This window comes from Panicum virgatum, chromosome 9N (genome assembly GCF_016808335.1).
Source record: "Panicum virgatum strain AP13 chromosome 9N, P.virgatum_v5, whole genome shotgun sequence".
In the NCBI taxonomy this organism is placed as follows: Eukaryota; Viridiplantae; Streptophyta; class Magnoliopsida; order Poales; family Poaceae; genus Panicum; species Panicum virgatum.
In genome coordinates this window covers 15100840-15169362 of record NC_053153.1, presented here as the reverse complement: position 1 = coordinate 15169362, position 68523 = coordinate 15100840, and the positions used below count along the sequence as shown (strand labels likewise).

The following is a 68523-nucleotide window of genomic DNA, read 5'->3' as shown; positions in this document are numbered from 1 at the left end:
GTCGTCGGACGGAGAACCCTCACCCTCGGTGACAGACGGAAGCTGCTGGTCTGGGTCTGAGCTCACTGGGGGAGTGACTGTCGTGGAGGCTCTCGTGCTGGCACTGCCTGGTAGAGGATCCGTAGAAGTCGTAACCGGGTCAGCAGAAGAAGTATCAATATCTGAAGAAGTGACTGCTGAGGCTGCCGGCTGCGTCGACTGTGGAAGCAGGGACTCCTCTACTGCTCCTCCCCCTGAAGGTGCTGCCTGAGGTGAGGTAGGGAGGGCGACCGACTGAACTGCTGACGGTGAGTCCTGAAAGAGTGTGGTCGCTGGCAGTGGTGAAAAGAGCGGACGACCGGCAGACCCAAAGAGTGCGGACATCGAGAACGTGGTCTCCGGTGTCGCTGTGGTAGCTGGAGCTGCAGTAGGGGCTGGAGGAGGACGAGCTGGTGTGACTGTAAGCTGAGGTGCTCCTACACCCTGAAGTCCGGGCTGCTGCTGCTGTGGGGCGAGTCCGGTGTGAGAGTAAAGCTGGGAGATCATCCCGAACATCGCCATCATGCCCTGCTGCATCTGCTGGAACTGAGCGTCTGTCCTCTGTGAAACTCTGTCAATGAGGCCGACAAAACGCTCCTCTGTCGCTGCACGCTCTCGGGCTGCCTCTCTCTGAATAGCTGCAATCTGAGCCTCATGGGCTCTCCTGGCCTCCTCCTGAGCAAGTCTGTCCTCCCTCTGCTGAGTCACGAGCTGCTGTAGTAGTGCAGTGAGCTCGGACGGCTGAGTCACCTGGGACTCAGAGACTGTAGCAGCTGCTGAAGTCGAAGGAGCTGGCTCTCCGGAACCTCCTGCCTCGTGGTCGTGACTGGCTGGGGCAGCTGAAGGAAAGTACTCTACGTCGTCGGAGGAGTCTGACTCAAGCTCAGACCAGTGAATCTCATCATCTCCCCCGGGAAGCTGTGCCTCGGCTGCCAGGAGTGCCTCATCCTCCTCTGCCACTCGTGCCTGAACCTCCGGTGACAGTCGAGCCATCGCTGCTCTATCTGCGTGTCTGCCCCTCCTCCTGTCCTGTGGAGCTGTGGGTCGGTAGACAGGGAACCTGGGAGCCTCGTCGTGACGGTAAGGGGCGCTGATGGGTGACTCTGCTGGCACTATCATGGCACTATCATAGAGCATATGTAACTGATCCAGTGCGCATAAGGAAACTGTCGCACCACACCCATCCCATCGGTAATCACATCCTCGATCTCAGCCAGAATAAAGTCAACTATATCAAATGGCTCGTGAGTGAGGATGTGTAGGAGCAAGAGCTCCTGCAAACCTGTGAACCCCTCTGGGTAGCCACTCCTCGGTAACAGAGTCCTCCGGAGTGCCATGTGAACAGCGTATGCCTCTGGAGTCAGCAAGCTCGGCACTCTGGCGTAAGAGGCTGGGAACGGCTGGCGGAAGCACTGAGTGATCGCCTCGTGGGAAGGAGCAATCCTGCCAACCATCGCCCTGCGGGGTGGATCTGAGTCCCCGTAAACCCTCTCGTGCAGCGAGACATCGACCAGGTCAACTCCAAGTATACCAGCAATGGTCGCCCTCGACAAACCAAAGTCCTGCCCTCCAAACATGAAGTGCACGGTTCTGCGCTCGGGAGCTATCCAAGCTGTGGCGTAGAACACTCTGACCCAGTCCTCGATATAACGGTTCTACTCCATCTCTAGCAGCCTGGGCAGTCCTCTGAAGTGAGCGAAGTGTGCTCTCACATCTGCTCCCCCTGCGGCTGTCCTCAGTGAGACCCAGTCAAGGACCCTGTGCTGGAAGATCCGGTGTCCCCTCCGCTGGAAAGTCTCGTAGAAGCTGGCCTGTAGCAGAGTCCAGAACCTCCTGTCGACTCTGCTGTCTCGGGTCACTGGGAACTAGACCTCCTCCTCAACACTCCACCTGAGCCTCTTGACCTTGGCCGCATTGGCTCGGGTCAAGTTCTGGAGCATCACACCTGGCTCCAGACGCACAACAGTGTCCATACGGAACACTGCGCGCTCGGCCTCTAGGGCCTCGGCTCTGCGAGCTGCTGCTGCTGCTGCTGCTGACCTGCGGGGCTCCTGTGGCTGGTGTCCTCCCCGAGTCCTCGGTCCAGTGCGACGCTCTGTCGCTGCCGGGGAACCTCCCTCAGACGACTGCTGTGGAGAACTCTGCCCCTCTGACTGTGCTGCCTCTGAGTCAGAACCATCTGAATCTGTCGCTGCTGCTGCTGCTGCTGTCGCGGCTCTGGTGGCCCTGGCACCTCTCACTCTGCCCATACCCCTGCCTCTGCCTCTGCCTCTGCCTCTGGGGTCCTCCCTGATCTGGAACGGACGAGCACGGCCTGATGCCTGCTCCTCGGCGGCCTTGGCCACCATCTCGGCCCTCTCGGCCTCCTTCTCTGCACGAGTCTGCTTGCGAGCGGGCTTCTCGACCACAACTTCCTTTCCCTTCCTCTTCTCGCGACCCATCTCTACTGGCGGTGTGCGGAACACGAACGCGGCGCGAAAGTAGCAGCTCAGGCAAAACGTCGAGCACCTGGCGAGCACTTGGTGAGAAGGTGCTGTGATTGCGGCTGTGGCGTGGGATTGCGGCGTGGATGGCGTGGAGGCGTGGAGCACGGTGGCGCTTGGCGATGGAGGTACGTGCGGCGGTGAGGGCGTGGTGCGGCGGCGGCGGCTACGCGCGCAGGCGGCGGCGCAGAGCGGTTGCGCGGGCGGCGCAGGTGCACACGGGCGGCGCAGGTGCGCACGGGCGGCGCTGGGCGAGCGCGAGGGCGCGGCGGCGGCGGCTCGACGTGCAGGCGAGCGGCGGCGAGTGGTGGCGGCGCGGAGGCGAGCGGCGGCGCGAGATCGAGGGCAAGCGGCGGCGGCTTGAGTCGGGCGAAACAGAGAGGAAGAAAGCTGGAGTCCGCGGGTAAGAGACATATATGACAGGTGGGCCCGTGATTTTCTTTAACACCGGTTGATCCGATGCGTAGGGTTTGAACGCCGGTTGATTGCGTCGGTTTAGTTCACCCGAGACTCTGCAGATCTGAAACTGAACGCCGGTTGAACCGATGATATGCAATTTGTACTCGTCGGTTGATTGATCAAAGCACCGGTTGATTGCTAGGTCTGATCTGCATTTATGATCACCGGTTGATCCGATGCTCTGACTTTTGAATACGTCGGTTGAACGCCTGAAACTTGACTGAGCTGAGCCACAACTTAGTAATGCCGGTTAAACCGATGGGTATAGATCCTTTGAACGTCGGTTTAACCGGTGAAGCTAAAAACCCCACACTCAGCTCACTCTTCTATGCTAAGTCCGATAAACTTATAAAACTCAAATAAACTCAAGCTAATGGACTTGCATAGGCATCTTTACCCCTCAAAATAAATAGGATAGCACACTTGCTTAAATAATTTTCTTTTCAAACACAAGGAAAAGCCGCAAGAGAGACAAAGCGCCAAATAAAATGTATGAGCCTTGTCATAGGAATATTGAAGATAGAGAGCTTCAAACTCATTATGACATGACTCACTAGGCAATAACGCACCTAACACTTTGCTCTTTTCACTTTTCATGAATTAAGATCTTGTATATGAAACAAGTCTCATTTTCATCAAGTGACCTCCTTTGTGACCCTTACGCATGCAATGATAATGCAAGCTAGAACCACATGCGGAAGTAAAGTAAACATGAAGTGCACATCTATATGACAAGAAATGCATAACAAGAAATTAAGATCTACTTGTCAAGTTTGAACCCACGGGAAGCTTCTTCATGATGAGCCTTTCTACAAGCCTAGAGGAAAACAAGTGGACCACCACCTCTAGCTAAACCCTTGCTCATCACTATCTTACCATGGTTAGACAAGTGTCCTATATGTATGCATTTTTCTATATGACATGGCAACTTACATGACGTTTGCCGCATCTAACACATTAAGCTCATTCCTTAGCCTAACAAAGGTACTCTCGTCTAATGGTTTTGTGAAAATATCCGCCAATTGCTCCTCGGATCTCACACCTTGAAGAGATATGTCTCCTTTGGCTTCGTGATCACGCAAGAAGTGATGGCGAATATCAATGTACTTTGTGCGAGAGCGTTGAACCGGATTCTTGGCAATTTTTACGGCACTTTCATTGTCACAAAGGAGTGGGATCCTATCTAGTTTCACACCAAAGTCCAAAAGGGTTTGCTTCATATATAGGATTTGGGCACAACATGCACCGGCCGCTATATATTCCGCTTCCGCGGTGGACAAAGCCACGAAATTTTGCTTCTTACTTGACCAAGAAACTAGAGAACGCCCAACCAAGTGGCAACCCCCGGAGGTACTCTTGCGATCCACACGGCTTCCGGCAAAATCCGAATCCGAGTATCCCAAGAGATCTAAACTAGCGCCTTTGGGGTACCACAAGCCTATGCTAGGGGTGTGCTTGAGATACCGAAGGATCCTATTCACAGCCGAAAGGTGTGACTCTTTTGGGTTAGCTTGAAAGCGGGCACACAAGCACACACTAAACATTATATCGGGCCTAGATGCGGTAAGGTAAAGCAAAGACCCTATCATAGAACGATAGAGGGATTGATCAACCGGTTTACCGTCCACATCCAAGTCGAGATGCCCATTGGTTGCCATGGGTGTCTTGATTGGCTTGCACTCATCCATCTTGAACTTCTTCAAGATATCTTTAGTATACTTTTCTCGATGGATGAATGTCCCTTCCTTCATTTGTTTGACTTGAAAACCAAGGAAGAAGGTCAATTCGCCAATCATGGACATCTCGAATTCCCTAGACATCATGGTAGCAAACTCATGGCTTAGTAAATCATTAGTTGAGCCAAAGATAATATCGTCAACATAAATTTGACAAATGAAAAGATCCCCGTTGACGTCTTTTGTGAACAAAGTGGTGTCCACCCTCCCGATCTTGAAGCCTTGCATGATTAGGAAGTCACGAAGCCTCTCATACCAAGCCCTTGGAGCTTGTTTGAGCCCATAGAGTGCCTTGTGCAACCTATAAACATGGTTAGGTTTCCTCGGATCTTCAAACCCGGGAGGTTGCTCAACATAAACAAGTTCGTTAATAACGCCATTTAAGAATGCACTTTTCACATCCATTTGATACAATTTAATGTTATGATGTGAAGAGTAAGCAAGAAGGATACGGATAGCTTCAAGTCTTGCGACCGGAGCAAAAGTTTCACCAAAATCCAAACCTTCGACTTGAGAGAACCCTTTTGCCACAAGTCTTGCTTTGTTGCGTATCACCACCCCATGTTCATCTTGCTTGTTTCGAAAGACCCACTTGGTGCCGATGATGTTCTTGTCTTTTGGAGGAGCTTCGAGGACCCAAACTTTATTGCGGGTGAAGTTGTTCAACTCATCTTGCATGGCCATCACCCAATCCGAGTCCTCAAGCGCTTCCTCTATGCTAGTGGGTTCAATACAAGAAACAAACGAGTGATATTCGCAAAATGAAGCATGTTTAGAGCGAGTTCTTACTCCCTTTGATGGACTACCAATGATTTGACCAATTGGATGATCCTTGGAGATGCGACCATGCTTCACTAGCGGTACTTGCGTGGATGCTTGTTGGGGTGGATCATGGGTGACTTGTGCTTATGGTGGAACACTTTGCTCTTCTTGTTCTTGAACTTGGGGTGTTGGCGTTGGCACATCTTCTTGAGGTTGTGTATCATCTTTTTCTTGATCTTCATCCACTTGGGGCGCCGTGGAGGTGCTTGGTGTAGATGAGGAAGGTCATCCCCCTTGATCATTGCCTTCATGCACCTCTTCCGGCTTGATATCCCCAATGGACATATTCTTCAAAACTTCATCAATCTCCTCATCACCTACATTTTCATAGCCAACAACCTCCTCTTGGGAGCCATTAGATTCATCAAACTCCACATCACATGTTTCTTCAACAAACCCGGAGGTTTGATTGAATACTCTATATGCTTTGGAGTTTGATGCATAACCAAGAAAGAACCCTTCATCACATCTATTTTCAAACTTACCGAGCCTTTTCTTTTTGTAGATGAAGCATTTGCAACCAAAGACTCGAAAGTATGATATATTTGGTTTCTTCCCGGTGATGAGCTCATATGGAGTTTTTTTGAGGAGTCGGTGAGGATATACTCGGTTGGATGCATGACACGCCGTGTTGATTGCTTCCGCCCAAAACTTCTCGGACGTGCCATAATCATCCAACATTGCTCTAGCTAGGGTGATGAGTGTCTTGTTCTTTCTTTCCACCACTCCATTTTGTTGAGGCGTGTAGGTGGCGGAAAACTCATGCTTGATGCCCTCTTCATCGCACCATTCTTCAATCTTCATGTTCTTGAACTCGGTGCCGTTGTCACTCCGGATCTTCACAATTGGGGAGTTGTACTCCCTTTGAGCTCTTCTTGCAAATGTCTTGAAGAGTTCCGGAGTTTCACCCTTATCGCCTAGAAACATAACCCAAGTGTAACGTGAAAAATCATCAACAATTACTAGGCAATAGAGGTTACCACCAATGCTCTTGTATGTAGTTGGACCAAAGAGATCCATGTGAAGTAGCTCGAGCGGCTTGGAGGTAGACAACATCGTCTTAATGGGATGATGTGTTGCAACTTGCTTCCCGGCTTGACATGCTTTACATAGCTTGTTCTTGTCAAACGTGACATCCTTCAAGCCGGTGATCATCCCTCTCTTGTGGGCTTTCTTGAGGTTGCTCATGCCAATATGAGCAATTCTTCTATGCCAAAGCCACCCAAGAGAAGACTTGGTGAAGAGGCATGTCATGGTACTTGTTTGCTTTGAAGAGAAGTCCACTAAGTAGATGTTGCCATGCCTAAACCCCGTGAATACCATTGACTTGTCTTCTTCAAGAGTTACTACAACACCATTCTTGTCAAAGGTACACGTTAGTCCAAGATCACACAATTGAGCAATAGAAATAAGATTAAAACTAAGTGCTTCTACAAACAAAACATTAGAAATAGATAAATCTTTAGAGATAGCTATTCTACCCAAACCTAAAACTTTTTCCCTTGAGTTATCACCATAGGTGACATGTTCATGATCGCCGGGGTCTTCAAGGGAGGTGAACATGCTATCATTGCCGGTCATATGTTGAGAGCAACCGCTATCAAGTACCTAATGTTTTCCACCGGCTTTGTAGTTCACCTACACACATGAGAATTCACTTTTGAGTTTTAGGAACCCAAACAAGCTTTGGGCCTTGCACATGTGTGACAAGAGCTTTTGGGACCCAAAGTTGCTTGGAGAGCTTTTTCTTTGACTCCTTAGTGAGTTTGCCAATGAATTTGGCCTTCACCTTGCCCTTCACTTTACTCAAGAGAAAATAGTTATTTTGAAACATTGAAGTGTAATTCTTGGGTAATTTAGGAAGAGGACGTGATGGTAAAGTGCACTCCCTAGTGTGGTGCCCGGTGACTTGGCAATGTTGGCAATATGATCCAACTTCCTTGATGAAGCTAATCTTTATCTCCGGAGAAGGAGTAGTAGCTATGTTTGGCTCCGGAAATGAACCAAGACCTCTCTTGCCATAGTCACGGGCATTGTTGAAGAGAATCTCTTTGTGGATGTATTCTCCTCTTGAGAGCTTCTCCACACTACTCTTGAGGCTTGCAACTTGATCCATCAATTCCTTTTCCCTAGAAGGTACAAGCTCGGGCAAAGCATTAGTAGCATTTGCATTAATGAGTAGGTCATCACATGAAGTAGAAGCATTGACCTTCTCAATAGTTTCATGAGCAAAGTTCTCAAGACTTGGGTCAATTGCTTCATAGGCAAATTCAAGTTCTTGATACTTGTGAGCCAACTCCCTGTGCTCTTGTTTAAGCTTTTTGTGGCTCTCTTCAACTTGCTTAGCAAGTACAAGTGACTCATTATGCTTTTTGAGCAAGTCATTGTACTTGCCAAGCAAATCGGAGTGGGCAAGCTCTAACTTGGCACGAGTGCTCTCAAGAACCTTGACTTTGCCCTTTTCCCTCTTGATGACGGATGTATACTCATTAATGAGGTTAGCAAACTCATTAGGGTCAAGCTCATCATCACTATCATCTTCACTCTCACATACCTTAGAGTTACCTTTGGCCATGAGGCACATTGGAGGTGGAGGTAGTGATGGTTCTTCATTTGTGAGGGCGATGGTGACTATGTCTTCTTCATCACTTGACTCTTCGCTTGATGAGACATCGGTCACCCACTCTTGTTTTTCCACCAAGAAGCTTCTCTTGGTGTGCCCTTTCTTCTTTGGGAAGAGCTTGGTTTTCTTGTCATGGCTCTTTTTCTTCCCAACTCTCTTGTTTTTGTTTTTCCTTTCTTCTTCTTCATCATCGCTTGAATCATGGCGATGCTTGCTCTTGTTATCCTTATTTCTTTTGTCCGGCTTGGGGTAATTTGGACGGATGTGACCTTTTTCTCCACAATTATAGCAAATTTTGTTCTTGACATCCATTGGCCGGAACATTCCCTTTTTTGAGTCAAAGTTGAAACCCTTCTTGTTGATCTTGTCATTCAAACGGGTGAACTTTCTCATCATGAGAGCAAGCTCTCCATCATCTTCAACATCGGATGAGCTTTCATGATGATCATCTTCTTCATTGCTTGAGTTTGAATCTTGCTTGATCATCTTGAGCTTGCGGGCTTTGTTTGCCTTGGTCTTTAGAGCAATTGATTTGCCTGAAGTTGGCTCTTCGGACATACCAAGGATACTCATCTCATGAGCGCGAATTTCGCCCACAAGTTCTCCTATTTCCATTGTGTCAAGATTCTCCTTTTGAAGCATATCATTGATGATGTTATACTTGGGCTTCGGGAGGAGCATGAGAATCTTGCGATTGATGGAGGCACTGTCAATTTTGGATATTTCAAGTGCATTAATGTCCTTGACAATGACATTCAAGCGAGAGTACATATCATTGCAATTTTCATGAGCTAGCATTTTAAAATAATCATACTTAGCTCTAAACAAGTGATATTTTTGCTCACGAACTTTAGTGGAGCCTTCATGAATTTCAATGAGCTCCTTCCAAATATCACTTGCTAAGTCCATGCCATTAACTCTAGCAAAGACTTCCTCACTAATGGCTTCAAAAATTGCATTTCTAGCCTTGGCATTCCATTTTAATTGTTCGGTGGTGGGAGTTCCGGTGAACCCGGTCTTAATGGCCAACCACACTTCGGGGGCAATCGCATCAAGATATGCGGCCATGCGAACTTTCCAATAACCAAAGTTCTTGCCCTCGAAGTGAGGCGGCGAGCCACCCATCTTGGCCATAGCTCTAGGCGGTGAAGCCTAATGATCCAAATGAGCAACGAGGCTCTGATACCAATTGTAAGGATCGATGGACCAAGAGGGGGGGTGAATTGGGCCTTTTTCAATTTCTAAAACAAAGTAAAGCAACCTTAACCTATGCAATGCTAGTAGGGCACCAATTCACCAACCGGATAACTAAGCTACCTACACAAGCTAAGAGAGATAAAAACAAAGTAAAGCCTAGCAAGGTAGAGCTAAGTTATGATCTCTAAGTCAAGCACATGAGTAAATTGCATGAAAAAAAATACTTGAATAAAGAGAGTGGACAAGAGACGACCGGATTTTTTTTTCCGTGGTATCGATGTGTTGGCACACACCCATAATCCACGTTGTGACACTCACAAAGAGTATTGTCACCTCCCAAGTCACCGAGATGAGGGCGCTCACTAAGAGTCTCCGTTCACCATCCCGGTGTGGTGGAGATCAAGCCACGTACAATCTTCTTCTCCGGGCTCCCACAATCCTTGGCAAGCTCCGCGAGAAACACCTCGATCACCAAGATCGCCTAGGTGATGCCAATCACCAAGAGTAACAAGCTAAGGCCTTCACTTGAGCAAGAACCGATCACCAAGAACGGATGCACACTAGCTTCTCTCTACTCAAGTCCTTAGTCTTGCTTCTTGATTGATTGAATGCACAAGTATGTGAATGATGAAGCTCAAGGTGACTCTTGACTATAGTATGAGTGTATGGATGTTGCCTGGTGTCAAGAGTGGGCGAAATGACCCATTGGAGGGGTATATATAGGCAGCTCACACAAATAGAGCCGTTGGAGAAAAGCTGCCAGAAAACTGCGTAGCGCCGGTTAATCCGACGTCCCTCCAATAGTCATCGTCGGTTTAACCGGTGAATGTAAACTGCCACTTCTGAAAACTAGCCGTTACAACTTGGGCAGATTGACCGACGTATCATCGGTTTAACCGGTGAGTGTAGTTGTCCACTGATCAGCTGAAAAACCAAGTCTCTGGACAACTGCACCGACGTTAATTCAAACCTATCGTCGGTTTAACCGGTGAGTACAACTTCTGAATTCCTTTGAGAAAACCATCTCACTGGTCAATTGCACCGACGTCTTGATTCAAACAGCGTCGGTTAATCCGGTGAATAGAACTTGAATTGCCCTGGAAAAACCAACTCTGGACTAATGCACCGACGTTAAATTCAAACACGTCGGTTTAACCGGTGTATTGAATTTGTCCAGACTCTGCTGACTTCGTTTAACCGACGTATAGAAAATTGAGAGCGTCGGTTAAACCGGTGTATAGACTTTTTCTGATTTTGTCTTTTCTGATTTGAGTCTTGAATGAAATCCAAATATTCTTGAGATATAGTTTGAGAACCACTTATTTGAACTTCTAGAAACCTGAGTGACCATATTGTGCATCCATTTTCAAATGACCATGTCCATGCTCAAGTTACTTAGCCTTAACCCCTCTTAATAGTGCGATCACTACAAAACTATAAAACCTATACTAACCTAAGTGTCCTTCTCAACCTTGTGACACTTAGGACTAGAAAGATCCTTAGCCTTGACATATATAAGTTGAAAACCGAGATCGCCTTTTTGAATAACCGAAATTGAGGGGCCTCTTTTGACATATGACTAAATGAGCGATAATGATCTATTAAGCTGCACAAACTCATTAGTCACAATAATGGTTGTCATTAATCACCGAAACATACCTTGAGGGCCTAGATGCTTACAACCGCACAGGCACAGGCACCGGCACCGGCACCTGCACCTGCACGTCACGTCCGGCCGGCCGCGCCGCGCCGCGCCGCGCCTCGTCTCGGCCACGGCCCGGCGAGGCGAGCGAGCGCGCGCGCGCGTGTGGTTCACCATCCTCCTCTTACCGACTTCACAAGTGGTGTACACGAAGTCCACCTTTTAAGTCGGTTGAGATCCTCCTCAATTCCCGGTACGGAATTAAGCATTGATTCCCTAGTATTAATAGTGGGCTTTAAATTCTTTTAATGCTTTAGAAATAATGGGCCAAGCCCATTACTCCAACAGAAAACCTGGAGTTCAGCGATAGCGAGGGAGGTAATAGGGTTTTTTTCGATAAAATAATGAACAAAGGACTATAGTTGCTGATGGTCCATCATCATCAATTCAGCATCAGCATAATCACTTACTTGCACCTAGCTTTATCCTAAGCGAACTGATCATTCTTCCCATCCTCTCGACTCTCTTTGCAGGGCCGTACCGACATTCGGAGGCCCTATGCGAAACAATGGACTAAATCCTATTTGGCAGGATCACGAATACAAAGCGACATCAGCTGGCAAGCGCGAAAGGAAGTGGCAAGTGATACACCTACACAATTCATATTCCAGGAGCAATTTAGGCCACATTTTATCACAAATTAGACCAACAATCAACTAAATTAAAGTCTCTACGTAATTATACTTTATGTATACCTAGTATTTCGAGGGTCTTTCAAATTTAGGGGCTTTGTGCGGTTGCACGGCCCACACAAGCCCAAAAACGAGCCTGCTCTTTGTTGGCTACTGGTCTCACTCTCGTTTCGCATGCATGTCCCACTCCAAACCCAAGGCTCATGCCATCCTTGTGATGGATCTTATTGTCTGGCTACAAATTTATGTTGAAACATTGCAAAAATTCATGTTGCAACATTGCGAAAATTCATGTGGCAACACTGCAACATCACAAAATCTTATTTTTGAGTGTAAAGTCATCACATATCATAGGTGAAATAATACAAAGTCATTGTTGAAACATTGCAAAAATTCATGTTGCAAGAGCTCTACCAAGCCTCCAGCCCAGCCGCAAGAGCTCCATCCGAACGCGTCTTTTTTATTTTTGTATTTTTCAAAATAAAATTTACAGAAATATATTTTTAGTTTTAGATTTTACAGATCTATACCCCTACCGCCCGGCAGGGGGCGGTAGGGACCTATATATAAATAAAAATATTTTTTTTGCGCAGAGGTCCTTGGCGGGATCCTGCCGCCCCCCTGTCGGGCAAAATCCGTGGGCAGGGCTTCGCCGGTGCAATTACCTCCCTCACCCCTCCTCTCTCTCCCTCTCCCCCCTCTGGATCTCGTGGGCAGAAAATGAGGGCGCAGAGGGAAGTGGCGGAGTTTTATATTTGGGGTGGGAGCCTGCCGCCCCCCTGCCGGGCGGCAGGGGGCCTGCCGCCCGGCAGGGGGGCGGCAGGATCCCGCCAAAGACCTCTGCGCAAAAAAATATTTTTATTTACATATAGGTCCCTACCGCCCCCCTGCCGGGCGGTAGGCCCCCTGCCGCCCCCCGCCCGCTGGGCGGTAGGGGTATAGATCTGTAAAATCTAAAACCAAAAATATATTTATGTATTTTTTTTGAAAAATACAAAAATAAAAAAGACGCCCATCCGAACACGCTGATGATCGCTCGCGCCCAGCCCAGCCCGGCCCGGCCTCCCAAGCCCGATCCACCCGCCCCCGTTCCCCGCCCCCACCCTCTCGGCAAGTCGGCAGTCGGCACTGGCTCTTGCTCGCTCGTCTCTCTCGTCTCGCGTCCCACCCCAAACCCCAATCCAAACCCTCGCTGTCCGCGGTCATGGATCTCCGCCGGCCGCCGCGCTCCTCGTCTGGCGGCGTGGAGCCCAAGATCCGCCAGGTAGGATTCTTCACCCCGGACGCATCCGCCCCATCCGAGCCCCTCCCCCCGGCCGCCGCTGTCCCGGCGCCGTCGGCGAAGCAGGGGGCTGCCGCGGGGTCGCCGCCGGCGTCGGACGACCTCTCCCCCGGCCGGCTCTCCCCTGTCATGATCCCTCCCCCGCGCCACGCCGACCTTCTGGCCCCCGGCTCGCCATCTCCCGCTGCGGCGGACGCCGTCCTCGCCACCTCGGCGCCGGCGCGTTCGTCCGCGCGTCTCGACGTCGCGTCCGAGATCGCCGCCGCCGACTCCTGGTCCCGGGCACCTTCTGCCGCGGAGCTAGGTAAATTTTCGCGCCTTGCTTTATGACAACTGATGCGATTGCCATTGCTTTGGGGGAAATTGGACTGCTCGACAAAATGGGGACAGTTTATGCTGCCATGAAAAATAAGTTAAACCGATGAGCCTCTCATTTAACCTGAAAAATAGCAAGGCACATGACCATGCCATCAGTAATTCAGTAAACTAAGCAAGCACGTAATATCAAATGGCCCACTGAAATTGGGTACTTTCGATGTATAGTTTTCAGCTCTGAATCATGTACAGACGGTTGATGAACTGACATTAATGTTCACACAAATAGTTTATAGCTTTATATATAGTCTTCATAAGGAATGCCAATCCTTGAAATACTTTTGAAAGAACGCAAAAATAATGAAATAGTCTTTATGATTTACATGCATGATTTGAATGGGATTGCACCACAGCCATGCCGAGGGAGGCAGTGGCGGAGGTAGCAGTCCACCGTGCATGGAGGTGCTGCTTGCTCCATGGTGACATGATGAGGGGCACCTTCTGATCTGTTCTCTCTGCCGATTCTCCCATAGGTCTTCCTATTGCTGGGTGCTAGAGCCTAGAGAGAGGAAGCAGCAGCTTGAGTAGGTTTGAGAGTCTTTATGTAGGTTTGAGTGTCTCGCGTGTGGTGGCATGGCAGTGATAGAGCCAGGGGATTTCACTGCACCTTGCCAAATCAGGCTTTGGTTTGACAGTCAAGAGAAGGGAGTAGGGAGCAGGTGAAGAAAGATGTGTCTTTTTTTTTTAAAAAAATGCAGACTTAACCATTCAAGCTGAGTGGGATGCCCTAGAAGCATCCACATCATTGAAAAACTGTCGTTGTTTAAGATTAAGGTTATCACATGTTTGAATGAAAATCAGTGAGTTGTAGGGCTGTTGTTGTTTATATGTTTATTTTGGCTTAATACAGTTACATACATTTATTTAGAACATTGCTTTGGTTATTTTATTTGTATATATGTGCACTTGTGTCTATTTCAGAAGAAAACAAGCATGGTTTGGCTGAAATACGGAATGTCGGTGCGCCAGCCTCCATTCCACAGAAGCAGAAGACTTCAAAGGCAGAGAGGCGTGCTATTCAGGAGGCTCAACGTGCTGCTAAAGCTGCTGCGAAGGAGGCAGGTAATTACCATGTCATTGGCTTTTGTGTTGTGCTGCTTGAATTGCACACAGCCTCTCAGCCTTTTCAACTGTTTCTTTTTGGGTTTACTGTCATAGTGTTCGGCAGTTGAGGATGTATGAATAAGTTCAACTTTATTATGAATCTTGTACGTATATAATAAGCATAGCTCCCTAGTCCCTATCATGATTATTGGATTACTTTGGATTTGCAAATAAATCAGGAAAGTCTGCCGGCGCTGCTTTTGTGGCTGGTCCTGTCACTTCCAAGCAAACCAAGTCAGCAAAAAATGCTCAAAAGAAAGATGTGCCCCAAGCTGCAAGTACAGTTGCTTCTGAGAAGAAAGTTACTGAACGCCTTCCAGAAAGAGAAAGAAAGTTAGATGCCCCTCATCCCCGAATGCAGTTTGATGATGTGCATAAGGTGGAGAAAGCAAAAAAACGTGCAGTAGTCAACCAATCAGAAGCTCGAAACAGGGTTGAATTGTTTAGGCATCTGCCCCAGTATGTGCATGGCACTCAGCTTCCTGATCTCGAGTCAAAATTCTTTCAACTTGAACCAATGCATCCTTCTGTATACAAGGTAAATGTTATGCTCTTAAACCTACTCATACACTATGTATTCGCTGTATAAAATGCTCCTATTCCAGATCTCAAGTAGGATTTTATTGATGGCCTGTTCTTCACCCACGTAAAATCTTCATGCATTTATCACCACTGTGTAGGAAGCTAAGTAAAAAGACACAGCATTTGGTTTACAACTTACAAAAATCTTTGTGAAATATATAAAATTTGGAAATACTCAATTAATTTTGGAACTCTACATATGTGAGGATAGTTTGTGGATAACGCAATCATTGCAGTCTTATTACATCAGTTGTTGAATCACCATACTCTCCTAGTCCTAATAAATTCGGTGCTTTGCTGAATCTAAGCCATCATCAGCTTGTTTATCCATTAACTGAGCCAAATTACAAATCTTCTATTCTACATTCTGGTGTACCTATTACCTAAATTGTGTTTGTGTATACACTTCATTTTTTATTAAAAAAGTTCATAAATTTAGATCACGTTAAATACTTACACCCAAAGATTTTGCATAAACATGTTCATCTGCCCTCTGTACAAAGAAAAACTAAAGATAACCTTTATTTGCGCAAAAGATAAGCCTTGTATGTTATTTTTGGTACAGTGCACTCATGACTTTTCACCTGATGCACATGTATTAATTTTTCTTGAGAACTGTTTGAAAAGGAGATTTGCACAAACCTAACCTTGGTGTAAATAGCTGAATTGCATTTCCCATATGAGCATCCCTTTTGTTGGACATTGTCGAATTCTCACAAATTTGTTTCATGAGATCGTTGAGCACTTTATGAACTGCAACTTTACCTAATGTTTAATGGTGTATGGTGATGCTTACTTATTGCTGAACACTGGTCATAAGATACAGTTTAGGTCAGGAAAATCTAGACTGCAGCCTTGCAAGGACTATTGCTTAGATATTGGTTGTTCTGAGAAGTAAATGAAGTAGCTTACAAAAATTAATTTATTAACCATTTTGGTTGAGCCTATCAGCCTAAACGACTCATCTGGGCTGCACTATGTTTCAGGTTGGGCTCCAATATTTGTCTGGTGAAGTATCTGGTGGCAATGATCGTTGCATAGCAATGCTTCTTGCATTCAGAGAGGCAATAAAAGATTACACTACACCTCCAAATAAAACTCTCAGCAGAGATCTTACTGCAAAAATCAGTAGTTATGTGTCATTTCTGATTGAGTGTAGGCCTCTTTCAATTAGCATGGGCAATTCTATTAGGTTTCTGAAGAACAGGATTGCCAAGCTATCACATACATTGTCAGAATCTGAAGCCAAAGCTAGTCTTCAGTCTGATATTGATCGTTTTATCAATGAGAAGATAGTTCTTGCAGATAAGGCTATTGTCAGCCATGCCATCACAAAGGTCAGAGACAATGATGTCTTGTTGACATATGGATCGTCATTGGTTGTTGAAATGATTTTGGATTATGCTCATGAGCTTGGGAGGAAATTTCGTGTTATAGTAGTAGATTCTCGTCCAAAGCTTGAGGGGCAGGGATTACTGCGAAGATTAGTGGCAAAGGGCATCAACTGCACATATACACACATAAATGCCATCTCATACATCATGCATGAAGTTACCAGAGTCTTCTTGGGTGCCTCCTCAATATTGTCAAATGGAACAGTTTATTCTAGAGTTGGAACAGCATCTGTGGCTATGGTTGCACATGCCTTTGGAGTTCCAGTTCTCGTTTGTTGTGAGGCATACAAATTTCATGAGAGAGTGCAACTTGATTCTATATGTGCTAATGAGCTTGGTATGGATATTTTCTTGTTTATTCATTGCAAGCATATTTTTCAGATCGGGCCTAAGAACTAATTGACATGAGTTTTCTTACTCAGGTGACCCAGATGTCATTTTGAAAGTTCCTGGGAAGGCAGAGGACCATCTTAAGAATTGGGCAGACAATGCAAATCTCCAACTTCTAAATCTTACGTATGTTTCTGAATTCCGTATATCCACCATTTCTTCTGGTAATATTCCCTTCGATGGAAGTAATTGTGTATATCTAATAGGTACGATGCAACACCTCATGACTATGTGTCGATGATCATAACAGACTATGGAATGGTAAGATATGCTTCTCGCTATAATCAGTCTTCTAATTAATTAGTTTTATAATATCCAACAGACTGGTAAAGGTATCTTTTCAACAGAATGCATCTTGTTACTGAAGCTCTAGTTATTAACAATAGAATGCATATCATTTTTAATCAGTGTATCTTGAATCTATTCAACCATGCAAACAGTTTGATTAGCTTCAATGAGTTCTTACTTCTTAGTAGGGTACCAGGGTTCTGTATACATAGGTTACATTCAGATTAACCAGTACATTTGTGCATCCAGCATCTTCTCTATAGTGTTGTGTCTTTAACATGCAATTGTGACACTATACAGTTTTTATGGAAACAACTTGAAACTTAAGTAGAATCAACTAATTTTTTGCCATTAAATTAGTTTAGATGATTGTGTTTTGTAGCACCAATTTAATCTGAAGTTGTAAGAGGCCGTGCAATTCCAAACTGCGACAGCTAGATGGCATGTCTGTCATTAATCATTAGTTCAATTTGATTAATGGGGCTGTTTTGCTGTTGCAGCTTCCACCCACCAGTGTACCAGTCATTGTGAGAGAATACCGCAAGGAGCAGTTGTGGATATAAATTCACTGCAGTCTGCAGTATGATAGCATTTTTGGTGGCCCTTATTGCCTAATGGCGACTTGTGATAATGTCTCACACTGTCAGCCTGAGAGGATTTTTGTTTGCTCTTGTTGCCTTGTTTACCATGAGATGGTTCATCCAGTTTTGCGATCACCTGTTTAACTTGTAACTCCATGAAGGCCGCACTCTGACACCCATGGGATGATACTGGCCCTCTTACATTGCTGAGTTGATGAATGCCATCTTTGAGTATTATTTCCCAAAATTTTCTTCATGGTAGCAAACATCCATACGTTCGCCAATTATTTCAACGGAAATGCCAACTCCAACCATGGAGAACGCTGTATTGTGCACTTTGACATGGTCTCAGCTGCATAATGTTGGTTGCTAGTTTGTATTTGTAATGTGCTTTCGAAATCTGAAAGTGATAATGCTGCTTGCTGCTTCCAAGTGTGGTGGTATAGTTTTGTACACTCATCCGTTACGGGCGATGTTCGTACAAATTGTACTTTGTTATTATTTTGAGGACAAGCGCTCCAGTGAGCTGGTATGCAGCAGAAATCGCCTTTGGCTGTGTTTAGTTTCACCAAACTTTCCAAATTTTCCGTCACATCGAAATATTAAATATAACAAATAACATATATATGGAATACTAAATGTGGGTAAACAAAATAATTTATTGCATAGTTTGGATGTACGTTGCGAGATGAATCTTTTGAGCCTAGTTAACCTAACTTATAGTAGGATAATATTTACTGTATACAAATGAAAAGTGTTATAGTGCTTTTCAGCTTTGCTTTTCGCAAATTTTTCACATCTAAAAACAGCCTTTGATCTTTTTACTGAACTGCTGTCTTTGAGTTTGACCTTTGACGCCGAGGAAGTGGTGCACTCTGCTGACGCGACTGACTAGCGCCTGATATGTTTTGCATTCTGTAAACTAAGTCAAACTAAGCCAGTTTACAAAACCAACTCTAGAACTCCTGCGTTGGGAACCCTGAAGAATCTAATGAGATCTTTGGTCATGTATTTAGAGAAAGATTACTATAGCATCATTATAGTTAATCATTGATTAATTACCGTCATTAGATTCGTCGTAAAAAGTTACACTCATTTCTGAAAAGATTTTGCAAATAAATTTTATTTAGTACTCTATGCATGTAAATTTTTTCTCGACTCGCGTGCGCTAGAGAATTCTAAAGAAAACAAACAAGGCCAATGCCGTCAGCCATGTCTGTCGTATGCGTATGTCTGGCGTCGAGTCTGCTGCATTCGCCACCCTTCTAAGCCCGGAACTAAAAATCCCCGAACCCTGAATGGTAGACGTGATTGGCGATGGCGCATCCTCTAAAAATCCTTCTAGATTTCAGGCTCGATCTAGGAGGCGTTTTTAATTTCTTTTTTGAATATTTCGTTCCAACAGAAGTAATATGGTTAGGTAAAATGTTGTCAAGGATTATGATGTTTAAATATTTAAACGCCTGCATGTTTTATAATAAAATTGAGGGAGTACAGTAGTTTTAAGATTTCAATCCAGCAGTTTATCATTTATGAAAGCAACCCCACCGTCCATCCCCCTGCAACGTCAACTATGCATTGGGAGATTTATCAAAAAAAAAACTATGCATTGGGAGTTAGCATGAAGCTATTTTTCTTTTAAAAAATGTGCTTAGGCCTTCGATTTAATGGCGGTTACAATTCTTAGAAATAAAGTCTTGTGAAACATGTTAGAAATTATGGATGTCAATTGTGACTCTTAGGTGCACCTCCAACCTTTTTTAGTTCAAAATTTTATACTACTTCTCCTAAATGAGATCTCATTTTGAAAAAGTATTACAAAACTTTAAACTAAAGATGATTGGAAGTGCAATTAAAGGTAACCAATTAACACCCCTATTACAAATACATGTTAACATGAGTACACACTTACTCCTATAAATGCATAGGCTCCGTACACTCATGAAAATCATGGAGAGACTAGGTCAACAGATGTTAAGATGACGGAATTTATAGAAGGATCGAAGTGTCTCGAACTCTCGATGTAGGTAGCCACATCACATCATACTGAGTTTAACATTCGTACCGAGATAGGTAGGTTTCATAATAAGAAATCTAATAACAATGGTGGTGTGACAGCCCAGTGATTCCAGTGATTCTAGAGTCTGATTGTTCTAGTTGTGTGGCTGCTCTTGCTAAGTATGAAATTAATCGTTCTATTTATGCCAGCTTGGTAAAAGATAGCAAAAATATCATAAGAATGCTGGAAAATGTTCGTTTGGTCAAGATCAATAGAGAGCAAAATATAGTAGCACATGAATTAACACAACATGCTAGTCTGATTGTTATAGTAGCTCTGAAGTTTGGTTATTAGAAATTCCTAGTTATATACAACATGTTGTGCTTCTAGATTGTAATGTGACCTAATTAAACTTAATGATCAATCTTTTTTTCCTCGCAAAAAAAAAGAAATCTAATAACAAGTCGAACTGCACTAGTTGGACTGTCTCCAACAGCTCACCCAAAGCGTGACCCAAACGCAAAATAGGTTATGCACAGTGCTTTGCGTTCCAAAAATGCGCTCGCGCAAACGGAGTACCTATTTTGGGTACGAGGCGAGCCGGAACACAAATATGCGTCTCTCTCCACGACGCAATTCTCTAACGCCCGTAGTGGTGGGCCCGTAGGAGGTGTTGGGGTGGAGCGGCCGGCGCGGCGAGGAGCGGCCGGCTCAGCGAGGAGCAACTGCGGCGGGGCGAGGCGGATTCGCGGTGTCTCAGCGAGGAGCTGTCGCGCCGGGCGAGGCGGATCCATGGCGGCGAGCCGAGGAGCTGCCGCGCCGGGGCGACGCGGATTCGCAGCGACGGCCGGCCCGGACCCCGCTTCTCTTCTTCCTCAACGCCGGCAAGCACTCCCTTCTTCCTCAAGCTCCTCCTCGGACGACGGCCACGATGCACTTCGCGGCCATCGCTCCGACGCCCACGGAAGGCGGCCAACGGCGAGGCTGCGTGGCGAGCGGCGGGCCGCGGTCGAGCGAGGAGCAGCAGCCGGTGGTCGGCGAGGAGCGGCAGCCGGCGGCCGGGGTCGAGCTCCCCCATGGCCGGGCCGAGCTCCCCCGTGGCCGCGCCGGGGTCGAGCTCCCCCATGGCCACCGGAGACGAGCTCGCCATGGCCGTCGCCGCTGCCGAACGAGAGGCGGGAAATGGGGGGCCACCGTGCTGGGCGCTGCGAAAGGGAGGAGAGAATTTTGCGTTCGCTATTGGAGATGCCGAGATTTTGGGGCGTAATTTATTTACCGTGCATGACCCAAAACATGGAATAGATCTCGTTTTTGGGTCTTCAGATTGCTGGAGATAGCCTGCGTGCTCAAAAGTCGGTTCAGCCGTCTATTTTTTTTTATTATTTCTTTTGAGGCGTAGGTTCAGCCGTCTAGTGGCCAGTGGCCACAAACCAATCGAACCCCTTCCTGGCTTCCCCGAATCTGCCCGGTGAATTTGTACTGGGCCCCAACTCTTGGCCTCGTTCGAAAGGCCCCAGCCCGGCCCAAAAAAAAAACCCCGAACTCCCCAAACCGATCTCGCCTGCCTGCCTACCTGCTGCCTCGGATATATTGCGAACCAAACCAGGCAATTGTTCTCTTTTTCCAGTTCCTCTCCCCACTTCGCCTCGCCCCCTCTCCCTCCTCTCTTGCTTTCGAGAGAGGCGGCTGCGGCTCGCCGAGACGCAGACTCCCACCCCTCCCCCTGCGCTGAGCCAGCACATTCGGGCTAGGGTTCCGGCCATGGAGGACGACGAGTACGAGGAGGGGATGGAGATGGGCTACGGCGGCCACCACCCGCACCGCGGCGGTCACGCGGGGTATGCGGAGGATGAGGACGAGGTAGGGTACGGCGGCGGGGACGGGGACGAGATGGACGAGGACGGGGACGGGGACGGGGACGCCGAGCAGCGGGACGAGGAGGAGATCACCCAGGAGGACGCCTGGGCCGTCATCTCCGCCTACTTCGAGGAGAAGGGCCTCGTCCGCCAGCAGCTCGACTCCTTCGACGAGTTCATCCAGAACACCATGCAGGAGATTGTCGACGAGTCCGCCGACATCGAGATCCGCCCCGAGTCGCAGCACAACCCCGGCCGTCAGGCCGAGTTCGCCGAGGTTGTTACCCCACCCTGATCGATCCTAGCAAGCGTGGCTTGACTTTTTCCGCTATTTGCTGCTGCTAGATTGGGCGATTAGGGTTGGGGTAGCTTGGTATGTGTGGCGTCTCAGTAGCGATGGGCAGGGTTCAGCACATAGCCATTAGTGGTGTCCAGTTTTCTATCTGCAGGGAGAATTTTGCATTTATACGTACCAGCCCTAAACCCTGACATTGGTGGTCAGTTTGGAATCTCGAAGGGTGGGATTTTTTTTTTGGGTTGTGTTTAGACTAAATTAGCTTCTGCAGTTCGCTTGTTTGATGTGGTGGGGAATGCTTGAGTTTTAACAAGGCTAGCACAACAAGAGGCTAGAGTGAGTTTTGTACATTGAACAAGGACATTTTTAGTTATTCCAGCTGTCACTAGACATATATGGAGTTGATCTTATGATGAAGGTAGCATATGTATGGAGTTCATCATAAGGTTCTTGGGTATTGCACCACTTGTAATTATTTGTTTGTGGAACTTCCTGATGTGATTTACAAATAAATTAATGGATAATGGCAGCTGAAGTGCTTGCAAAGGAGAACACAATCCACAGATCAGCATTGAGATTTTCTGTGAAATTAATATATGATGTTAGCAAAGCACTCGCAGAAAATAAATAAGTTTACTGAACTTTCTGAATTCTTTTAGAGAAGTCATGTGAGACATGAGTTGGATTTATGGATCTTTTGCACAGAAGCACTCACCAGTAAAGACAAAACATCCTTATGCTAGGGTGGAAAGTGAAGAGAACTAAACATTTCTCCTGTTTTTAGCAAATATGAAATATTATAAAGTGAAATTTCTATGAAGATGTTCTAGTTTATTCTGAAATCCGTTGATGGTAAATTCTGCAGCTGTCTTCACTAATTTTGGGGCCACAGTGCAGATCCAAAATCTTTAAAGAGAAAAAGAATGATTTTATCATAGTAATCTGATGTTGGGGCCATTTTAATCATCATAAAGTCCTTGAAATATAGCATGATATTCTATTCTCTATCTGAATACAACTTCATTAATAGCTCTTCTTTTAGGGCTTGAAATCTTCCTATTCATGTTGTCTTGATGGAATCCGACTTATCTAGTTGTTTATCCTTTTACCATTCTCCTTGTGACCTGTGATTCCATTATATTCATCATTAGACTCTGCACAAGATCAGCTTTGGTCAAATCTACCTCAGCAAGCCAATGATGACAGAGGCTGATGGAGAGACAGCTACTTTGTTTCCAAAATCAGCAAGGCTCAGGAACCTGACATACTCTGCGCCACTGTATGTTGATGTATCATACAGAGTAATGAAGAAAGGACATGACTGCGAGGAAGTTACAGAGACTTCAGATTATCCAAAAGTGTTCATTGGGAAGGTGCTGTACTTAATATGAAGACAGTTTTCACAATTGTATTGTTCGCTCCTCAACCTTCTAATAACCTGCAGGTTCCAATCATGTTGCGTTCTAGTTACTGCACACTATATCAACAATCTGAGAAGGATCTGACTGAACTTGGGGAGTGTCCTTATGACCAAGGCGGTTATTTCATTATCAATGGAAGCGAAAAGGTTCTTATTGCCCAGGAGAAGATGAGCACTAACCATGTCTATGTTTTTAAGAAGAGGCAGCCTAATAAATATGCATATGTGGCTGAAGTCCGTTCTATGGCTGAGAACCAGAACAGGCCTGCCAGCAGCATGTTTGTACGGATGCTTTCACGAGCAGGAGCAAAAGGGGTTAGTGACTTCTTATAAGTTTAAAAAATTAGTGCTCAATAAGTGCATGTTCAAATAGCTGCTGTCCTGTACAATTCAGGGTACAGTACTCCAGTGAGGCCAGCTGGTCTTATGAAATGTTACATATGTGTGTGTTCCTCGTACTGCAGGGTTCATCCGGTCAACATATCCGTGCTACTCTACCCTATATTCGTGCAGACATTCCCATTATCATTGTTTTTCGAGCATTAGGGTTTGTTGCTGACAAAGATATACTGGAGCACATATGTTATGACTTCTCAGATACACAAATGATGGAGTTGCTACGCCCATCCCTGGAGGAAGCTTTTGTCATTCAAAATCAACAGGTACTTGTTCAGCTGCTAGATAGGTGGAAGATTCTTCTGTTTTACTTCAACTAGTTTTGTTTGCTTGCTCTGAGCATGTTGTTTTATCATTTATTACACGTGGTGCGTTTTGAACCAAGCTCTTGCTTATGTTTCTTCTTTTAAAAGCTTTAGTTTGACTGTTCATAGGTTGCTCTGGACTATATTGGAAAGCGTGGTGCTACAGTTGGTGTCACTCGAGAAAAGAGAATTAAGTATGTCGTGCAAAGAGTTGACATTATATCACTAGAGTTTTGAATTATAGTTCCGCTAATACTCCTATTTTTCTATTTTCAGGTATGCAAAAGAAATACTTCAAAAGGAAATGTTGCCTCATGTTGGTGTTGGGGAATTCTGTGAAACTAAGAAGGCATATTATTTCGGGTACGTGCTCCTTGTCAGGCTGCGAGGCATCTGCAAATATTAATTTGTACTGAAAGTAGAGAGGGTAATTTTCTGTACTGTTTTGCAGATACATTATTCACCGTCTACTGATGTGTGCTCTTGGTCGAAGAGCTGAGGATGACCGAGATCATTATGGCAACAAAAGGCTAGATCTTGCTGGTCCATTGCTTGGAGGGCTGTTTAGAATGGTTTGTCTAAATATACCAGAATGTTGGAATTTGTTGGTTCCTTTTGCTCGATTAGTCCTGACTTTGGTTTTTCTCCTGCAACTAACAGCTTTTCAGGAAGTTAACAAGGGATGTCAGATCTTATGTGCAAAAGGTTTCATACTGTCTAAATTATGAGTCCTCCCCTCTTCCCAATCAGCCATGGTGGTTACTAACTCCTCTTCTTCCTTGATCCTAGTGTGTGGATAATGGAAAGGAAGTTAATTTGCAATTTGCTATAAAAGCAAAAACTATTACCAGTGGCTTGAAGTATTCCCTTGCTACTGGAAACTGGGGACAGGCTAACCAAGCTGGAACCAGAGCAGGGGTTTCTCAGGTGTCTATTTTTCTTGATCACTTTATCATTTAAAGCAGTACTTATGACTCATTGAGTGAAAAATTGCTGATCTTCCTTCTTACAAAGGTGCTTAATCGCCTGACCTACGCTTCTACACTATCACATCTCCGGAGGCTGAACTCTCCCATTGGGCGTGAAGGTGGATAGCACAGTTTTTATATCGTAACACTTTCTTCTCCTTGAAGACTTAATTTTAAAGTTTTGTTCTAATCTTACCAATAGGTAAATTGGCAAAACCCCGCCAGTTGCATAATTCTCATTGGGGAATGATGTGTCCTGCTGAAACACCAGAAGGACAAGTAAGTATGGTGTCCTACTCCTAAGTCACATTTTCCGAATCAAAGAAAGTTCATTGTTCAGTTGTCCTATAATTCCATGTGCCTTGCGCACAGGCTTGTGGCTTGGTGAAAAATCTTGCCTTGATGGTATATATCACTGTTGGTTCTGCTGCAAATCCAATTTTGGAATTTTTGGAGGAGTGGGGCACAGAAAATTTTGAGGTTTGTTTTTTATATCCTTCTCAGTGTGCAGAAGCGAAATTTCGCTATACCTTCTATTAAAACGTTTCGATTTACCATGTAACCTATTTTCTGCAGGAGATATCACCGGCCGTCATTCCGCAAGCTGCTAAGATTTTTGTCAATGGTTGTTGGGTTGGAATTCATAGGAATGCTGACTTGTTGGTGAAGACTCTTCGGCGTCTAAGAAGACAGGTTTGTTTCATGCTTTATTGGTCTAATTCAGTTTTACGCTGGAAATTGAATGGCAAATTAGACGAGTCTTAAAAAAAAATTCTAATTTGATACAGGGGTTACAAAATGTTCAGTCGTTTACCCACTCACTTGCACATGCTTAGACCACTGATTTGGGGCAATCTATGAACAGTGTTGTTATCGTATGCAATTCAAACTTCTTGTCATAAGATAATTATTTACTGCAAATTTTGCTCTCCTGCACGTTCAAGGAAAATATTATTTAGTGCAAATCTTGTCTGCTTTAGTACGGTATATGCATTGACATGTTAACACATTACAGGTTAAGGTTGCAACTTGAGGACTCTAAGATCTCAAATTTGCTTGGTTTTCATTTTCAGATTGATGTCAACACTGAAGTAGGTGTGGTTCGTGATATTCGTCTTAAAGAACTTAGACTGTACACGGATTATGGTCGCTGCAGTCGTCCGTTGTTTATTGTTGAGAACCAGAGATTGCTCATCAAGAAGGCACATATCCGAGCATTACAACAAAGGGTCTGATATTGATCTTTTGTGCTGACTTGCACTTAATGTAGAGAGTTGGGCAAACACCACACACCCTAGGAGGGGGGGTGACCTTTATATATATAGGCCGTATGGCTTGAGGTACAAGTAAGTCAGGTACATGACTTATACAAAGCAAATACAGCATATACATCTAATACCCGCCCGCAGTCGCAGGGGGAGCTTGGCGAACACCAAGACTGGACCTAAACTCAGTAAACAACTGTACAGGGGGGCCCTTAGTCATTATGTCAGCAAACTGTTGCGAAGAAGGTACATGAAGGACCCGAACTTGGCCTAAGGCTACCTTCTCACGAACAAAATGGATGTCAATCTCTATGTGCTTCGTCCATCGATGATGAACTGGATTGGCAGTCATATAAAATGCACTCACATTGTCACAATAGACGACTGTAGCCTTGAAGAGAGGAAGATGTAGCTCCTGAAGCAACTGACGGATCCAGCAACACTCCGCAACAACATGAGCAACTGCACGATACTCGGCCTCAGCACTGGAGCGGGAGACTGTAGTATGTCGCTTGGAGGACCAAGAGACTAAGGTGTCACCGAGATAGACACAGTATCCAGAAGTGGAGCGTTGAGAGTCAGGACAACCAGCCTAGTCTGCATCAGAGTATGCTATGAGGGAATCAACAGAGCCAATGCCGATCTGAAGACCAGAAGTCAGAGTCCCTTTGACATAGCGCAGGATGCGCTTGACAAGAGCAAGATGTGGCTCCCGAGGATCGTGCATAAACAAGCAGACTTGTTGAACATCATAAGCAAGATCAGGTCGAGTGAGTCAAATACTGAAGAGCACCAGCAATACTCCGGTATTCAGAAGGATCAGCCACAGGAGCTCCATCTGATGCAGAAAGCTTGGACTTGCAGTCAACCGGTGTCGTGGTAGAATGGCAATCACTCATACCAGCACGTTGTAGAAGATCTAGAGCATACTGCCGCTGTGACAAGAACAGGCCCTCAGAAGATCGAGTAACTGAAATCCCCAAAAAGTGATGAAGCGCACCAAGATCAGTCATAGCAAACTCAGTGTGAAGCCGGCCAATAATAGAATGAAGTAAAGCATCTGAAGAAGCTGTGAGTACTATGTCATCCACATACAGCAGCAAATAGGCTATCTGAGAACCATCCTTGTACACAAACAAGGACGAGTCGGAAACTGAAGAAACAAAGCCCAACTGTCGGATATATGTGGCAAAATGCTGGTACCACGCTCGAGGAGCCTGTTTCAAACCATATAGTGACTTCTGTAACAGACAGACATGATCAGGATGTGCTGGATCAATAAAACACGGAGGTTGCTGACAGTATACTATCTCATCAAGATGCCCATGAAGAAAGGCATTTTTCACATCAAGCTGATGAATCGGCCAATAACGAGAAACTGCAGCACTTAGAACAATCCTGATAGTCGAAGGCTTAACCACATGACTGAAGGTCTCGTCATAATCAACTCCATGCTGTTGTGAAAACCCTCTAACAACCCAGCGAGCCTTGTGGCGAGCAAGAGAGGCATCTGAATGATACTTGTGTTTATAAATCTACTTGCCTGTGACCACATTAGCCCCTGGTGGGCAAGGAATAAGGCGCCAGGTTCCATTATCCATAAGAGCTTGATATTCATCCGCCATAGCAGCTCGCCAATTAGGATCAGCAAGCGCACTCCGATAATTGGATGGAATCGGAGAAGCAGCAATATGTGTAGCAGATAAATTCTTGTAGCTCTTTGGTTGAATAGTACCTGTCCGGAGACGAGTAAGACGCCGTAAAGCAGGAGGCGGCGAAGAACCGCGCATGGGCGCCTGGGGCACCAAGTGAAAGGTGTCGGCCGGTGGTGGCGGCACAGACGCAGAAGGCCGCGCGCGCACCGGCCCTTGTATCGGGCGCCGTACTGGAGGTGGAGACGGGAGACGACGAGGTGGATCAGCAGGCTGCTGAGGTCGTCGGACGTAGACCTGACCGAAGCGGCCAGGCGGACCAGCAGGAGCAGCAGCCTGCCGAGGAGCTGCAATCGACCCGCCCGGTCGTGAAGACGTCGAAGGGTTTGGTGGGGGTACAAAACCGCTCCCACCAGTGCCGAAGGCGCCCGCAGAGGAGGCTGGTGGGGGTACATGACCGCACCCACCAGCACCAGCAGCGCCAGAAGTCGAAGAAGAAGGCGGTTGCTCAACATCCGAAGATGGAGCGACCGACGCCCGAACCGCTGCATTGTTAGTAGAGCAAGGCACAAATATATCCGAATCGTCGTCTTGTAGAAAATCAAAAGAAGAAGATGGGACAGGGTCGTCACGAGCGAAGGGAAAGATAAGCTCATCAAAAACGCGACGAGAGATGATAACGCGACGAGTGGAAAGGTCTAAACAACGATAGCCTTTATGTGCTGAGGGGTAACCTAGAAACACACATGCAGCGGACCTCGGAGCGAGCTTATGAGGTGATGTCGCTTGAAGGTTGGGGTAGCAAAGACACCCAAAAACCCGCAAGTGATCATAGGCGGGATAGCTGCCGTTGAGGCGCATATATGGGATCTTACCCGAGATAGAGGTGGAGGGGCGCCTGTTCAGGAGATATGTGGCTACAGATAAGGCCTTAGCCCAGTAGGGGGGCGGCATGGAGGCATGCATCAGCATGGTGCGCACAGAATTATTAAGGGTTCGAAGAACACGCTCAGCTTTGCCATTTTGAGGAGACGTATAAGGGCAAGAATATCGGAATAAAATACCACGGGATGCTAAGAGAGCCGTGGTAGCAATATTAATAAATTCGCGGCCATTATCAGTCTGGAAACACTTAACGGGAAGGCTAAACTGAGTGTGCGCATAAGAAATAAACTGAACGATATGCTCATGAACATCAGACTTATGATGGAGAGGAAACGTCCAACAATAATGAGTAAAATCATCCAGCATTACTAAATAATAACTGTAGCTCGAAATACTAGGAACAGGAGATGTCCAAACATCACAATGCACTAACTCAAAAGGAGAAGAGGTCCTGGAGGTAGAGGTACTAAATGGAAGGCGCGTGTGTTTGCCTAGTTGACAGGCATGGCACAGGGAGCGATCTACTTTACTACAAGTGATGTGTTTATTCTGGCGGAGCGAGGAGACGGTGGCTGGAGCAGGATGGCCGAGACGTTGATGCCACAGCGAAGTGGAAGCAGCGAGAAGGGCGTGGGTAGTGGCTGGTGCTGTAGCAGTGATGGTGTACAAGTCTCCATCACTATTGCAGCGAAGAATCACGCGCCGCGTCCTGGGGTCCTTCACAGAAAAACCAAAGGCATCAAATTCGATAGAACTATTGTCGCGGGTGAATTGACGAACGGAAAGGAGATTGCGAACTATGGATGGGACGACAAGGACGTTGTTCAAGACGAAGTTAGATGCTATGGTGGGAAGGAAGGACTGACCACGAGACGTGACTGGAATACTAGTGCCATTGCCTACAACAATAGAAGAATGCGGTGAAGGGGTACGGGAGAACAATATACTTTCAGAGGAGTGCATGTGGGTGGTGGCGCTGGTGTCCATGACCCACGGAGACGAGCCTTGGAGAGACATCTGTTGGAGAGCGGCGACGAGGCCTGCCTGGTCCCAGGAAGGCGCAGGGGCCTGGGAGAACTGAGATGGGGCGAAGGCGGAGTGGGCCTGCTGTGGCGCAGGGCCCAGCAAACCCTGTCCGCTCCACCCGCCCGTGGTGGATGGGCCTCCGCGGTAGCCAGCTCCCTGGCCGGCCCAAACGCCCGCCTGTCCTCCCGACTGGGCGGCCCATGGATTGAAACAGAACCACGGGCCGGTCGGGTAGGGGGGGCGTGCAGCCTGGCCGCCCTGCTGGTAGCCGCCGCCGTCGCCGCCTTGCTGTCCGCCGCCGCCGCCACCGTTGCGCTTCTTCCTGGGGCGGCGCTGCTGCTGCTGCTGCTGTGGCACGCTGGAGGGCGCCGAGGAGAGGCGGCAGGCAGAGCCACAACCAGTAGAGGAGGGCGATGCGACCAGGGCAGTGTTGGCGGTGACGGAGGCTCCGTGCGCAAGGCGGAGCTCCTTTAGGGCGAGCTGGTAGAGGGCCGTGGCGAAGGTCATGCCGGGCGTGCCGGCGATGAAGTCGCAGGTGGTGCTGAACTTGGGGTTGGCGCCACGCAGGAGGTTGAGGACGAGGGTGCTCTCTGCGACTTGTTCCCCAGCATCGCGAAGGCGATCAGCAGCCTGCTTGACCTTCTGGCCGTAATCTTCAACAGAGAGGTCGCCTTGGTTGATGTTGTGGAATTCATGGCTGAGGTAGATGCAGCGCGGAGCCCTGTTCGCCGTGAAGTGGGCATCGATGGCAACCCAGAGCTGGCGCGCCGTCTGATCCGGTGCCATGGCGAAGTCTAGCACAGATTCAGAGACAGAGCCGTACAGCCAGCTGCGGACGCAGCACTCAGTTTGGATCCAGGTGTCATCAGGGGTGGCAGGAGCTGCTGTCCCATCGATGTTCTTAAGGAGTCCAAACTTGCCGCACATGGCCTTGAAGTAGGTGCTCCACTTGGTGTAGTTGCCGGCGCGAAGTTCCAGTGTCACAGGGACGTGGGACTTGACGTTGACGGTGGCAAAGGGGATGATGGCGTCTCCCATGTTGGTGGTGCTAGGGGAGGATGCACTGTCCGTGATGGAGGAGGACATCAACCAGGGAGAAGGAGGGGATGGCGCGACCTATAGGGAGGAGGCGCCGGTGGTGTGGTGGACGACGTGCAGGGATTTGCACGCCGGAGCAGATTGGATCTGCTATGGAGGGGGGAGGTCAGGCACACGGCAGGGAGCAGCACGCCTAGGGCAGCGGAAGGGGGATGAGGCTCACGGCCAGGGCTAGGGTAGGGCCCAGTCTCGTGATACCATGTAGAGAGTTGGGCAAACACCACACACCCTAGGAGGGGGGTGACCTTTATATATATAGGCCGTATGGCTTGAGGGACAAGTAAGTCAGGTACGTGACTTATACAAAGCAAATACAGCATATACATCTAATACCTAACTTTAAACTTGCATGTTTTTCTCATAAACTTATTTATCCTGCTATCCACTTATCCAGGAGACTCCTGATGAAGGTTGGCACGAATTAGTCTCAAAAGGATATATAGAGTACATAGATACTGAAGAAGAGGAGACTACCATGATTTCCATGACCATAAATGTAAGTGAGATATGCATGTGTATCTGATTGAACATACTCTGAAATCCTTGTGTGTGCATGCGTGGAGATTCTTCTAGTGGAGCAATCTTGGCATTTGATTAATAGCTCTGCCCGTTTCCTTCTATATTCACTTTCACCAGCTGATGCCAATGAAATAAATTTCAGGACCTTATAAATGCGAGACAAAACCCAGAGGAGGCATATTCTGAGACATACACGCATTGTGAGATTCATCCTTCGTTGATACTTGGTGTTTGTGCGTCAATTATTCCTTTTCCTGATCACAACCAGGTGAACCTTCTTCCAGAATGTTCCAGTGCTAGTATGCAACTTTTTCCCCTCTGAGGAAGTCTCATTTGTTTCCATTGATAATGCAGTCACCTCGTAATACATATCAATCTGCTATGGGAAAGCAAGCCATGGGAATTTATGTCACCAACTACCAGTTAAGAATGGTGAGTATAGCATTTGGTTGATTTTATTTGCTTGTTGATATGGTTCTGAATCTTATCCCACCATCATGATTCAGGACACATTGGCCTACGTTCTATACTACCCACAAAAGCCTTTAGTTACTACACGTGCTATGGAACATTTGCACTTCAGACAATTACCAGCGGGCATTGTGAGTGAAAATTCCATCCTTAACTGCATGGCACGCTTTATTTATGTCATGTTTTATTTCTATTCTATGTATTGATTGATCCATTGTTTTGGTGATTTTGTGTAGAATGCAATTGTTGCTATTGCTTGCTACTCTGGTTATAACCAAGAAGATTCAGTTATTATGAATCAATCTTCCATAGATCGTGGGTTCTTCCGATCACTGTTTTTCCGCTCTTACAGGTGTAGTGTGAATTGTAAATTGAGCTGTGCCACAGTGCAATAGTCTAGTGCTTGACTGCTTGTATTCTAATGGTTCAAACTTCACATGCAGAGATGAGGAGAAGAAGATGGGGACACTTGTCAAAGAGGAATTTGGTCGCCCAAATAGGGAGAATACTATGGTATGTTTTCTAAATTATTTTCCTTCTCTTTTTGCTTCTCATGAGGCTAATATTGTTAACATTTTGTTGAAGGGAATGCGACATGGGTCATACGATAAACTAGATGATGATGGCCTTGCACCACCAGTGAGTAGAGAACTTCACTGCTGGCTTATCTTTATCTGGGCCAATGCTGAATTGCTGATCGCACATGTTTAATTCATGTATTAGGGAACAAGGGTCTCTGGTGAAGATGTCATTATTGGGAAGACATCTCCTATTCCACAAGATGACGCTCAAGGGCAAGCTTCTAGGTACTCGAAGCGTGATCATAGTACTTCTCTGCGTCACAGTGAAAGTGGCATGGTAGATCAGGTTAGCAGTTTCTCAACATTTTTGTATTAGCAGGTGGCTGCGATGAATTTGAATGAAATTGACAGGTTACTAAGGCTGTTGCATTCCGTACAGGTTCTGTTGACAACAAATGCTGATGGTCTAAGATTTGTCAAGGTTAGAATGCGATCAGTTCGCATACCACAAATTGGAGACAAGTTTAGCAGTAGGCATGGACAAAAAGGAACTGTTGGGATGACTTACACACAAGAGGACATGCCGTGGACAATTGAAGGCATCACACCTGATATTATTGTGAATCCGCATGCTATTCCATCCCGTATGACTATTGGACAGCTGATTGAGTGTATTATGGGTAAAGTTGCAGCTCACATGGGGAAGGAAGGAGATGCAACTCCATTTACTGATGTTACTGTAAGTGTTCTTTCTGGAGACTCATTATTCTTTGATTCCTTCCTAGACTTATAGATTTTCTTGAGAAAAGACTGAATTCAAGGGTTATGCAGTCAATTACAGTTTAGCTGCAGAAAGTAATGGTGCTGATCATATTTATTGGGGCCTGTGCTGTGCAAAACTTGCCATAAAAACTGGGTATTAGCTATCTAATTCTGTGATCTTATTTATTTTGCCTTGATATCAGGTGGATAACATCAGCAAAGCTCTTCATAAATGTGGTTATCAAATGCGTGGATTTGAGACCATGTACAATGGTCACACTGGAAGGAAACTGACAGCTATGATATTTCTGGGTCCAACATATTACCAAAGACTCAAGCACATGGTGGATGACAAGATACATTCAAGAGGTCGTGGCCCTGTTCAGATACTCACCCGGCAACCAGCAGAGGGGCGTTCACGTGATGGTGGTCTCCGCTTCGGAGAAATGGAAAGGGATTGCATGATTGCGCATGGAGCAGCTTTCTTTCTGAAGGAAAGGCTGTTTGACCAGAGTGATGCATACAGAGTCCATGTGTGTGAGAAATGTGGACTCATTGCAATCGCCAACCTAAAGAAAAACTCATTCGAGTGCAGGGGCTGCAAGAACAAAACTGACATTGTCCAAGTAAGTAGAACCATCTGTTATCTTGAAAGAGCTTAGTTGACTAATTTGGCACACTCTTTTAACTGCTGGTTTAACTGATTCAATAAAACATTACTATGTTGACAGGTCCACATACCCTATGCTTGTAAGCTTCTGTTCCAGGAGCTCATGGCGATGGCCATTGCTCCTAGAATGCTCACCCATGATATCAAGACAGGGAAGGATCAGAAGAAAAGGTGAACCAGTAAGGATCAGAAGAAACGGTGAACCAGTAGCTCATTCTTAGCTGGACCTCTTCGTTCTAGGGTGCTACATTGGTGGTTCATACAATGTGATCGATTTGTACTTGGTTCTTCACGAATGACGAACAGGGCATTCTTGTCTCCATGGGTAATCATGCCCGTCTCTAATGATGTCTCAGATCTACGCTAGCAAGCAAACAGCATATCAGTTTTAGTTAATTGTGTACATTAGAAACTGACTCACTTGTTAAAGGGACTGCTGTAATATATTATTCCGTGAGAGTTCAACGATTTGGGAGGCCTCAAGGTTTGCACACTCAGCAGGCCAACTTGGGTGCTTGCTATAACTTCAATGTTGATAGTTGTATCGGCCACTGGTGCCGTTGTTGTATCTTAGTATTGTTCAATTTTGATCTATAAACAAGGACCTTGCTATATTTGACGTGTCATCATGGTATTCACCGACGATCCCTCCGGCGGACCGCCATCAGAACGTCGATCCCTCCGGCGGACTGCCGACTGCGTCGTGGACCCGTCCTGCAGGCGGCGGCTGTACCTGCTTCGATCGATCGTCACCCCGTCGCCGCATCAAGAACTTCATGGCCACGAACACGAGCCTACCCTAGCAGTGCCAGCACGTCGGAAACGAGTGCAAACTGAATGATGTTTATACAGTTGGATGGAATGATGCGTTCACAGCTAAAAAAATAATGACAAGTTCAAATCATTAGCTCATAGGCTCACTCAAATGAGTTTACAAATCACGAAACAAATGAGTTCAAAGCCTTATTGAAAAAGATTCAAAGCTCACAGAAATTACAGAAATTAAGTTCACACTAGCATAACTACTTGTGACCAAACATCTCACGTAACTGATTAATTTTTAATTGTCCAGATACTTCAGCTTCGATACATCACATAGATCATAAATCCGAGTTTAGCTTTCTCTTGGGAACCATCTTATTTGCTGGAGCTGCAGTCATCTTCTTTGCTGGAACAGCAGTGACCATCATGTCGGGAGTAGTTGTATTGGACGGCGGCGGCGGCAGCATTGGACGGCAGCGTTGCGGACGGCGCCTGCCGGATAGGATCGACGACGTAGTCGCCGGGCTGCCGGAGGGATCGACGTGCTGATGGCGGGCTGCCGGACGGGATTTTTTGTGAATCCTTGGGTTGTGATGCTCAAGAAAAACAGAAAGACAGCAAAATTCGTCACAGGATGGATTCAACGATGCTACTTACTGAATCACATTGTTCACAAACAGTACATAAGCCATATAGGATCTGTTAGTATACTAAGCACTTGAACACATGTATCTGAAATTACAACATCAGCAGCTTCATGCATCTGAAATTTGACTGCAGGAGTGCAAGAGATCTCGTAGTAGGACACTTAGAAGTTATCTTATCCTTGTATGCAAAGAATTCTGAAGTCACACACACTGCAGCTTTCGTTTCTTCGCACAAGCCGCACGAACCATGAGCATCTTCTTCCCGGGCAATGCCGATGCCAACTCATCTTTCCTCGGAAGCTTCAACTCGTCGACCTTGGCAAACCACACGTGCTCGAGCGCGTCTTTCGCAGCGAGCCGCTTGTCGGGGTTGCAGGTGAGGAGGCCGTTGAGGACCTCGAATCCTTCCTTGGACAAGGTCGCCTCGGGGAACAGCTCGCGCAGGTAGTTGTTCTGATGCACGTCCAGCTCCGGCAGCAAGTTGGTGGCGAACGGCGTGGAGGAGAACCCCGGCCATGTCCTGTCGTCTGGCACGCCGAGCACGTCGAAGATGGCGCAGAGCTGCCCGTCCTCGTAGCAGCCCTGGAACAGCGGCCTCCCGCTGATGATCTCCGCCATGACGCATCCCAGGGACCAGGCGTCGACCGCCGTGCCGTAGACGGGCATGTCCAGCAGCATCTCGGGCGCCTTGTAGAAGAGCGTGCCCGCCTGCTCGTACGGCGGCGCGTCGGACGTGGACATGGCGAGCCCGAAGTCGCAGATCTTGACTGCACTGTGATCTCCGGCGACGAGGATGTTATGGGGCTTAATATCCCGGTGGATGATGCCGCTGTCGTGCATCTTCTTGGCGGCCGTCAGCAGTTGCCACATGACGGTTCGCACCGCGCCCTCCGGGAGCTGCGGGTCGCGGCGGCGCCGGTTGAGGTAGTCGTGGAGGCTCGGCCCGTCGACGCACTCCATGACGAGGCAGAAGCGCGACGTGGCCGGGTCGCGGACAACGCCGTGGAAGCCGACGATGAACGGGCTGTCGCCGCACGCCTCGTGGAAGCCCGCCTCGCGCATCGGGTCCTCCGCGAGGCCGCCGTCGGCGTCGGCCAAGGTGAGGCGCTTGATGGCGACGGCCTGGCCCGTGACGCGGTGGCGCGCCTTGACGACCGCGCCGAAGCTGCCCTCGCCGAGGCGGGACAGCTCCTCGTAGTGCTCGGTGCTGCCCACGGAGAAGCGCCTCCTCTTGCGGCTCGCTCCTGCGGCAGCGGCTTCGGGGCGCTTCATCTCTCGATCTGCTGTGGGATCGTTGGAACTTGGAAAGGGAGATGAGAGGCGGGGGTGCTGGGGCACGGCGTTGCCCACCCCAGCTATTTATGCAGGTTGGGAGGCGGCAGTGGTCGGAATGCCCCATTGCTATCGGAACTCGGAAGACAGCAATGAACTTCAGGTCGAGAGGTCGGATTCTTCTTGTGCCGCCATGACAACAAACCAGTGGCGAATCATCCGGAAGCGGTTCAGAGAGAGTATGCGTCAAACTGAAGCAGACTAAAAAAATTCATGAAGCAAGCCGATTCGTACTCGGCTCTTGTGAGGCGCTTGATGCCTACGCTAGGGGACGGCCACCGCTGGCATGGGCTGGCACTGCGGCAGCGGCCACAGCCCGCTCCGGCAGAGCGGGCACGTCCGGCGCCCCCGGAGCCAGCCGTCGACGCCGCGTGGAAGAAGTGCCCGCACGCCGACACCACGCGCACCAGCTCGTTGCCCCCGGCGTACTCCGACAGGCAGATGGCGCAGCGGTCCGCGGCCTTCCCCTCCGGCGCAGGCGGCGCGCCCGCCATCGCAGCCGCTGCCCGCTCGTACGTCGTCACCGTGGCGGCCCCGAGCGCGCGCTCGACGTCGGCGCCAGCCATCGCCTCCCCGGGAGCAGCTAGCTAGCAGCTGGTCGGCTAGCCTTTCGCAGCCGCCGTCGTTGGGTCTTTCGCCTTCACGGCACCAGCTAATTAAGCCGCTTGCTCCTTGGGTCTCCTCTTGTGTGTGTATGTGAGGTTGGAGATTTGTGGTTGCTGTGGGTAGGAAGTGGAGGAAGAGAGGACCGAGGAACAGCTGAACAGCACCGAGGTGGCCGAAGACAGCCGCGGCGTGGAGGTGCCTGGGTCGGCGCAGGATGAGAGGTTAGGCTTACCTTTTCCCCCAAATAATTTCTGGCGTCGGTGTGCTCGCCGGAGATGGCTTTGTGGGGTCTTTCTGTTTCGCCTCTGCGAAGGGATGTGAGCTTCCAGTTATCCCCCAAGGTGGGATGTGGATTCCGGCGATCGGGGTTCGCTCCGGCGGTGGCGGATGCTCCTGGCGACTCCTTGGCGACGAAGATGCCGAGGTCCTTTCAGTGGTTTACATACGGCTTCATGGTGGGTCGTTGTCTCTTGCGGCGTTACCTTTGTTGGTCTTCCTCGTCGGGGTCTGCTGGGCACGGCGGCGGGCGGTGAGTGGCAGCTGCGGCGTGTCGTCGGGAAGAACGGAGGAAAGCCCGGAAGAAAGGTTTTTTACATTCAAATCCTTCGAGCACCTTGTTGTAATTTTCTATTCTTTTCGGGTCTCTGTTGTACTTGGGGATATAATTTCACTTAAATGAATACATATCCCTTCGAAAAAAAAGAGAGTTGGAGGCGGGGCAACGAACGTAATGGAGAGAAGAAAGTTTAGGTGAATGACAAACGGACCCATTTAAGGTCAAAATAGTTATTTCACGTATCTGTTTGACACCGATAGAGAAAAGTTGACGGAATGACGTTTAGGTAAAAGAAAATTTGTGCAATGGTACACAGATGCGAGGAAACTTTTTATTAGCAAACAGCTAACTGCTATTTTTTATAATGGCATATATAGGTAAAAGACAACAATAGGCTCAGGCCCTGAATAGGCTTCACGGTGAAATGGTACCATACATTTTTTTTGTATTCCATATTTTGCAGGGGCAAGAATTAAGTTCTGAAACAACGGTGGCGGTGCTGCACCACCCTATTATTATATATATCTATTAGTAGTCGCCCTTGTATACGTGGTCGCATCTTATCATTTATAAAAGGGTAAAGTCTGTTTTTCAACCCTGAACTATCACGATAGTCCGATTTTGGCCCTTGAACTACGAAACCGGACATCCTACACCTCCAACTAACGAAACCGTTTGAAAAACAACCCTAGCTCAGCCAAAGGCGATTTTGCTACAGTAAAATTTCCGAATTTCTAGAACTTCACACCTCTCTCAATTAAATAATAAAGAAAGCATAGTTAATATTGTCTAAAAATCATGATATTTTTTTGGGAGGTAGATAAAAAGAGAAGGAATTTATTTTGGCTAGATGTTATACATTAAACATAATGGAATTTGAATTATAAAATTTTAAAAATGGGTAGAATTCAAAATTTCTTCAATTTTTGGGTCAGCTAAACCTTTGATAAAAATGAACTAAAAATATAATAATTCATAATTTTTTATTTAGTTTAATAACGTATTTTTTGTTGGCCCAAGTTTTTATGAAAGTTTTTGAATTCCTTCACAACGCTCAAATTTGATTCAAATTTGATTCCTCAAATTTTAATTTATGAATTTTCTATAGAACTTGGGCTAATAAAAAGTACCTAACTAAACTAAATAAAAAATTATGAATTATCATATTTTTATTGCATTTTTATCATAGGTTTTGCTGACCTAAAAATTCAAGGAATTTTGAATTCTACCTATTTTTAAAATTTTATAATTCAAATTCCATTATGTTTAATGTATCACATCTAGCCAATATAAATTCCTTGTCTTTTGATCTACCTCCCAAAAAAATATCATAATTTTTAGACAATATTAACTATGCTTTCTTTATTATTTAATTGAGAGAGGTGTGAAATTCTAGAAATTCGGAAATTTTACTGTAGCAAAACTGACTTTGGCTTAGCCAGGGTTGTTTTTCAAACGGTTTCGTTAGTTGGAGGTGTAGGATGTCCGGTTTCGTAGTTCAAGGGCCAAAATCGGACTATCGTGATAGTTAAGGGTTGAAAAACAGACTTTACCCTTTATAAAACCATTGGAAAGCTTGTATGATTCTATTTTTATTTCGCGATGTCTCATGAAACATACTAACTACCATGCCAGGACATATAAAGGATTAAGCCAACATTGTTAGGAGGAACAACTGATCCCGAAGGAACGATGAGCATCAAAGATGGCAAGTATCAGCTCTTTCACCTCTAATAAATCAAACCGCAAACTCCTTTCGCCACCCAAAATTTTAAACACAAAATTGTACACATCAGCATCAGACTGAAATTACATAGGTTGGGAGGGCTATTATACCCGATAACTGGACTGCGACCCCGCCAGGCAAATCCCTGTGGCAACTCAAAAACACTTTGCAACATGAGGAAAATTCTAGGCCCGGAGAAAGAGAAAGGAAAGAATACCTAGTACAATAACACTATTGCCTTTGCCATTCCAATTGGATGCAAAAAAAAACACATCATACACCGCCATCCCCTATCCACCCAGCTGAGTATATACAAGTGAAGCCTCCCAAGGATCTTCTGATGAGTTCTATATGCACTGCTATTTGTGTTCAGTCAAATTAATTGGGGAGCGCTGTCGTAAACAAAGCTCCCTTCTAATAGCTTTTTAGTCCGCTCTGCTCCCTGTACATCAATATTTGGCTGTGGGCCAGCCTCTCTGCCGAACACAAATGAAAATGGCAAGATCCTTCTGACTGAGGCTTCATATGGATCCCAACCAATGTAAGGCGAATCTACTACATCCAGGCAAGAGAGCCTCGGTCATTAGCTACTGCTTGGGGACGGCCCCTGGTCGGAGTTGGTGGTCTGTTAGCATTCAGCTCCTGAATTCATTTCACAGGTCATGGTGTTAAGGGGTGGACTGAAGCACCAAATTCTTTGGCCAAGGAATAAATCTGCTATTAGTGTTTACCTGCATCCATGTGTCCTCAATATGATCTGGTGATGCCTCGGGTGATGTAATTGCAGGTGGCAAAGGATGAATTAGTTTTGGAACGACCACAAGATCTCTACCCAAAACCAAGATTGCACCAGCATTATTTGCAGTACCTGTGTGTGCATCCATGTCAACAAATTGTATACTGAGCCAAGATATCCAAAGCAGATCGTCATAAGACAGATTCTCACCGCAATAATTTGTAGCAGAGAAAAGAGTGATCAAGTGGCCTTGAGCAAAGCGCTCAAAGCCATCCATCACACATTCATGTGCTCGTACAATTAACTGAAGGTCATTGTTGTTGCAGAACTCCATGACACGATCAGGCTGGTAACAACAAAAATGTTATCACAAGAAAATCAAAGGGGTTCTACGGACAAAAGACATACAAAACATATGCACTGAAAAGCACCAACCCCAAATGTAACGAGACCAGGGCCCCGAGCATTGGGCCTCAGTCCTTCAACACTGTCGTTCTCTGTTGGATCAGACCTGTAAAAATTAGAACAAGATCATGAATTGGAATAAATAGGCATTATGAAAGGATGAGCTGGAGGAGTTGCTGAAAATGCTAACCACAGAAGATCCATGAGGACAACCGAGCCAGCTTCCATTGTAATTGGCCTTTGAAGATTCTCAATCTGCTCAACATGGTTGATTGACCGACCAATGCCACCATGCATACAGATGATTTTCTTTTCTATAAGCGCAGCCAAAGGAAGCCAATTGAATAGCCTATTCATTCGATGCCATGTCCAGATACCATCTCTCTCACCCTATTTTTGAGCAAAGAATATCAACATAAGCACACACACACACACAAAGACTAGTAGTAGGTGATTTTGTTAATTGCAGTACACAAAAGGTAGTTACCATTCGTTCTATACACTCTATCCGGAAACCAAACAAAGCATTGATATCTGCAGCTTCATGATTTCCACGAATCAAATGTACATTTTGAGGATATTCAACCTGAAATACACGGTAGTTTGAATTTACACCTTAACCAGAATACTGCATCAAAACAAGTCTATGTAGTTTCAAGGCAAGCACACAGTATGATACCTTCAATGCAAGAAGAAGAGTGATGGTTTCTAAACTATGCTGGCCACGATCTACATAATCTCCCAAGAATAGATAATCAATGTAACTGCATGTTAAGAAAAAAAAATGAAAAATGAGCTGAAGACACAAAGAGAAGAAAAATCTCCATCCAGAGTCAAGACTATAGGAATGACATGGGCCAAGAGTTCAGTCATTTAGGCACACTGAATGATAAAAGATCAGTGGCATATAAATAAATTACAAGAATTAACTACTAAAGATGCAGAAGTGACTCATTTTGGTTATCACATGAAAGAAACACTTACGCGATGTCTCCTGCAGTCGAAGGAGCACCATATTCATCAAACAACCTCATTAGGTCTCCAAATTGTCCGTGTAAATCACCAAATATCTTAACAGGAGCTTTAAGCCGCAAAACGCTTGGTTCGCTTGAAAATATTCTCTCAGCACTGTCACATAGATCTGCAATTTCATTGCAGTCCAAGAAGAATTGCCTTCTGACAGGAGGCTTCCAGCCACGAGGTTTTAACAGAGATGCAATTACCTAGATAGATAGTAGACACGCACAAAATGAACAGGTGTTTAAGTAACTGACTTTCATCTATCTCAACACCTAACGAGCATTGGAAATTCTAACTCATTAGATGCCACTATAAGCAGTATCAAAGCAGTCGATCAGCTAGGATTCTAATCATTTATCACGCATAAAGCCACAAAACATTTACTATTTACCTGAACAAGCATTACTTTATTATTCTGTGAAAGTATATTATGCTAGTGACAAGGTGAAAGTACCTTTTTAGGAACACTGTTAATAGACATTTGTCTATCTAGTAGCTTCCTTGCTGCAGTTGCATTCTCTGGGGTGCCATAGCTGACCCTTCTACCTTCATTTTCGAATTGGTCAATTGATAGCTGTCTGACCATACCACCTAAGGCACCTCCAGTTTCGGCAGCCACCACAACCTGCAAGGTAAAAAATGTTAAAATAAAGTGTGATGCAAACATGCAAATAAATTCTGCTAGGATGGTGATAAAATCTAGAGACACACATGGCATTAAATTGCCAAATGAAAACATAAACGGGAAAACAAGATGCAACATGTATTCTACTCACAGCTCTATGATGCAATCGAACTCCAGGTGGAGCTGTCATGTTATTAGAAAGAACACCGTCTGGTTTGATGAGGCTAGAATGTTTGCTGCTTGATGTTGAGTCTGCAGACTGCTCCTTGTCAGGCGAGTGCTCCGTCTCACCATTAACTTGCCTGGCCTTCACAGCAGCTAATGTAGCACTGATTGCCTCCGCCTCTGCTGCTGATGCTTCAACTAAGTAATCCACACCTTTGCTTAGTCTCCTGTGTAGGGTTTTAAACTCATCATAATGAAATAGCTATAAAGAAAATAATATTAACTAGCTCGTGAAACAGCACAATTCCAAACTCATAAAAAGTAGTTATATGTACCTCTGTCCCTGCAACACGGCGTTCTCGGGGCTGATATCAGTATACATGTCTCCATTTACAGGAGGTGCAACTGGAGTCCCAAGAACTACAGCACCATCAGGACCTGATTCCGTAGACGTTTGTCTTGTTCGTTCCTCATACCTTACAGGTGCTCGTCCCGCTTGCAAGTTTGTAGCTGCTGCACCTGCTGCTGCATGATTAGCAGCATTTGTTGTTTCAGCAGCAGCAAGATCCTCAGCCACAAGAAGATCATCAAGAAGTACCCCTACAGTACCAACTCTATGAGGTTAGCAACCAATAAGAAATAGTGCATCAAACCAAATCATGCAATGCTGGAAAGATTATAAACGCGATCATTACTACTCAAAATGAGAAACTGAACAGTAGAGAATACAGCAAAAGCAGGAAATAGATAATTATGTGAATTAAACAAAGTTCTCAAGATGTAGTAGCCACTCTATAACACAATATCCACTCGAAAGCATGCAACCACCCAAATAAAGAAAATGTTAACATGGTTATTTTGGCAGCCATTTATTTCAAGAACACAAACTTTATTTATTTATTTTTGTCCAGTGAACTTGATGTGATAAATGGCATATCATGGAAGAGAGTTGAAATAGAAGGATGGTATGTATTAATGTAAACAAGAGCACAAACAATTAGAATCTCAAAGTCAAACAATTGATAACCCTGTAAAAGTCAACTCAACACACTGCACAGTGTAATGCTAAATTAATAGACCATGGTCAATTCACAATAATCTGTTTTTAACAATATACAACAAGTGACCACATCAATGATCACCATACAAAATGTGTGACATCATCAATGATACTCGACATCAGATATGAAACATGGAAGACTAAGTTATCTTACCTCCCCGTAAACCTCCATAAATGAATATTAAATCATTAACAGCAGCTGCTGCATGCCTGCACCGTCGTGTAAGCTCAACAGCAGCATCACCACCTGCCGCATCTGCACTATATCTTCCTGTTCTGGGAGTTGTAACAACTGACTTTGTGTCGCACCAGACTCCAGCAGCAGTGTCCAGTACTGAAACAATTCGAATAGCACAAGCTTAAAAAAAAGATCATTGTCTACAATAGATTGGGACAGTAAGTAGTTAACCTGCTGTAGTAACTATGTGAATACATATATAAACAAGGCAAGACGATTGAAATGGTAGTAGGTTGTATCAGTACACCATAAGAGATAACAGAAAAGAATACAGGACAACGTATTGATACAATTAGCAAGTGGTTTAGGAATGAAATGTTAAAAGTAACTAGAGTAGTTGGGATATTCAAGTACATCTAGAATGCAGATATTTAACAGAAATGGGTATACAAAACTAACAGCAGGAGATAAGCACTAATTTATATGTGTTTGAAAAGAAAATGAACTGAATATGGTGCATGATACTTGATTGAGCTTGGAATGAATGGACTCATTTGATGGCTGTTTCAGTGAATGATGGCAGCACAGTACATTTTTCAGAAGGTACTTCACAACTTGATACATAAAATGTGAGTCACTTCAAGGTTTTAAAACCAGAACCTGCAACACTCGAGGAGTCTTCCACCATCCGCCCACCTCCAAGAGCACCTCCTGACACATGAAGTCGTGCATTGACAAAAACCTAATGAATAACAAATAGCAAGCATTACACAAAGACCACAGTGGGGACTTATAAAAATTAATAAGACTGAGAAAAAGCTTCGTATAAAAATTAATAAGACTGAGAAAAAGCTTACAGCTGCATGCTGGTATCTGGATGATGGAGAGACACCAGGGGCAATTGCCCACTCCCAGCGCCCATCTCTATGTTTCGCAAGACCATATGCACTTGATAGGGGCTGTAGGTTTTGCAAAACACATATAAAAATAAAACTCGTACTTAATACCAAATCAATGAAACTGTGACATTTGACAAATAGACTGCTATATCTAGGTTATAGAACTATGTGTAATGATTTGTGTAAATAACATAATGATCATTGCATACAAACAATGGAGCTCTTCTACTATGCTTTTTTCAATTCACGCAAATAGACATCTCCATGACATAAATCTTTTTTCCAATGGCAGAAAAGGTTGCTACTAGTCAAATGAATTATTGCAGGATAACTAAGTGTCATATGTAGTTGATTTAGTTTCCTCTTAATTCAGGTCGACAAGTACAACTTTGGTCATTTCCCATTTGATGTGTCTGCTTCTTCTGTAGCTACTGTTTCATTAAAAAATAAAACTTCAGACGTAGGAATGAAACCTTGTCAGGATGGTGTGAATCTAAATGTTAACAGAACAAAAACTTCACAGGTATTGCTTTCTGAAGCAGTTACACTAATTACTTAGTAAACAGTAACATTTTTTCTAGGAAGAAGGTTTCAGTAAATATCAATTACGTACCACACTATTCGCATCCCTCCCACCACAAAGTAAGAGGAGACCATCAGAGCGTGCGCTTGCAGTGGCATACCTGAACAACAGCACCACACAGGAAAACAGAGAACATCAAACTAACAATTTGCAGTAAAAACACTGAAAGAATGTGAACTCATGCAGAGGTAGGATCACAAGCTGATTCGCAACATGGTGGTTAACACTGCCAAAGCAAGCTTACCCTGTGTTGTACAAAATAATAGCAGATTGACTTGCACATATTCTCATAGAGAACTTATAAAGCAACAGGGCATAAGATGGTCACTGCAGTAAAATTCATTGCCATGGAAATATTATGAAGTTTTAAGTTGGTGAGCAAATACATTATTCTTACTCAATTTAAGTTTCTATTCCTACTGAGCATACTTACATGCATGGAGGCGGTCCTTCACCTTCTGGTTCAAGTTTCCTCCATTCATATGGCTTAGCTGCAGTATCAAGAGCCCATACATCCGCTAGAGGTCGCTTCCCTAAAGACATGCAAACGGTTCCAGTAATGACCATTCAAGGCGTGTCTTAGCACAGGAAAACGATATTTGAAACTTTACAAATGTCTAAGGGAGCAGTGCATTACCATCATTTCCACCAATAGTCAATAAAAATCTCTGCCCGACCAAGGCCATCACATGACCATATCGTGGACCCGGACCAGGTCCTTGTACCACCACTCTGCATATGTGTAACAACCTTAGAACTGATAAAAGAAATGCAATTCTAGACTCAAGTCAGTGGAGAATGTTAATCACCTGTGCCATCGTGGTCGTTGCTGCGTAAGGTCTAGAACATGAAGATCCTCTGCAGATAAACCGGCAGGGCCAATTCCACCCTGAATTGTAAGAAGAATATAAATGACATGAAATTTCTGTGTCCACACTCATGAAAACAGTATCTAACAATCTAAAACTGTAGTTTGCTAGGTGTATCAGGCATCAACTACTGGCTAATGGCTACTTCAACTGGATTTGCTTATGATTGATGTGGTAATAAGGTGGGCACAAGTTTAAAGAATATGACAAATATTTGTTTATGATAATAGGCAAGAGAACTGTTTGTAACAAATGATAGATTCGACACCAACCTAGTCAGCAAAACAATGCAACCAGTAGTAGAAGAAAAGTAATACCTGAATGACCACCATGGTTCCCACTGCAGTTGCCACATGTGCAGCTCTTGGTGAAGGAGGCTCGCCAAGTGGTGTGAGCCTAACACGGTATTGTTGTGGTTAGAAGAAACATTTGAAGATTCCCGAATACAGCCAATGCTACCCTAAACGACAAACAACTAAAGTAGCATGCTAAATTTCTAGATGCAGAAAAAGGTCAAAATCGATATGGTAATACTCTACCTGCTCCACTTGTTTGATGACACATCATAACAATGGACGTCTGCTGTCGCGCCAGCAAGACCTGCAATGGAAGACATCAGTGAGGAACTGACCTTTATATTTGGCAGGGAAACAAAATTAGCATTCCACATCAGCAGCAGATATCATTCACTTTTTTTGAAGTAAAATGTAAACATCCAGGCAACTAAATTCCTTTTGTAAGTTGCAGAAAGTTTCTAATTGGTAACCTAAAGAACAAATAATCCTTTAAATTCCTGACCAGTGCCAATCGTGAAACAGCTCCATACGCCTTCTAACCTGCCCACCCTATTGTGCTAGGAAACTAGAATAGGCACAAAGTGATAAACTGCACCCTGGATAACAACCAACGTGGTTCCAAGAAAAGTAAATATTCCTTGAAGAGAACCATCATCATAACCTATAGGCATCCAAAAACTTTAGCTAGTAGCATGATGAAAGCAAACTATCAGGTGGAGTACTGCTCAATTTAATGTATACATAAAACAGCATTGCAATAACAAAACAGCACATGAATTCACAGTTTTGTCCACTGAAATTCAATTCAATTCGTTAGAAAAGCTTTAATGTATTCCTACCTGATCGAATTTGCATCTAAATAGCATGATGGCTTCATATTTACTTTTACTTCGTGAATAGATGAAACCATCTTACAACTTTCAAGTGCCACAAGATCAGAATGACAGCCCCCACAAATACAACAATAATTTTGGACAAATAGCTTTAGGCCTGTAAGTCCAGGTCAAAAATGAAATTTTGAACTCCATAAACAAGAGAACCAAAGCTGCTCAAAATACATTGCATCCCAAATTCAGCCCAGAACAGATCCTAACTGAATTAAAAGCATGCCCAGGACGGCCCTACCCACGAGACAAGGTATCTTAACGTTCGAAAATCAGAAAGCATAAGCCATGAGATAGAGGCATACGGATCCCCGCGCTCCCAGCAGAGGACGGCGGCGTGGCAGAGTTCCCCTCGAGCGCGGTGGCACCACCGAACAGGATCAGCCTCGGTCCGATGTACCCCGCCGTGCCCTCCTCCCCGACGGCCGGTACCGCCGTGAGCGTGTGCCCGCACCGGCAGCCTGGCCCGTCCTCCTTCTTCTCGATCACCGCGTTCACCACCGTGTACCCGGGCGCCGGCCTCGGCCCCGGCCCCGCAGCCCCTACAGCCGCCGGATTCGGGGCCGCCGCGGGCGTCCCGGGTGTCCCGGGCGTCGACGGCGCGGACGACGAGGTCTCGCTCCCCGACCCCGAGCCGGCGGCGCTGGCGGCCGCGGCCGCCGCGTCAGAGTCGGAGTCGGACTCGGTCGTCATGCGCGAGTCCACGTCCATTCCTCAGCAGCTAGCGGCCTCCCCGGGGCACGCTAGGGTTCGCAGGCCCCGAGATCTCGGCGCGCGCCGGCGACGCAGGCAGGGACCCCCGCCCTACGACGCGGCCGGCATCGCCCGAACCCTAGATTCCCCCCGGCACCCGGCAGCGCGATTCGCCCGCGTTCCGCCTCGCCCCGCGGCGCCGATCACGAGGAGCAGACAGGCGAGGAGAGGAGCGAGCGCCAAGGCAGGAAGGCTTCCCCCGCCTCGGGAATTGCGGTGGAGGAGGGGGGGGGGGCCGCTCCGCTCCGGAGGCCGCGGGCAGCGCGCGGTGGGCGAGGGAATTCGGGGGATTCGCGGGGGGCGACCTGCAAATCTGGGAGGGAGTCGGGGCGCTGCGGGGTGGACGGGGCCCCTCGCGCTTGGTTTGGAGCGGAGACGGGCCGCGACGGGAGGACGAGGTGGAAGAGAGAAAGAGTGGGAGAATTGGGGAGGAAAGGAAATTTTAGCAACGTCTTTTTTGGTTTTGCTCGGGGCGGTTTTACCGTTCCGCCCCCGCGCTTGGCCCGTTTTTTCGAAATGCAGCCCGGCGTGGGCGTCGTGCTGCCGTTGCTGTCGGATAACGCGGCGTCAGAGTGCCAGTACGTGGTCATGCAAGCCGCGCTTGCTTGCTGAGGTGCCGAGCGGATTGAGCGTGATTGCGCGCGACCCCACTTGCTACGAAGGGTGGAAGCCTACGAGGCCGGTACAATTGGAGTACTAGTACAGTAGTAGCAGTAGGGACCAGAAGTGAGGTTAAGGGCGCGTTTGGCGCAGCTACAGCTTCGCTGGAACTGTGCGGGACTGTGCTTCACTGTGCTACTGCACTGTTTTATCGAAGCCGTGCTATCGAGCTTCACCTACGGTCAACGTAAAGAAGGGAGAAGCCGGTGAAGCCAGGGTTTGGTCGCTTCGCCCGGCTTCGCTACAGTAAGCTAGCGTGTCACTACAGCGACGAAGCTGAAGCTCTTGTAAGCGGTGCCAAACGCGCCCTAATTGTGTTTTGGGAATGATTCACTGATGATGACTTGTCATTCATAAAGAGTGTGAATGAGTTGACGAACTTGTGAGAAGAAGAAGAATTCTACATAGAACATGACATCGATCTACTACGTATTTCTTTATTTATAAATCAAGTTAATCATGGCATTATTTTTTCTAAACTCACACATAAATTGTATCTTATCACTATTAAAATTGTATGGATTTTGTGAATTGTGCAGCTGGGTATGGCAACCTATCCACCCGTATTCAAATCCTCGAGTCAGCAAGAGTGTTCATATTTTTCTAGATTTATTTATTTTAGTATTTGACTGTTGTTATTCTTTCAATGGTATGTGACGTGTCCACTGATAGCATGTGTCTGTAGTGATTTTGGCAATCTTGATATTTGCTTATTGAGTCTCTCCGAGGGAGTGAGTATGAATAAATGTAAGCATCTACATGTACCTGTTTCATCATCACATGACATCGATGTCAAGATACTCCAAAATCTTAACAGATAAGTGTCTTTGGATCAGACACAGAAATTGAGCTATACACGTACCATTGTTATGGTTAGTGGACCCAAAATATCGAGACTCTTGGATGACTGTATGCTAATGTTTTGGCCAGGTACAAAGTCGACATTTGGCCATGCACTTTGGGGAGTTTTTTTCTTACCTTTTTTCTAACAGCCTTTGAAAGTTTGAACCATTTGATTTTGGTAGTATATCTATATGGATGCTCACATTAGTGCTTGGGTCTGCACTTGCCTAGATAGCCAAGATCCGGAGGATTTAGAGTTAGAATGAACTATCGAAGCATAGATAAATGGATATAATATGAAAAATAGATGTTCCCATGAGTTGACTCTTTATATAAGTATACTTCGTCACACATCTCTCTCTCTCTCTCTCTCTCTCTCAACATCTTTACATTGTGTGCTTGGAGAAGGTGTTTAATGATAAAAGCAGTTTTTACACTATTGTACATTGCGCTTAAAAAGGTGGATATGATGCTTAAATTTGCACTGGTGCTGAGCCTATTCAAGCACCTAGTTTGCATTGTAGATTTACTTATATAGCGGTACTTAGTGTTATCGTAACACTATCTCTTTAAGAACTTGGCTAAGCACCTAGTGTGGATTTAGCTACCGACCAAAATGGAAGTTACGCCAAAGTTGCTTGGCTAGGGGCACCAAAATGTGGTATTTTCAAAGGATTTTCACCTCGTATTTTTTTTCTCGTACTTTATTGAAGAACCTGTTTGCGAGAAAAGGGACACCGCAGCGAGAATACAATATTGCGGGCTTGCGATCTCTTGTCACATAATGCTACCACTTTGACTCGATCGCACGCGTTATTGTAGCATGCATGCAGCCATTCCTTTTTCTTCCCCTATATAACCTAGAACAAGAATCGATTAAGTCACTTGCTTTAGTTTCTCTAGCCCACTGAGCTAGGCCGGAGGAAACTCGCTAAAATGCGCCCTTTGCATTGTCACCAATGGGCTAGATCATCGTGAGAATCGGAGGGCGCATCTGCAAAAGCTTCACTCCAGCACACATAACATAAACGAGTGAGAGAGAAAAGCGCAAAGCAAAATCCCGTCAACCGTTAACGACGGGGCCGCCGACGGAGCGTGCGAGGGAACCAAGGTGACAGCCGTCGCGGCGCCGGACGGGCCGCGATCGCTACATTTTTCACTCCGACCCTCGAATCCCAGAGAAAACATGCGAGGACCCCCGCCTGGAGGCGCCCGGCCCACCGCCGTCCCACTCCCACGGAACGGGGAACAGGGACACGCATGCCGCAGGACAGCGGGGGATGGTGCGCAGCTGGCTGGCAACGGCGCGCCGGGCGGGTCCCGCCCCCCGCGGCGTCTATTTATCGCGCGCGCGGGTGCGATGCGTGCTGTCGCAGAAGGCGCCGCTGCTACTGTGCTTCTTCCCCGGCGAGCGCGGCGGCCGGACTTCGGGGTAGGGGTTTGGGCGGCGGCGGTTGCGAGCTACAGGAGGGGGAGGGGGAGGGGGTGGTTGGTGAGGGGAGCGGCCGCCGTCGAGGTCGCCAACGGCCGGGGTGGTGGAGGGCGGCGGCGGACCTTATGGTTTGGGGTTGCCGGGGCTTGGGGCGGCGCTGGCCATTGACGGCCTTAGAAGAGTGTGAAGGGGGGCAGGGAAGCCCGGGCGGGGGCGTGGCGCCGGGGGAGGGCGGGGATGCGACCTTGGTTAGCGGCGGCGGCGGCGGTCGAAGGCAGTGGCGGAGGCCGCCGGAGCCGGGGGAGGCAGTCGGCGGCGGGGGCGCTCGGCCTCTGCGAATGGATGAAATCCAATCGCAGAGGGCGATGAATAGACGCCCCCCTCTCGCCCCCCGCGTGGGCGCTCGGGTAAAGCAGGCATGGCCGGGGCGACTTGCTGGTCGCCGCGGTAGCGGCCGCAGACGATCCCCCGCTGCTTGACGAGGTCAACCTGCTGGCAGGCAGCACGGCAGCAGGCTGCCGGCCAGACAACTTGCATGTATCGCGGTTACCTTTTTCGCGTCACTTGGGAGGTACTGCCGGTTCAGTCGGTGACTCATGAGGCCGTGAGGGGGGATACAGCAGCTGCCGTTCTAACCCCCGTTTGGGGCTCTCAGCGGCTCCGGCTCCTCTACGAATAATACTGTAGCACCACTGTTTATTGAAGCGGCTTCACACTCTCCCTTCCCTCTTCTCTCACTGACATCGCGCACTGTTCAACGAAGCCCGGTTTGGGTGGCTCCGCCGGCCCCGTGCTACAGTGGCGCTACAGTGCCAGAGCCGGCGGGAGCCCTTCCAAACAGGGCCCTAGTACTGACCAAACAAACCATGGCTCCGAATGATTGTTGCTAGCCGTCATGGCGGCGGTTGAAGCAAACAGTAAAAATAAGATCATGGAAAAAGCCAATGTCAGGGAACGAGATCCTCTGCAGTCGTTCTCTCCGACAGCACTCTGCAGTCATCACAATATGCACCGTCGAGTGCGAACCAACGGAGATCGTGCATCCCAAGCGCCTCAGTCTCACAAAAATGGCCCATGAAGCGGCCCATCTGATCCCAGGCCATCTCTGCTCGCGATTTCTTCCCCTCCGTCGTCGTCTTCCGCGTTCGACAACACCGTGCCGCGTGCCTCGGCCGCCGCCCGTGCTCCTCGGGGCCTCCCGCCGGCCACCACTCCAAGGCAGGATGTGGCTGGTGGCGCAGCTGGCGCTGATTGGCGCGGAGGAGGCGCTGCACGCCTGCACCTGCTGGGGAACATGGCGTTGTGGAGCACGGCCACCGCGATGTCGCCGCTGTTCATCGCCGCGGGGTCGTACTTGAGCACGGCGTTCGTCGTCGCTGTTCGTCGGCGCACGGGGTGGCTGCCCGACGACCTGAACCGGTCGAGGCTGGACGGTGTGTACTGGGTGCTGGCATTGGTCAGCGCCATGAACTTCAGTTGCAGAAGCTCCCGGCCGTCGGACGTTCGCGCGTGGCTGGCTGGCACCGGCGTCGCTGCTGCCACCTCTCACAAGAACAGGAAAATGCGGTAGCCATGGCGATGCGCAGCAGGATGCGCGCTGTGGGTGGGGCCGCTCCTTCCTCTGCGCGCTCTGGCCGCGAGCTCCAGCGGGTGGGGCCGCGTGCTCCGTCAGGCGGGGGGCTGTGCATTCCTTCGCGTGCTCCGGCCTGCAGCGGAGCCCCACGTGCGGCTCCCCCGGTGGAGCTTAGCTCACGGAGGAGCGCGGGGAGCGCCGGGGCCGCGCCGCCGTGGGTGCGGAATAGGCCAGGCTGTTGTTGGGCCGAGGTGCAGTGCGTGAAGGGTGGAGCGCTTGGGGAGCTTGTCACCGTTGGATTGGTGCGGACGGCGCGGATGCGATGATTGCATAGTGCAATCGAAGAGCGTTACTACACAGGATCTCGTTCCAACGTCAGCGCCAAGTGTTGGGTTGGGTTTACTTTTTGCTAGAACTGTAGGGGGGTGGGACAAATGTAGCCGCTGACCTTTTCCTTGAGTCTTGTTGACCTACTGCCGTACTGCCTACCGAGTACAGTAGACGAGTAGTGGCAATATACTATCTGAAACAGCCAAACAAACAGGTACTACTACACTTGAATGAAGCAGTGCGTCAGTCGATGTCACTGTAGCAACACTCGCATCCTCCTCTCTCGTGAAGGCGCAAACCGTAATGTTGAGGCCCATCGAAAGCAACGGGCAGAGGCCTTCCGAATTCAAGCCCATTTCCTCTGGCCCACTCCTCCACTCCGTTAACTGATAGCCCGCTTCCCGTCCGTTCCCCTCCTCGGGCTCCGATTAAAGCCGATCAACAAGGAGCGCTTACGAGTCAAAAAAAAACAAAAAAAAACAAGGAGCGCTTATAGAGGTTCAAAAAAAAAAAAACAAGGAGGAGGGCCCCGCCCGGTGGAGTAGAGAGAGAAGGGTTCGCCGGCGACGGAGCACTCCCAGCAGCGCCTCATCGTTCGACGCGACCAGGTGTTTCGGGTGAGGCAACAATTTGGCTCCCTCCTCCTCTCAGGACTCGTACTGCGGTTCCTACGGTTAGTCGTTAGGGTTTATGCTTCGCGGAACTAGAGTTTAACAGTATTCGTATGCTTCCGTGTCGAATCTTTAGCATACAATCGCTTAAACCATGGTACTAATACAGCATACACGCACTGCGAAGGGATTTTCGTTGTTGGTGTTAGGAGCATTGTGTAGGAGCCTGAGGACATGGGAGCAAAACAACCCAAATGTTCCTGTTCTCAACAGGAGAAAATCGAAAGGGAGTAGTTGTTACTCTTAAGTTCGAAATTATGCCAAGGTACCATACGCTTGCGGCTTGCCACAGAAAGTTTGAACTGGACCTTGTTCCTGTTTCCTAGTGCCAATCACTGCTATGTATTTCCTCTTAATGAAAAACGTGCCCCGGCACGGGCGCGAAAAAAATCACTCCAATGTAATACTCATATGAACATGGCATGATTATCTCTGCATCGGAAGAACAGGATCACTTCCAATATTTATCTGGCTTTGATAAAATCCCTGCGTCAAACTTGCTTTACCTGTTTACATTGACGGAGTTTTTGTCTTGATTTGTCTGGAGCCTGGATCCCATGAGGAGTATAGACAAAAAGTTATCGACTTCACTTAACAAAGGGGTCAATTTCTTTAATGAAAACATGCTGCACACCTTGTTGTTGAATAGATGGCCACTTATGCCATTATGTGTATGTTCCTTCACTATCATTAGTCCGGGTCACCTCCTGGCCGCAGGAGTCCTTGCACATACTGTGTGCAGCCAGGCTTACAGGTGTTCGCTATGTGTGATTCAACTAAAGAAATTGGTTAAGGGATTTGTGGTGATCTATAATTGTTTGAACAAAAATTGACTGTTGTCCTGTGGGTATTCTGTCATGAACTTATGATACAGTAGTGCAAACTGTTTATAGCTCAATGATGAGTTGATGACTAGTCTAGGCTGTTTCAGCTAGTGAGATTTTGGGTCAATAGGAAGGCTTAATCAGTAAGGAATGTGTGTTACCATTTTCTGTTATTTTGTTTACTTTTCATAAGATTCTATTGCTTGGAAATCCTGTTCAGAATTCCGATTCCTGGCCCTTCCATCCAAGTGGCCACATCACTAAGGATGTATGCTAACACTAAGAAGGGATGGAACTATTCTGGTCAGTACAGTATGTTGACCTGTTTGTTGCGCTTGCAATATCAAGCAAGCTAGTGGTTTTGCAGGTGATGGAGCCGAAAGGGGAAACTAAGGTGGATGGAGTGAGAATGGCAATGGGTGCCTTGGACTGCCCGGTCTGCTATGAGCCCCTTGGGCCTCCAATTTTCCAGGTACACACATTAGATATATATGAATTATGAATAGCATCGAGTTAATCTCTAAGAACATCAGGCTAACAAAGTCTTTTTATCAATTCCCTCTGAAAAATGAAATCTTCTATCGATCTACCAAAAAGCAATTTATTAATTTCTGAAGAACATCAGATTTGTTTGTCTGTTGTATTGATCTACCAAAAACAGAATAATTAAGGTTACACTTTACAGAAGATGTATACTATCTATGCTTTTGTCAAAGTCCATGTTGCTTCAGTCGAAGAGATTCTCTCACGAGGGTTTATTTAATGATTCCCATATTGCAGTGCGGTGTGGGGCATTTGATCTGCAAATCATGCTGCGCCAGGCTCAAGAAGTGCCCCCTATGCATAAGAACTGCCTTTGAGCGCTGCTACGGCATGGAGCGTGTTGTCGAATCCATTGAGGTTCCTTGTTGCTTTGCCAACAACGGATGCACCAAGAAGATCGCCTACTTCAACAAGAAAAAGCACGAGAAGGCGTGCCGGCATGGGCCGTGCTTCTGCCCAGAACCTGGCTGCGGGTTCACTGGGCCAGTGGTGGCGCTGGCGAACCATGTCACCACCCAGCACAAGTGGCCGTCCATGAAGTTCAAGTACTTTGAGCAGTTCAACCTCCCCCTCGAGCCAGGCCCGCGCGTGCTCCACGCCCCGGACGGCAACGTTTTCCTCATCAACTTGACGCCCGCGGAGGCCCTGGGGCACACCATCTCCCTCGTCTGCATCCAGCCGGAGGCCACGGACTCGAGGTTTGGGTGCACGATGAGCTTCTCGTCCTTCCCGGGCCACCACCAGATCTCAACAATGGATGCTGTGAGGAGCTCATCCCTTTCTGATGGGATGCCAAAGGACTTCTTCTGCGTCGTGCCCAAGTCCAAGTATGGAGGCATTGGTATGTTTCTCCGAACCACCATAGATAACAAGTTGGTGCATGAAGACGGCGACGAGCAGGAGGATGAGGATGATGATGATGAGAGCTACGACGAGGATGAAGATGAGGAAGAAGATTTCGGTGATGCTTGATTCGATCCATGGGATGATCTAGGCAGTGCCCTTCTATTGTAGATTTATAATAATTATTTAAGGTTGGGATCTTCGTCTGGAGTATGGACACGTCGATGTCTAAGCAAACTATGGTTTATTTGACAAGTATACTTGAATTTCTGCCGAGTGGTCCTCATTCATGTTCTCGTAGAAATATCTGACACCGTACTAGATCTCTGTAGCTTACTGTATCCTGTTCTGTATGATACTGAAGAAGGTCAGAAATCATGTTATTTGGTGCCAAATCTAATTTCGACCAGCGGTTCCAGAACCAGAAGTTCTTGGTTTCACATCCCTCAAATGTCAAAAGCGGCATACAAATGTAGCAGCACAAAAGCTGGTTACAATCAAGAGTTTATATACCAGATAAAATACACACGCCACATGTACAATTGGAGAATATAGCAGAATACCAGATCACCATTTGCCCTGTATAGGTCAGAGACAAACTACAGGGTCTTTCGAAAAAAAAAGAGACAAACTACACCATTTCATAAGCTGAAGAAGCATTTTTTCCCCATAAGCTGAAGAAGCTATCTTCACGAGAAGCAGATAGATTTTTTCTATCAGAATTCAGAACGTGGCGGCTGTTACAACCGGACATGGGCTGGACTCTCTTTCTCCAAAGATCGATCCGATCCGGCGGGTACCCCTTCTTGCCCTCATTTCGGCCCACTCCTGTCTGACGCACTCGGCTTCGCGAAGCAGGGTTTAAGCTTTCTTCCTCGCAACAGCCGCCGGGATCTGACCCCAAAACCCTAGTGCCATGGGAGCCGCCGCCTCTTCCTCTCCCCCTCCTCCCCTAGAGGCAGCCACCGCCGCCTCCGATCCTCCTACTCCTCCCCCGGTGGCCGTCGCGCCACCAGCCAAAGAAGATCCCCAGCACCCCGCCACCGCCCCCCCGGCCGGCGGCGTTGCGGACGGTGCGTCGGCCGATGCCGCGGAGACGGTGGTCTTGGATGCCTCCGCGACCGCCGGCGAGGTGGCGGAGGGGGAGGAGGAGCCAGGGGAGTGCGGGTACAGCCTCTTCATGATGGGCGGCGGGTGCAAGGAGGAGTTCTTCGCGTGGCAGAAGTGCATGAGGGAGGCGGAGGCGGAGGCGAAGACGGGCGGCTTCAGCATCATGGAGCGGTGCCAAGACGACAAGGCCGCGCTGTGGAAGTGCATGGACGCGCACGCCGACTACTATGAGCCCATCCTCCAAGGCGAGCGCGCCAGGGCCGCGGGGGACCTTGAGGCCTTTGAGGCCCAAGCAGCCGCTTTTGCCTCCTCGGTGCGGGCGTTGGAGGAAGGGATGAAGAAGCAGGCGGCTGGCGCAGCGGGGCTGCCGTCGGAGAAAGATCATGAAAAGCAGGTGGCGGAGGTGGAGGAGGAGCAAGGGGAGTGCGGGTTCTGCCTCTTCATGAAGGGCGGCGGGTGCAAGGAGGAGTTCGTCGTGTGGGAGAAGTGCGTGGAGGAGGCGGAGGCCGAGACGGACGGCGTCGACGTCGTGGAGCGGTGCCAAGACGTCACGGCCGCGCTGCAGAAGTGCATGGACGCGCACCCTGACTACTACGAGCCCATCCTCCGAGCCGAGCGCGCCATGGCCGCGGACCTTGAGGCCTTTCAGGCCCAAGAAGCCGCTTCTGCCTCCTCGTTGCCGGCGTCGGAGGAAGGGCAAAAGAAGCAGGCGGCCGGCGCAGCAGGGCCGCCGTCGGAGAAAGGCAAGGAGAAGCAGGTGGCTGAGGTGGCGTTCTCGGAGAAGGAGAGCAGAGATCCTGCAGCCTGATTGGGTAAAAAGGCGGTAGCAGCTTGAATTTTTTGGTGAGGACTTTGAGGATGTGCATTTCATTTCTTCTTTCGAGAATCAGTTGTTGATTGGTAGCCGGCGAGGGAGATAGATCTCTGCTCTCTCTACATGAAAGATGTGATTCTTTTTGGTGAAATCAAATTATAGGTGTTGCCAGACGAATTCTAACTCTGGCAAATTATGCAGACATCTCATGCTTTAATAACCTGATGATTTGATGGCTCCAAATTACTTGATGTTGAAATCGATCTTCTGCTACTCGCAAAAAAAGAAAGAAAGAAAAGAAACTGATCTTCTGCTTAGTTAAAGTTTAACAATAGCCAGTCATCCTGGTCAGCTATTAGTGCTTGCCAATCACTAAATCCAATTGTTATAAGTTTCTATGATTTTGTTTGTGCATCTACATTTCAGCTGCTATCCTTTTGCAACTTCGCTTGATTTGTCTCAATTTTGTGACTTGTTTGATTCGTTTCTGATTTGGATCTGTTTGTGGACCTTTCTTTACTTCTTGATATGAGTCAGCTTTTCCGCCGGTTAGATAAAAACTTATGGTTAATGCTCTGTACATGCAAATCCATATTGAGTTTGATTATGTTTTCTTGAAAAAGAAGTTACTTTACTGTAAGCTTTATTGTACCTTCTATGTTCGTTTTGCTCTTGACTCAGGTAAAACAATTTCTTGTTATACTAATTGTGAATTCATATACTTTGAATAGGAGTTTAGTTTACATAACCCTCTATGCCAAGGAAATATGGGATGTTTGAAATACGTTAGACAACAACTATTTGTCTATTTGTTTTGGAATCTGAATCTCACTGCAGACCAAGTATCTATACTGCATAGTACAGAGATACCTGTGATCCCAAGATAACACCCTCCAATTTCCGTTTTTCTTTGCTAGTTTTTGATTTCTGAAGGACGCTTTATCCTGAACAACAGATGTTCGTTGTCCAGATTCAGTCGTCACCGCTCAGGCGCTCACCCATGCTCTCATGGCTTCTGAAATACAGTAAGATTGTTTAACAATCATATCCCAATTCAGTGAAATTAGGTTTGGATGAAATCATGAAAAGGAACTGAATACAGTGAACTGCAACAAAAGGTTGGATTGGGAATTTGAGATTCTTAGCAAGTACTACCATGTTTCAAATCAGTGGAATTCGGTCGGCTCAAAAGAACTGAAGAGAGTAAACTGCAAAATAGAACGGCACAGCAAGGGCAAACCAGAGCTCAGAGTATGGATGAATACCTGGTGGTGGAAATGTGCAATGGGCGGCCGGCAGAGCCTCCCGCCTGGGCTAGCTCCGCCTCACCGAACTGCATCCTGTAGGCGAAGGGCCGGCCCTTGCTTTCGGCGTGCCGGCCGACACTGCTGCGGCAGAGAAGCTAGGGCCTCGAGCAGAGAAGCTGACGGTGTTCCTCTCCTGAACCCCTGCTATAATCTCTGGATTAATTACCTGCCCAAGGTCGCTCTGTAGGTGTTTAGCACCCTCCATTACCGGCCTAGCCGGCATCCGTGGAAAAAATTCAGGTGGGGAACACTAGCCCCCTCCGCTGACCTCTCCAAGAAAAAGGTTTCAAACCAATGTTTTAAAAGAACTCAAATCCTTCGAGTGAACTGTGCAACTTGAAATTTCTGTAAAAAAGGCTAAATTTTCTTTGTTCCGGTACTAACTTAGCAGAGGCAGCAGACATGCTACCTAAAACACAAGCCACATGCATCAACTGCAACAACCGACATGATAGCAGAACGGGTCCCAAACTTACACATTAAGCACAGTATCTTCACCGAGCACAAAGTTTCAGACCTCAAAGCTTCAAACAGACCCAGACACACCTCCAATCCGAGAACTGGAGCAACTGTGAAGTCCGACACCTCAATTATTCAGACACTGATCGACCTGACATCACAGAATTACGTACTGAGACACTGCTATCAACAAGCAGTACCAAGCAGCAGTGCTTTTGGGTACACTATGTTACAGGCATATGGGGGAGCTCCAGCATCACAGGACCCCTGAAACCCAGCACTGTACGAGTTTCAGGGACATGGGTAGGTAGCTAGGTGATGAGGAGGTTCAAAACCCATTGCAGAACAGCCAAGAATGATTTGCCTACAGACAGACAGCCAGCCAACGGGGCGAAGGCCGGCCGTCTGAGTAGCCATCCCCTCCTCCTCGGTTCACGCCTTGAGGAGCTCGCAGCAGCCGTCGCTGGCAACCCACTTGAAGGAGGGGATGGTGGCAGCCCCGCCGTGGTCACCGTCCATGATGGCCGGCAGCGGGGTGAAGAAGGAAGGCGCCCGGAGGTGCGGCTCCATGCCGCCGTACTGGTGGCGGCTCGCGTGGTCGTCGTGGTGGTCGTAGATGCTCGTCACCTCGGAGCCGGACAGGCTGGAGACGCTGCTCCGGGAGTGGCAGCGCGGGTTGCTGCCGTTGTTGCCCTTGCCGAGCTCCGGCACCCGTGGAGGCTCGGTGCTAGGAGACGTGGCGAGGCGCGCTGACACCGTCTTGCCGGCGCCGTTCGCGTTCGCGCCACCCCCCTCTTTCTTCGTGTTGAGGAAGCGCCCGCCGGAGCCTCTTGCCCGGCGCATCGCGTGGAGGTGGCGAGACTCGTGAAGATACGGCTGCAGGTTGACAGGCTTAGAGATGGTGACCGTGAAAATATGGGTGGATCGGGAATGTTGCTTCGGATGTTGGCGAGGGCTAGTTGAAAGAAGAGGGCTCCAGGCTCCTCACCTTTCTGCCTTTCGCCAGCCTGTTCTCTCTCTCGGCCTTGGCGCGTGCGCGGCGGCGACGGAGGATGCCTTCGTACTGCTTTGGATTCACGTAGATGGGTGCATCAGCAGGTGCATTCAGTGGCAAGAGCATCCTCCCACCGGACTGCATTACGAGGAAAGAAAAGGTGCATCAGAGGAAGTCAATTGGTCACAAAAATCCGTGGAACACGATAAAGCATGCTCTATTATTGCACCGGCAACCGGAAAAAAAAAGGGTCATGGCCCTTCTTTCAATTTTGCAATCAGTTTCAGTCTTCCTAAATTTTTTTTACATGCTCTTTTTACTCGTTGGGTTATGTAGAATTCATCATTTTTACTGTCAATGAGGGAAAAATACAAGTTCTGAGTTCCATGGGTTAAGTCAAATATCTTTTGCCATTTCAAGTTACCACCCATGGATGAGATCACACACAAAAAAAAAAGAGTTTGAGCATAGGTGAACTTTGTGCTGACATGTTTGAGCAGCAGAACCTATCATGTAAATTCAATGGTGATACTAGCTACCAGGAACATGTGTGGTTTGCATAATTTGATAAACAAGAATCTTTGTGTGAGATTGCTAGATCTAAACTTCATGAGAATATTTCAATATTTACATATATCAGTCCTTCTTTGTCCTAGTGCAATTAGGGAGTCAATCAAATAGAAGTTTTGTAATACTCTCTCTTTTTTTAAAAAAAACAAATAAAACATACCATTGATCTCATTCCATAAGTGGTAAGCACGCCATAGCACTGGTCATCACAAGAATAATTGGAAGGGACCTGAAAGAAATGTAGTCAGTTGGATATTTGTCCATTTTTGCGAAGAAGCCAGTCGACAAATTACTAAGGACGAAATCCCAAAAATGGATTTTGGGTATTAAAATTGGTTAATTTCAAAATAGAAAAGATGAAAGGATAAACTTACCATGGATTGACCAAGACCGATCTCGAAACGGCCATTGTATTCTGGAAATGGTGACTGCAGCGCGATAGTGGTAGAGTGTTCTGGGTTTTTCTCTCCTTTACCACCCGACTCCAGATTCCCTGAACATCATTAGAATCAGAAATCTGTTAGCAGTCCTGTGATTTCCAAAATAATAGATAGTAAAACTTCTTCTTGAGTGATTGAAAATCCACTCAACCACAAAATAAAGAAAATATAAAAATTTCTCATCATAGATATTCCAAGTTCAGACAAGGTGGACAAATACCATTTTGTTGACTCCTATTTTCAAGTCTGGTGGTCAGTCACCAACCTTCAAAAGTTGGCATTCATGACGGGTCATTTTCCTAACCACTAAACTGGACATATGTTCCAAATGATGCAGATCAAGAAGTCACAACAGATCTAGGCACAGTTCTAGATTATTAGACAAAAATATTATGATACTGATGCATCCTAATCTCTAATAGTAATACCTAAGGAAAATCAGATGGCAAGCTAGATATTATACAATGAACTCCTATGGTTGGAAGGACGTGTACTTTACTCATGGAATCTGAGAGGGCTACTGAATTCCATTACGGTGTGCGCCGCTAGTCTTTTTTTTTGGAAATAAAGCCAGCTAGTCTATCGTACACACAGAGAAAGCCATTTCATGGTTTAAAATTGGATAGTTGTTGACTAACCATCAAACGTGTGCCATAGGCCATATGTCTGTCTAGAATAATTTAGTTTTTGCTCATGAATTAAATAGACCATCTTAAGTGCCTTGCAGCGCAGCCCACAAAACAAGAGGCAGCATATTCTGCCCACAGATGCCGATAATCCATTACAATGCCAAATTCATCAACGAAAGCTTATCATGGATGGAGAGAGTTTGACAGATCTAAGTGTTAACTCTCTAATGCTGTTTTGTCTCGTTATGGTAACTCAAGGCTAAGAAATAGGTTTTTTTTTTAAAAAAACTTCTCACAGATAAGCTTGCAGCCATGAGTTGTAATCAAATTGATCGGCAAGTGTTGCAATATATTTTTATAAAAAAAAGGTGTTGCAATATTGAGGCTGTTAGTAAAATTTATCGTTCGGTTTTTATCAACAAAAACCAGCCAGAAAAAGTGTTGCAGTAGTGAGAGGGACACACCACAGATCATAAGGCTTGCTCCAACGGTTCCCTGGGAACCGCCCCCCACCCTACGTAGGGGGAGCTTTGGGGGGAAATTCTCTCCAACGGTTCCTCCAAAGCTCCCCCTATATACGGGGGGAGTTGAAACTCCCCTCATATATAGGGTGGGGGAGTTGAAACTCCCCCTATATTCTAATCACACCGTTTCTTCATGATATTAATCTCGTTTGAGCCCCGTAACATGATGATAATGCGTATTATGATAGTACAAATATTGTATGATTTTTTTAAATTCAAAAACGATAAATAAATAGTTAGTTAATGAGTGATAGTATATAGAGGGAATAGATATGGGGGGAATGGTTGGAGAGAAGGAGTTATAGGGGGAGAAATCTTTTGGAGGGAAATAGTAAAATATAGTAAATAGTACGTTTGGGAGGAGTTGGAGAGGGGGAATAGTCGGAGATAGCCTAATGGAGGCGCCAATAATAGAACAGTCGGCAGCGGCATCAAAGTAGAGGAGCCACTCAGAGAATGGTACTACGGACGCATGGGCCCAAAACAATGGACAATCCTACTAATTGCGCCCTCTGGCATGACAGGTGACATATATATATATAGCAATGTCTTTCTTTATGCAAATACATACAGTTCATGTTACATTGCAACAACCTAAGATTATGCGAAAAATTCTTCTAAAATGTTGAAACTTCCTTCTGCTCTCTTGACGAAGTAATGGGTAGTCCTCGTTTCGTATTCGGAGGAAAAAACCCAGCATTCCTAGAGCGGTTTTAAGAAGCAAAAGCTACATAGATATGGATTCTTAAGCTTATTGTTCAGGCATATTATCTTCCAACGTTTTTGAGGTAAATCATATTGCAATTAGACAATTTATGACGAGTACTAGCATGCATAGATCCAACAGCAACATGCCAAAATCTTGCATTTCATCCTTTTTCTTAAAGAAAAAGAGAAATTCCCCAACAAATCCATAAACTTAGCCAACAAAAAAAAGAACTCACCTTGGAACACAGAGAATTTCAAGACCTCAGGGCTCCCTCTCTTGGTGGCAGCCGGCGGCGCCGGATCCGGTGTGCCGCCCTGAGCCCCCGGCACAACCTGGAACTGGCCGTCCCGGCGCGTCTCCTCCGGCGACAGGGGTGCCGACTCGCCGTACAGCAGCTGGGGGCCCGCCCACCACGGCAGTGGGGCTCCGGCCGCAACATGGGAGGCCTGGCTCCCGGCGGCCACCTGCCCAAGCCCCTCGTGGCCCTTGAAGCTCATCATCGCCGCCTTGCCTCGTCAAAGGAAACTGAAGCCTCACCCAAGACGGAGGCAACAACCCTCTGGCTCCAAAGCTCTCGCAGGATCCTTGGCCTGATGGGATACTAAAGAATCCAGCAAACAACCTGTGGGCGAATAATTAAACAACAGATTAGAGAGGTTGATGTGGAAATGCTATTATTAAAATGATTGCTAGGTGTGGTGGGAACAAGCAAGAAAATGTAAGGGGAAAATAAAAACAGGTGGGGGATTCCGCAAGAACGGAATCTCAAAGGGGAAGCTCCTGGGCACAAGAAAACAAGAACTTTTTTTTCGAACAATAATAAAACAAGAACTGAAGAGCATCAATCCGATGAGAAAGAAAAACACCCTGAAGGGCAGGGGTAAGCTACAGAAGCATGCATCAAGAATGATGAAGCCAAGAGAGTGTCAACCCAAGAAAAGAAAGCAAACAGACTGATTGGACAGGAGCAGCAAGCCAGCAAGTACCAAAGGAAATTAGTTTTCAGCAAGGCCTTCCTCTGGGGAGGACGAAGCAGCACACCAAGAGGAGCATGGAAAGGAGGGAGGGTTGGCGAGAGCGAGATCGATCAGAGGGCGGCAGAAGGATTTGCATGGGGAGGAGCACTGAAAGGCAGCGGCGGTTACCTGATGAACTCAGAACAGGCCGAGGCAGGCGAAGCACCAACACATGAGCGCAACGGAGGAGAGAGGCAGCGAGCGAACAAGCAAGCCCACTCGCATCCCAGCGCCTGGAGGCCGCCTAATAATGGACGCTAGAGGACAACAGTAGCACACAGCGAGGAGAGAGAAAGATAGCTGTAGAGAGAGAAGGTGATGATGGTAATGGTAGTGTGGGCACAGAGCGGAAGGGTTCAAAACGTACTAGCTTGGAAAAGTCTCCCCACCCAGTCACCCTCTCTCTTCTCAGATTCTGGTGCTGGTGTGTTTAGTTCACTTTGTATTTTCCATTTTTGTATTTTTAAAAAAGAATCTTTAATATTTGAAGTATTAAATATAGATTAATTACAAAACTAATTACAGATCTCGTCTATAAACTACGAGACAAATCTAATGAGTCTAATTAATCCATCATTAGAGCTTGTTACTATAGCATTACTGTATCAATTTAGTGTCTAATCACGTCCTAATTAGACTCATTAGATTCGTCTCACGATTTATAGTCAATTTATATAATGTGATTTATTTTTTAACTATATTTAATACATTATACAAGTAATTTATAAAAATTTTACATTTTGCGTTTTGGAATCTAAACAAGACCCCTCTCTCTCCTCCCAATTTGAGAAAAAAGAAAGAGATGAAGGTTGCCACTATCCATCATCCCCTCCTGCTTTGGGTTGGGTACTTGGTTGTGTCATGTGCGCCTCTCTTTCTGTTTCTGAAGTCGCCATGGCGATTCCTTGCTTGTTTAAGCGCAGCAACACCAAGTGGTACCTTTGGATCCCCTGTACACTGTACTACTGTAACCTCCGTACCGCGCGGCTACTAAACCTGGGTGAGATTCCCAGGAACACGGCGAGACCCGGACGCAGCTCCTGCTCCTTTGCTAAATTGGTCGACCGGGCCGGGCGGCTACCGCGCCTAGAGCTGCCAACCGTTGCTCTCCCAGTCTCCCTCACCCAAAAGGGCAGGACGAGACGGTGCACAAATTTGATGAGGTGTACTACCAATCTACCATGGCTTCTTCTCCTTCTTCTTTTGAGAATTTACGCGTTGGGACAGGTGATTGTATGACACTCAGCAGTTGATGCGTGCGAGCGGTGATTGTTCGATCATGTTATCAATCATTAAGGTGGATCTTAAGAAGGGATGAGTAGGACTGTACGCAAATGCAGATGTAGAAATGGAAGGCTACTGCCCAAGCACAGAGGCTGTTGTTGTGCTGGAACTGGAAGTTTATTTCTGTTTCTCCTGCATGCATGTGAATTGGCCGGGAGTTGTACTTTGACACGGTAAGGATAGAGGGGCATCGCTCGTTTCATCGTGGGGATCGTTGGGCCAGACATTCTGGTTCTAGGATCTCTATTATTGGTGGTGTAGGTTGATGAGCAGGACCAAGCCATCCCCAGCTCAGTGCCCACTAGTACTACAAATCTACAATCAAAGCTGCATCATCGTATGACGCCTGGATGGTCCCTTCCTTCCCCGCTGATTCTGATTCACTCTCTAAGAGCATCTTCCAGCAATCTTCTTTTTCCCAATAAACTGATAATATTGGAAATAAAATATACTCTAGTAGTTCCTTAAAACTTCTCTTTTTCCACAGTGGCGGAACTGTTCCAAAAAAAAACTAATGCATACTAAGTAATTAGTTGTTAAAAGTAGACCAAATTTCGGTAGAAAATCAATGCAAATTAAAAGAAAGTCTAGTTTTCTTTAACAGAATAGACTATTTTGTTATAAAATTTTTAGTCGAAGAACAACTTCACCCTAAACTTCGAAAATAATTGTTTCAACCCTCAACCTTTTCTATACAGCTTAATTTAGTCCTTCACTCTACGTGTCTTGGCACGTTCCAGACATGCCATGTCAACGTCCAAAGGGTTCCTAATTTTTAGCAATAACATATATTGATTCACACGTACTTACAGATAACACAACAAAATTTTAACTTGTGTCTATATATTTTTTTTTCCAAAAAAGGAATTTTTATACGTGTATATAAATATGTTCGGATCAACCGCCTTAAAATTGTACATCATTTAGGTTTCATCAAGGTGAAACTTTTGTAGCGATCAAATTTTTAGAAATATTAATTTTTATGAACCATAACTGACTAGATGTGACAACGGATAAAGGATTAAATTGAACTAGATAGAGAAGTTTGAGGACTGAAATGATCATTTTGGAAGTTTGAGGACGAAGTTGAGCTTCGCCTAAAAATTTGTGGTTGAAATTAAGTATTCCATATATTTGTTCGCCCCCCTTAAATTTTCGCTCCAGTTCCGCCACTGCTTTTCCCTAATAATTATTGGGCTGTCTCAATATTTCACTCTAACTCCCCTCAAATAAAGGGAGAATTTAGCTCTTCCAATATAAGTTGTAATGGGAGAAGGTTATTAGGGAATATAAAAGCCTCCCTCCTAATAATCTATGAAAGTGGTATTAGGACAACTAAATACTATCTTATTATCTTATTATGAGATGTTTATCGAGGAACTGATGGAGATGCTCGAACCTTCTCGACTTATTATTGCATCACCGTCCACATCATTGTATTTTCAAGGACTTTTTTTTGTTTTACATCTATACCAGTGTAATGTAGATAAAAGGGCAGTTATGAACGTAGTATTAGTTAATGGTAAGAGACAACTAAACACTCCTTGTTTACAGACGCAGTATTAAATAAAATCAAAGTGCTTAGTGCTCAGGGAGTCGGATCAGGAGTCAAATCAGTGCATAATGAGTAGATGAACTAGCTCGATCAAGTCCCTCGCTTGCTCGAGCAAGGGTCCCAGTCACATTTTTTACGGTAAAAGCAGTTATTAAGTAAGAGGAGAAAAATATGAGTAAAGAACGGGTAAAGAACTGGTCGATATGTGTTCACTGACATCGATTTAAATGTATGTCGTTTTCAACAAGTGAAGGTTGCCATTTAAGTTTGAAAAGGGAACTGATAAAAAAATCGTAATGGATGAATGAAAATAGTACTGTAAATGATATGCAAATGACAGTACAATTGTACAAATAATAAAAAAAATGCGGCCGGAGGGGTGAACGGATCCCACCGTTTTTCATTAAGAGGAAGCAACACGGCTTTTTCCGGCCGCGGAAAAATTCCCGAACCCTGGCCCATGCCCGTGAGGGCCAAGCCTTACGGCGAGCACAACGAGGTGATTTTTTACCCACGGACGAAAATTCGTCACAACTGGGATTTGAACTCGTGACCTCGTGGAGACGACCATACCTCGGCTCCTCTAACCAACTAGACTAGAGGAGCTCCTCAATTGTACAAATAATATCCTATATGATGTAAATACTAGTGTACTACATAGTATGAGATGCTCATCTTCCCATCTAGCGCGCCCTGCCTGGCCCTGGAGCTCTCCGCCGCCCCCTGGAGTTCGCGCTCGCGCCTCGCGACGGCGCGGCGGAGCCGGGCCCCTGCCCCCGGCGGCGGGCTTTGCCCTGGCGCGGGCTCCGTCCAGTCTCAGCACGCGGGCGCGCGGCCGGAGCGTCGCCGGCGGCCCCTCCTCTCCCACCGCGCCGCCCTCCTCCTATGCCACTCTGTCGGCGGATCCGTGGCCCTCCTCCCTCTGGCCGGCCCTCTCCGGCGGCGGATCGGGAGCTCGAGCTCCACCACTGTTCCTTGGTGTCGAGCTGCGCGCCATGCCTCCCTTCCCCTCCCTCGCCGGCGTCCCTCCTCCCTTCCCAGCGGCGGCAAGCGCGCGCGGGGGCAGCGCATGGCGGCAACGGCGGGGGCGCGCGCGGGCGGCGCGTGGCCGCGCCCTTCCCTCCCTCCTCCCCTCTCTCTCTGTCTCCACGCCACTGTGCCCCCCGTTCGGCCATCGCCGAGACGAGCCGTAGCCGCCGGCCGCGGCATGGGCATGGCCGCGCTTGCACCGGCCGCGTGGCGTGCGGCGGCCAGGCTCGGCGCGGCGGATGCTCGGTGAGGCTGAAGCCGGGCCGCCGCGATGCCTCGATCGCTAGAGAGCTCCGGGCTCTGGCGGTGTCGGCGCGATGGGAGCGGCGCCGCGAGCTCGCAGCTCCTCCCGACGGCGTGGAAGGCCCAGCGGCCGACGTAGGCGCAGGGAGGAACGGCTCGAGGTGAGGTGGGGCCGGCAAGAAGCGTAGCGTTCCTCTATCGCGCTAAGAATAGCGAACCCTTTTCCCGTCCTCTTCTTTAGCG

At 47.0% G+C, this 68523-nt stretch overlaps 7 protein-coding genes across 9 annotated transcripts; 4 read left to right on the top strand and 3 right to left on the bottom strand.

Annotated features, from left to right (window-relative positions):
- Nucleotides 1-12800: 12800 nt before the first annotated feature.
- On the top strand, nt 12801-18040 carry LOC120690376 (translation initiation factor eIF-2B subunit delta-like). Its single transcript, XM_039973011.1, has 7 exons — nt 12801-13258; nt 14251-14391; nt 14613-14971; nt 16002-16746; nt 16832-16925; nt 17006-17060; nt 17588-18040. The coding sequence occupies exons 1-7, from the start codon at nt 12877-12879 to the stop codon at nt 17648-17650; spliced, it is 1839 nt and encodes a 612-aa protein (XP_039828945.1). The 5' UTR covers nt 12801-12876; the 3' UTR covers nt 17651-18040.
- Nucleotides 18041-21288: 3248 nt separating this feature from the next.
- Nucleotides 21289-34390, top strand: LOC120691805 (DNA-directed RNA polymerase II subunit RPB2-like). 2 transcript variants are annotated; one of them, XM_039974996.1, is made up of 25 exons: nt 21289-21800; nt 22970-23191; nt 23263-23553; nt 23703-23900; nt 24069-24133; nt 24216-24302; nt 24391-24511; nt 24600-24644; nt 24729-24866; nt 24954-25026; nt 25110-25186; nt 25280-25387; nt 25484-25600; nt 25981-26136; nt 31228-31329; nt 31495-31620; nt 31707-31784; nt 31859-31954; nt 32060-32175; nt 32267-32336; nt 32409-32462; nt 32547-32690; nt 32784-33083; nt 33310-33732; nt 33838-34390. In XM_039974996.1, the coding sequence occupies exons 1-25, from the start codon at nt 21429-21431 to the stop codon at nt 33949-33951; spliced, it is 3693 nt and encodes a 1230-aa protein (XP_039830930.1). In that variant the 5' UTR covers nt 21289-21428; the 3' UTR covers nt 33952-34390. The 2 variants fall into 2 exon arrangements, with proteins under 2 accessions (XP_039830930.1, XP_039830932.1); XM_039974998.1 differs by lacking the exon at nt 25981-26136 and having other exon boundaries at nt 21429-21800; nt 33838-33951.
- A 263-nt stretch (nt 34391-34653) lies between these two features.
- LOC120691806 (putative cyclin-dependent kinase F-2) lies at nt 34654-36464 on the bottom strand. The gene has a single exon (XM_039974999.1). The coding sequence runs from the start codon at nt 36455-36457 to the stop codon at nt 35387-35389; it is 1071 nt and encodes a 356-aa protein (XP_039830933.1). The 5' UTR covers nt 36458-36464; the 3' UTR covers nt 34654-35386.
- A 2949-nt stretch (nt 36465-39413) lies between these two features.
- LOC120688211 (serine/threonine-protein phosphatase BSL2 homolog) lies at nt 39414-48253 on the bottom strand. The gene is made up of 21 exons (XM_039970404.1): nt 47431-48253; nt 46485-46545; nt 46263-46341; nt 45886-45965; nt 45714-45808; nt 45510-45609; nt 45107-45176; nt 44452-44553; nt 44255-44336; nt 43571-43750; nt 42692-42956; nt 42343-42583; nt 42021-42191; nt 41531-41769; nt 41226-41310; nt 41034-41132; nt 40737-40936; nt 40577-40652; nt 40352-40487; nt 40137-40273; nt 39414-40047 (listed from the first exon to the last, which is right to left on the bottom strand). Exons 1-21 carry the CDS (start codon nt 47834-47836, stop codon nt 39961-39963), a joined length of 2991 nt encoding a protein of 996 aa, XP_039826338.1. The 5' UTR covers nt 47837-48253; the 3' UTR covers nt 39414-39960.
- Nucleotides 48254-53183: 4930 nt separating this feature from the next.
- LOC120690217 (putative E3 ubiquitin-protein ligase SINA-like 6) lies at nt 53184-55975 on the top strand. Its single transcript, XM_039972797.1, has 3 exons — nt 53184-53333; nt 54560-54683; nt 54992-55975. Exons 2-3 carry the CDS (start codon nt 54582-54584, stop codon nt 55724-55726), a joined length of 837 nt encoding a protein of 278 aa, XP_039828731.1. The 5' UTR covers nt 53184-53333; nt 54560-54581; the 3' UTR covers nt 55727-55975.
- A 178-nt stretch (nt 55976-56153) lies between these two features.
- LOC120690216 lies at nt 56154-57780 on the top strand. Its single transcript, XM_039972796.1, has one exon. It carries the CDS (start codon nt 56514-56516, stop codon nt 57513-57515), a length of 1002 nt encoding a protein of 333 aa, XP_039828730.1. The 5' UTR covers nt 56154-56513; the 3' UTR covers nt 57516-57780.
- A 1474-nt stretch (nt 57781-59254) lies between these two features.
- Nucleotides 59255-64493, bottom strand: LOC120690215 (nuclear transcription factor Y subunit A-10-like). Of its 2 annotated transcripts, none has more exons than XM_039972794.1 (6): nt 64299-64493; nt 63389-63775; nt 61226-61344; nt 61012-61080; nt 60276-60419; nt 59255-60163 (listed from the first exon to the last, which is right to left on the bottom strand). In XM_039972794.1, the coding sequence occupies exons 2-6, from the start codon at nt 63651-63653 to the stop codon at nt 59720-59722; spliced, it is 1041 nt and encodes a 346-aa protein (XP_039828728.1). In that variant the 5' UTR covers nt 63654-63775; nt 64299-64493; the 3' UTR covers nt 59255-59719. The 2 variants fall into 2 exon arrangements, with proteins under 2 accessions (XP_039828728.1, XP_039828729.1); XM_039972795.1 differs by lacking the exon at nt 64299-64493 and adding an exon at nt 64140-64285.
- Nucleotides 64494-68523: the final 4030 nt, after the last annotated feature.

Excerpts from the sequence above, each read along its gene's own strand:
- LOC120690216 (XM_039972796.1), top strand. The coding sequence starts at position 56,514 with ATGGGAGCCGCCGCCTCTTCCTCTCCCCCTCCTCCCCTAGAGGCAGCC.
- LOC120690215 (XM_039972794.1), bottom strand. The coding sequence starts at position 63,653 with ATGATGAGCTTCAAGGGCCACGAGGGGCTTGGGCAGGTGGCCGCCGGG. Across the intron at positions 61,081-61,225 it reads TCGGTCTTGGTCAATCCATG|GTCCCTTCCAATTATTCTTG; the intron begins GTAAGTTTATCC and ends CATTTCTTTCAG. Across the intron at positions 60,164-60,275 it reads GGCTGGCGAAAGGCAGAAAG|CCGTATCTTCACGAGTCTCG; the intron begins GTGAGGAGCCTG and ends GTCAACCTGCAG.
- LOC120688211 (XM_039970404.1), bottom strand. The coding sequence starts at position 47,836 with ATGGACGTGGACTCGCGCATGACGACCGAGTCCGACTCCGACTCTGAC. Across the intron at positions 44,554-45,106 it reads GGAGGGATGCGAATAGTGTG|CCCCTATCAAGTGCATATGG; the intron begins GTACGTAATTGA and ends CAAAACCTACAG. Across the intron at positions 40,937-41,033 it reads TAGAGTGTATAGAACGAATG|GGTGAGAGAGATGGTATCTG; the intron begins GTAACTACCTTT and ends GCTCAAAAATAG.
- LOC120691806 (XM_039974999.1), bottom strand. The coding sequence starts at position 36,457 with ATGAAGCGCCCCGAAGCCGCTGCCGCAGGAGCGAGCCGCAAGAGGAGG.
- LOC120690217 (XM_039972797.1), top strand. The coding sequence starts at position 54,582 with ATGGAGCCGAAAGGGGAAACTAAGGTGGATGGAGTGAGAATGGCAATG. Across the intron at positions 54,684-54,991 it reads TTGGGCCTCCAATTTTCCAG|TGCGGTGTGGGGCATTTGAT; the intron begins GTACACACATTA and ends CCCATATTGCAG.
- LOC120690376 (XM_039973011.1), top strand. The coding sequence starts at position 12,877 with ATGGATCTCCGCCGGCCGCCGCGCTCCTCGTCTGGCGGCGTGGAGCCC. Across the intron at positions 13,259-14,250 it reads ACCTTCTGCCGCGGAGCTAG|AAGAAAACAAGCATGGTTTG; the intron begins GTAAATTTTCGC and ends TGTCTATTTCAG. Across the intron at positions 16,747-16,831 it reads TATATGTGCTAATGAGCTTG|GTGACCCAGATGTCATTTTG; the intron begins GTATGGATATTT and ends TTTCTTACTCAG.
- LOC120691805 (XM_039974996.1), top strand. The coding sequence starts at position 21,429 with ATGGAGGACGACGAGTACGAGGAGGGGATGGAGATGGGCTACGGCGGC. Across the intron at positions 24,303-24,390 it reads AAGAAGGCATATTATTTCGG|ATACATTATTCACCGTCTAC; the intron begins GTACGTGCTCCT and ends ACTGTTTTGCAG. Across the intron at positions 24,867-24,953 it reads CCAGAGCAGGGGTTTCTCAG|GTGCTTAATCGCCTGACCTA; the intron begins GTGTCTATTTTT and ends CTTCTTACAAAG.